Source organism: Chlorocebus sabaeus, chromosome 11, assembly GCF_047675955.1.
Source record: "Chlorocebus sabaeus isolate Y175 chromosome 11, mChlSab1.0.hap1, whole genome shotgun sequence".
NCBI lineage: Eukaryota > Metazoa > Chordata > Mammalia > Primates > Cercopithecidae > Chlorocebus > Chlorocebus sabaeus.
In genome coordinates, this window is record NC_132914.1 from 7,888,596 (window position 1) to 7,960,684 (window position 72,089).

Here is a 72,089-nt window from a genome sequence, read left to right on the forward strand (position 1 = left end):
CTGAGTGTGAGTCAAAGCAGGGTGAGGCATTGCCTCACCTGGGAAGTGCAAGAGGTCAGGGAATTCCCTTTGCTAGCCAAGGGAAGCTGTGACAGATGGCACCTGGAAAATCGGGTCACTCCCACCCAAATACTGCACTTTTCCAATGGTCTTAGCAAATGGCACACCAGGAGATTATATCCCGCACCTGGATCAGAGGGTCCCACACCCACGGAGCCTCACTCATTGCTAGCACAGCAGTCTGAGATCGAACTACAAGATGGCAGTGAGGCTGGGGGAGGGGTGCCCACCATTGCTGAGGCTTCAGTAGGTAAAAAAAGCAGCCAGGAAGCTTGAACCGGGTGGAGCCCACCGCAGCTCAAGGAGGCCTGCCTGCCTCTGTAGACTCCACCTCCAGGGGCAGGGCATAGCTGAACAAAAGGCAGAAGAAACCCCTGCAGACTTAAATGTCCCTGTCTGACAGCTTTGAAGAGTAGTGGTTCTCCTGGCACAGAGTTTGAGATCTGAGAACAGACAGACTGCTTCCTCAAGTGGGTCCCTGATTCCCGAGTAGCCTAACTGGGAGTCACCCCCCAGTAGGAGCAGACTGACACCTCACATGGCTGGGTACCCCTCTGAGATGAAGCTTCCAGACGAACGATCAGGCAGCAACATTTTCAGGTCAGCAATATTCGCTGTTCTGCAGCCTCCACTACTGACACCCAGGGAAATAGGGTCTGGAGTGGACCTCCAGCAAACTCCAACAGACCAGCAGCTAAGGGTCCTGACTATTAGAAGGAAAACTAACAAACAGAAAGGACATCCACACCAAAACCCCATCTGTACGTCACCATCATCAAAGACCAAAGGTAGATAAAACCACAAAGATGGGGAAAAAACAGAGCAGAAAAGCTGAAAATTCTAAAAATCAGAGCACCTCTCCCCCTCCAAAGGAACACAGCTCCTCACCAGCAATACAACAAAGGTGGATGGAGAATGACTTTGACAAGTTGAGAGAAGAAGGTTTCAGATGATCAAACTTTTCCGAGCTAAAGGAGGAACTTCAAACCCATCACAAAGACATTAAAAACCTTGGAAAAAGATTAGATGAATGACTAACTAGAATAACCAGTGTAGAGAAGTCCTTAAATGACCTGATGGAGCTGAAAACCATGGCACGAGAACTACGTGACGAATGCACAAGCTTCAGTAGCCGACTCAATCAACTGGAAGAAAGGGTATCAGTGATTGAAGATCAAATGAATGAAATGAAGTGAGAAGAGTTTAGAGAAAAAAGAGTGAAAAGAAATGAACAAAGCCTCCAAGAAATATGAGACTATGTGAAAAGACCAAATCGACGTCTGATTGGTGTACCTGAAAGTAACAGGGAGAATGGAACCAAGGTGGAAAACACTCTTCAGGATTTTATCCAGGAGAACTTCCCCAACCTAGCAAGGCAGGCCAACATTCAAAATCAGGAAATGCAGAGAACACCACAAAGATACACCTTGAGAAGAGCAACTGCAAAACACATAATTGTCACATTCACCAAAGCTGAAATGAAGGAAAAAATGTTAAGGGCAGCCAGAGAGAAAGCTCAGGTTACCCACAAAAGGAAGCCCATCAGACTAACAGCAGATCTCCTGGCAGAAACTCTACAAGCCAGAAGAGAGTGGGGGCCAATATTCAACATTCATAAAGAAAACAATTTTCATATCCAGCCAAACTAAGCTTCATAAGTGAAGGAGAAATAAAATCCTTTACAGTCAAGCAAATGCTCAGAGATTTTTGTCACCAACAGGCTTGCCCTAAAAGAGCTCCTGAAGGAAGCACTAAACATGGAAAGGAACAACCAGTATCAAACAACCAGCCACTGCCAAAACATGACAAATTGTAAAGACCATCAATGCTAGGAAGAAACTATATCAACTAACAAGCAAAATAACCAGCTAACATCATAATGACAGGATCAAATTCACATAACAATATTAACCTTAATTGTAAATCGGCTAAATGCCCAAATTAAAAGACACAGACTGGCAAATTGGATAAAGAGCCAAGAACCCTCAGTGTGCTGTATTCAGGAGACCCATCCCACGTGCAGAGACACACATAGGCTCAAAATAAAGGGATGGAGGAAGATCTACCAAGCAAATCGAGAACAAAAAAAAAAAAGCAGGGGTTGCAATCCTAGTCTCTGATAAAACAGACTATAAACCAACAAAGATCAAAAGAGACAAAGAAGGCCATTACATAATGGTAAAGGGATCAATTCAACAAGAAGAGTTAACTATCCTAAATATATATGCACCCAATACAGGAGCACCCAGAGTCATAAAACAAGTCCTTAGAGACCTACAAAGAGACTTAGACTCCCATACAATAATAATGGGAGACTTTAACACCCAACTATCAACATTAGACAGATCAATGAGACAGAAAGTTAACAAGGATATCCAGGTCTTGAACTCAGCTCTGCACCAAGCAGACCTAATAGACATCTACAGAACTCTCCATCCCAAATCAACAGAATGCACATTCTTCTCAGCACATCACACTTACTCCAAAGTTGACCACACAGTTGGAAGTAAAGCACTCCTCAGCAAATGTAAAAGAACAGAAATTATAACAAACTGTCTCTCAGACCACAGTGCAATCAAACTAGAACTCAGGATTAAGAAACTCACTCAAAACTGCTCAACTACATGGAAACTGAACAACCTGCTCCTGAGTGACTACTGGGTATGTAATGAAATAAAGGCAGAAATAAAGATGTTCTTTGAAACAAATGGGAACAAAGACACAACATACTAGAATTTCTGGGACACATTTAAAGCAGTGTGTAGAGGGAAATTTATACCACTAAATGCCCACAAGAGAAAGCAGGAAAGATCTAAAATTGACACCCTAACATCACAATCAAAAGAACTAGAGAAGCAAGAGCAAACACATTCAAAAGCTAGAAGGCAAGAAATAACTAAGATCAGAGCAGAACTGAAGGAGACAGAGACACAAAAAACCCTCCAAAAAATCAACGAATTCAGGAGCTGGTTTTTTGAAAAGATCAACAAATTTAATAGACTGCTAGCAAATACTTATAAAGAAGAAAAGAGAGAAGAATCAAATAGGTGCAATAAAAAATGATAAAGAGGCTATCACCACTGATCCCACAGAAATTCAAACTACCATCAGAGAATACTATAACACCTCTACACAAATAAACTAGAAAATCTAGAAGAAATAGATAAATTCCTGGACACATATACCCTCCCAAGACTAAACCAGGAAGAAGGTGAATCCCTGAATAGACCAATAACAGGCTCTGAAATTGAGGCAATAATCAATAGCCTACCAACCAAAAAAAAGTCCAGGACCAGACAGATTCACTGTTGAATTCTACCAGAGGTACAAAGAGGAGCTGGTACCATTCCTTCTGAAACTACTTCAATCAATAGAAAAAGAGAATTCTCCCTAACTCATTTTATGAGGCCAGCATCATCCTGATACCAAAACCTGGCAGAGACACAACAAAAAAAGAGAATTTTAGACCAATATCCCTGATGAACATCGATGCAAAAATCCTCAATAAAATACTGGCAAACGGAATCCAGCAGCACATCAAAAAGCTTATAAACCATGATCAAGTGGGCTTCATCCCTGGGATGCAAGGCTGGTTCAACCTAAGCAAATCAATAAATGTAACTCCAGCATGTAAACAGAGCCAAAGACAAAAATCACATGATTATCTAAATAGATACAGAAAAAGCCTTTGACAAAATTCAACAGCCCTTCATGCTAAAAACTCTCAATAAATTAGGTGTTGATGGAACATATCTCAAAATAATAAGAGCTATTTATGACAAACCCACAGCCAAAATCATACTGAATGGGCAAAAACTACAAGCGTTCCCTTTGAAGACTGGCACAAGACAGGGATGCCATCTCTCACCACTCCTATTCAACACAGTGTTGGAAGTTCTGGCCAAGCAATCAGACAGGAGAAAGAAATAAAGGATATTCAGTTAGGAAAAGAGGAAGTCAAATTATCCCTGTTTGCAGATGACATGATTGTATATTTAAAAAACCCCATCATCTCAGCCCAAAATCACCTTAGGCTGATAAGTAACTTCAGCAAAGTCTCAGGATACAAAATCAATGTGCAAAAATCACAAGCATTCTTATACACCAATAACAGACAAACAGAGAGACAAATCATGAGTGAACTCCCATTCACAATTGTTTCCAAGAGAATAAAATACATAGGAATCTAACTTACAAGGGATGTGAAGGACCTCTTCAAGGAGAACTACAAACCACTGCTCAAAGAAATAAAAGATGACACAAACAAATGGAAGAACATTCCATGCTCATGGATAGGAAAAATCAATATCGTGAAAATGGCCATACTGCCCAAGGTTATTTATAGATTCAATGCCATCCCCATCAAGCTGCCAGTGACTTTCTTCACAGAATTGGAAAAAACTACTTTAAAGTTCATATGGAACCAAAAAATGGCCTGCGTTTTCAAGTCAATCCTAAGCCAAAAGAACAAAGCTGGACCCATCATGCTACCTGACTTCAAACTATACAACAAGGCTACGGTAACCAAAACAGCATGGTACTGAGACCAAAACAGAGATATAGACCAATGGAACAGAACAGAGCCCTCAGAAATAATACCACACATCTACAACCATCTGATCTTTGACAAACCTGACAAAAACAAGAAATGGAGAAAGGATTCTCTATTTAATAAATGGTGCTGGAAAAACTGGCTAGCCATATGTAGAAAGCTGAAACTGGATCCCTTCCTTACACCTTATACAAAAATTAATTCAAGATGGATTAAAGACTTAAATGCTAGACCGAAAACCATAAAAACCCTAGAAGAAAAGGTAGGCAATACCATTCAGGACATAGGCATGGGCAAGGACTTCATGTCTAAAACACCAAAAGCAATGGCAATAAAAGCCAAAATTGACAAATGGGATCTAATTAAACTAAAGAACTTCTGCACAGCAGAAGAAACTACCATCAGAGTAAACAGGCAACCTACAGAATGGGAGAAAATCTTTGCAATCTACTCCTCTGACAAAGGGCTAATGTGCAGAACCTACAAAGAACTCAAACAAATTTACAAGAAAAAAACAAAAAACTCCATCAAAAAGTGGGCAAAGGATATGAACAGACACTTCTCAAATGAAGACATTTATGCAGCCAACAGACCCATGAAAAAATGCTCAGCAACACTGCTCATCAGAGAAATGCAAATCAAAACCACATTGAGATACCATTTCACACGAGTTTAGAATGGCGATCATTAAAAAGTCAGGAAACAACAGATGCTGGAGAGGATGTGGAGAAATAGGAACACTTTCACACTGTTGGTGAAACTCTAAACTAGTTTAACCATTGTGGAAGACAGTGTGGTGATTCCTCAAGGATATAGATCTAGAAATACCATTTGACTTGGCAATCCCATTACTGAGTATATATCCAAAGGATTATAAATCATGCTGCTATAAAGACACATGCACACGTATGTTTATGGCGGCACTATTCACAATAGTAAAGACTTGGAACCAACCAAAATGTCCATCAATGATAGACTGGATTAAGAAAATGTGACACATATATGCCATGGAATACTATGCAGCCATAAAAAAAGGATGAGTTCTTGTCCTTTGTAGGAATATGGATGAAGCTGGAAACTATCATTCTCAGCAAACTATCGCAAGGACAAAAAAAACAAACACTGCATGTTCTCACTCATAGGTGGGAATTGAACAATGAGAACACTTGGACACAGTGTGGGGAACATCACACACACGGGGCCTATTGTGGGGTGGGGGGAGGGGCAGAGGGATAGCATTAGGAGATATACCTAATGTAAATGATGAGTTAACGGGTGCCACACACCAACGTGGTACATGTATACATATGTAACAAACCTGCACGTTGTGCACATGTACCCTAGAACTTAAAATGTAAAAAAAAAACAAAACAAAACAAAAAACACTTGTGGTTATGAGTTCCTCAAATGTGGCTAGTTCAAACTGAGATGTGTTATAAGTATAAAATACACTACAGAATTCAGACAAAGTATAGAAAAAGAATGTAGAGTATCTCATTAATCATTTTTATATTGATTGCATCTTGATATAATAATATGTTGGATATGATGGTTAAATAAACTACGTTAGTAAAATAAATTTCACTTGTTGCTTTTTACATTTTAAAAATGTTCACAGTGAAAAAATTTTAATGACACATGGACTAGCATTATATTTATATTAGACAGCCATTAATGCTCTATAATACAAATATTAATGCTCTATAATACAAATATTTTAATTGAGCTAATAATATATGTTGGTAAGATAAGCAAGATGGCAGATAGAAAACTACAAGCTTTCTTTCCCCCATGGGCAATGAGTTAATACATTGATCAGTACACATCTGTGAGAACTCTAAAGACCAGTTAAGAAGCTACAGCACCCATACCACTGTAAAGTCAAGAAGGAATTTAAGCAAAAGTGATAGAAAAATATATGGCATTTGGCATGTCCATTCATGATCCCCCTGTTACACAGCAATCCATGGAGTAATAAAGAGAAAATCTCTGCCTCTCAATAATGGGGCTCATCTCTGGGATTGGAGCAAGAGTGGACTGTGTGTCAAACATTCTGGCTTATCTAGGGGTTTCCCAGGGATTAGTTCCTATTTCACCTAAGAGCACAGACAGGAACAGCAGCAGAGTTTGGAAGCTGCTTTACACAGGACAGCAAGATATTAGAACTGCAGTTCTATAAGCAGACACCAAGGTGAACAGAGATCAGAAAAGATTCGAGAGGTCCTAGAACTTCTAGCTGAGGTGATTGGTGAAGACTGTCCTTTGCACAAATTTAGTACACAAAGACTGAAAGAGATAGTTGTTTTTACAAATACCCAAATCCTAGAAAAAAATTTATAACCAACACAGAGAAGAGAGAAATATGGCCCTGTGATATCATAATACATGTTTGGTCTTTGACTTTATTTCCTGACTTACAATTTTTTAAATCCTTACAATTTCCAAAGTGATGTATTTTTGTGTGCTAATGATTGACTGATGGCTGGCAGCCCCTAGGTAGCTGCAGGATGGGACTAGTTATCAGAAAGATCAAGGCAGGATAAGAATGTTGTATCTTTTAGTCCTACCCCCAACCTCTGGGGATAGGAGAGAGGCTAAAGGTTAAGTTCATCACTACTGGCCAAGGTTTAATCAGTCATGTTTACATAACAAAGCCTAGATAGAAACCTCGAAAGACAGAGTTTGGAGAGCTTTCAAAAAGCTGAACATGTGGAGGCTTATAGGAAGATGAACAAAAACTCATCCATGTGTCAGGAGGTAGAGCACTCCAATTCCACAGGGGCAGAAGCTATTGCACTAAGGATCCTTCCAGACTTCACCCAATGTATCTTTTAATCTGGACGTTTATTCATCTCTTTAAAAATATCCTTTGTAAAAAAAAACTGGTAAATGTAAGTAAGTGTTTCCCCTGAGTTCTGTGAGCAGCTCTAGCAAATTAACCAAACTCAAGGGTTGGGCGGGGGGGTCTTGAGAATGTCAATTTATCACTGGTTGATCAGATGTCCTGGCAGCCCAAACTTGCAACTCATGTCTGAAATTGGAAGGAGCAGTTGTGGACACTTAGCCTTCAACATGTGGAATCTGACACTCATTTTAGGTAGATAACATCAGAATTAAATTGGAGGACACCCAGTGGGTATCTGCTGCACAATTGATTGCTTCCTTGTTGGTGGGGAAAGCCCCTCCCACATTTGGTCACAGAAGTCTTCTGTGTTGATCACTGTGGTGTGAAAGCAGAAGAAAAACACAGTTTGAGGTTTTATTTTTATTTTTATTTTTTGTACACACTATTGGTGTCAGAAGTGGGATTTGCTAGAATGGCCCTGGCTCATGGAAAGAATGGGAGGGTAGAAGACGACTAAAGGCAAAACTTACCAGTGGAATTTAGAGATGAATCCAACTCACAGGGAGTTGGTTCACTAGACACATAAAGAAATGCAAACTAATAAGAAAAAAGCAAAATATCCAATCATTTGGTTATTGTTATCTGTAACAGCTAACATGAAATGAAATGAGTGTGCTGGGTTTGACCTTGATGCTACATCAAGCTTAGATTTCAGTGAGTTTGGGCTTCATCACTAGCCTCAAAGCTGCCCCATAAGGGCAAAATTATTCAGGGACAACACAATTTGAGACCTGTGGTTACTATAAAGGTTATCAATGTGGGAGAAGGAAACAACCAAGACACTATTAAAACTATTGGTCTTATCAGCTCCCTGAGGAACCTTTACTAAAATGCATTATAAGAGTAACTTGTGTAGGAGAAGTGTCTTTTATTTTAAATGCAGAGTGGGAGAATATGTTTGGATTGATGCAGGACCCACAGCTCACTATTGAACAATCACAGATGGCTATATGTGATCTTGACATACAAGAGGTTATTCCCAAGGGAACAGCCAACCTGGTGGATGAGATAAAAGCCACTGTAAGGTCTGCTTACCCTGAGAAGGCAGACTGTTCAACTCCATCTATAAATGTCAAGTGAAACACCCCAGAAGAAGCAACTTCATATGCAATCCATGTGGGACTGGCTTTATGAAAACTGGAACTGAGACATTCACATTCTACATGCCCATTACCCAGGTCATGTTTAAAAAAGGGATGGAGGAATGCCCTTTTTGCATGGGCATTCATGTAAATGTAGCACTGCAAAACCAAGTTATAGTCAGAGAAATCTTATCAAATTTGCTATCTCAGCTTCTTCTCATGAGTCTTACAAATGCTAATAAAAATAATAGATTAAGAAAAGAATGGTGAAGAGTAGAGATTAAGGACTCATCCCAGGAAAGTGGAAATGTTTAAATAATTATTAAGAAGTAGGGCGAATTTTAAAAACCTTGATGAGGTGAAACTGAGAGGAAAATGAAAAGCAAAACTGATGGGACTCATCTCGGCAGAGTGGGAATCTTTAGATGCCTATTCAGAAATAAAATGAGGTACTTTATCAAAGATGGCTGACTAAATGCAGCTAGGAAGTGCTGCTCTCACAGAGAGAAACCAAAATTTTGACTACACTAATATAATTTGAACAGATCTTTGGCGAGAAAACACCAAATGTGGATGGAGAAAAGACACAGTTGCTGAGTCTGAAGGGGGGAAAGCTGGGAATCCCATGTAGAGTGCCCAAATGCTGTGGCTGGCTCCAGGCCCTAAACAGGACCTGTCAAAGGGGTGAGTGAGTAAAGGGGCTGGAGAACTGCTCACTCTGCTGTGGACCTCTGGGATCCTAGTTTCAGGGGACTTCACTCTACCATGGACATGTGAGCTGGCAGGAGAATCTCCCCAGAGATTAGACAGAGAGAGAGAGATGAAGCAGGCACAGATCCTAGGACCTTTGACCATGCATCAGCTCCAAGGGAGACTGGCCATAAGCACACACCCTATAGGGCTGCCTGTCTCCCTCCCTTTGAGAGGCCCTGGCACCAGCTAACTGCTGGAGGAGAAGTAGGGACTACTTCTCTGCGGAAATGGGGCACATCTATCCTGCAGGCCTACCTACTTGCCCACTCGCCTGACTGTCCTGTAGGAGTGTGTACACAGTGCAGCCTCTGCTGCCCAGCCTAGGTGCTTTGCTCCACCTAAGTGCTTTCTTTCAGACTAGGAGCCCTTCAGCTCCCACACTGCAGCCAGAACCCAACCCCCAGCATCTGGAGAGGGAGCACCATCAGGTCCTAGTATCCCGGGACAGCAGCCTGCAGCTCAGGAATACCAAGCTGGGATCTGTGCTCAGCCCTTAACCAGGGGAGGAGCCCATACTCTCAGAAAACGGCTAAGGCTGAGTTGAACAGGTTTGTGGACTGGCATGAGACTGAGTTGTGCCTCCCTCCACAGGGCTGGTCTAGTAAAGGTGTGGCCTATTTCCTGATCAGACATCTCCCCAGTGGAGCCTCATGGCCAGAACGACCTAACAACTGTAGGATATAATAAATTCCTCTTCAAATGTTTTAGCCTGTCAATTGTTAAGTCCAATTAGTTCTGAGATCCTCTCCAAAGAACTAATGTATCAGTATGTTCAGCTCCCCTGTTCTTTGATCTGCATTTTAAAGTTTAACTTCCTCATTCTCTTCATCTCCTTGCCCCTAGTTTCAGTAAAAAACGCCCTCCTAGCCTCTATCACCTGCTCCATCCTGAGTCACCCCTGGTCACCTGCTCCATCCTAAGTCACCCCTGGTCAACTGCTCTGACCCAAGTCATCCTGAGTCACCTGTTCTGTAAGCATCCTTCCCACCAAACTACTCACCCTGCCACTCCAGCTTATATCCCTGCTCTCTTTAAAATAGCCAATCAGAATTAGCTTAGACTGTGCAGTCCAACCCTAGACAATAGGGGAACAACACAGCAGTAGGGGCTACCTGTATCATGGATAAGAACCCCTTCCCCTCCCTTGTTCAGGTGTACTGTCACCATTGCTCCATCCATGAGATGCACGCTTCTACAGAAGTAAATTGCCTTGCTGAGGAAATTTATGCTCAAGTGCTTTTTTTCTTTTTTTTTTTTTAGGCACCAAGAATTTATTTCTAACACAACAAAAATATGGGCACAGTGCCAGTGATCTGAGGTGGCTCTTCCAAGGCTCAGCAGACCTGCTGAGGGGGTCACCTCTTACCCTTGCATGCAGAAACAACTGCAAATTCAAAGATACTACAAAGAACCATGTGGCTGAACAAAAGCCTATCTACTGCCCATTGCTCTGAAACACCATCTAGTAAATCAAACTACAACACCAAAACTCACTTCACTAATTATGCCCTCTGCAAAACTAAGGGAAAGACAAAGAAAGACCCTGTACAGAGCCTAAGTCCTCTGAAAATTTCCAGAAACAAAGTCAATGGACTATATTCAATTTACACCACAGTTAAATGAATACCAGCCTTCCTAGATGAGAAAGAATCAGCACAAGAACTCTGGCAATTCAAAAAGCCACAGTGTCTCCTGACCTCTATACAAGCCCACTAGCTTCCCAATAATGGTTCTAAATCAGTCTGAATTGTCTGAAATTACAGTAATGGAATTCAGAATCTGGATGGCAAGAAAGCTGATTGAGATTGAGGAGAAAGTTGAAACTCAATCCAAGGGAGTCATGTAATCCAGTAAAACAATGTGAGAGCTGAAATATGAGACAGTCGTCTTATAAAAGACCAAAACTGAACTTCTTGAGCTGAAATTTACTGAAAGAACTTCACAACACAATAAAAAATATTAGCAGCAGAAGAGACTAAGCCAAGGAAAGAATCTCAGAGTTCAAAGACAGTTTCTTTGAACCCACTTACTTGGGATTATGTAAAGGGACCAAATATATGACTCATCAGCATTCTTGAGATAGGAGACAAAATAAGTAACTTAGAAAATATATTTGAAGATATAGTACACAAAAATTTCCCTAATCTTCCTAGAAAGGCCAAGATGCAAATCCAAGAAATATGGAGAACCCCAGCCAGATACTATACAATATGATCACCACCATGGGACCTAGTAAACAGATTCTCCAAAGTCAATGCAAAAAATAATAGTAATAATAATAATAAATAAATAAAAATCTTAAAGGCAGCTAGAGAGAAGGGCCAGGTTACCTACAGAGGAAACTTCATCAGGCAGCAGCAGACTTCTCAGGAGAAACCTTACATGTCAGAAGAGATTGGGGACATACTTTCAACATCACTGAAGAAAAGAAATTTGAACAAAAACTTTTATATCCTGTCTAACTGAGATTCATAATTAAAGGAGAAATAAAATCCTTCTCAGACAAGTAAGTGCTGAGGGAATACATTTCAATTGGACCAGCCTTAGAAGAGGTTCTTAAGAAAGTGCTAAACATAGATTTGAAAGAATAATACCTACTACCATAATAGCACACTTAAGCATGTAACCCACAGCCACTGCAAATCAATTACACAATGAAGTCTACATAATAACCCACTAACAATATGATGACAGGATCAAAATCACACATTTCAATACTAACTTTAAATGTAAGTGGGGTAAATGACCCATTTAAAAGATCCAGAGTGGCAGACTGGATAAAAAGATGTGACAAAACCATCTGTTGTCTTCAAGAGACCCATCTCACATGTAACAATACCCACAGTTTAAAAGTAAAAGTGTGGATTTAGATCTACCATGCAGAGAAGACAAAAAAAAAAAAAAAAAGCTGGAATTGCTATTTTTATATCAGATAAAACAGACCTTAAACCAACAAAAATAAAGAAGAACCATAAAGAGCATTACATAGTGATAAAGGGTATAATCCAACAAGGAGCCCTAACTATCCCAAATATGTATGTGCCCAACACTGGAGCATACATATTCATAAAACAACTTTTTGACCTATGCAAACACATAAGACGACCACACAATAATAGTGGAAGACTTCAAACCCCACTTAACCATGTTAGATCATCAAGGCAAAAAAATAACAAGGCAAGTCTGGACTTAAATTCAATACTTGTTAAATTAGACCTAAGAGAAATCTACAGAATATTCCACCCAAAAAACACAGAATGTACATTCCCCTTATCTGCAAACGGAACAAATTCTAAGATCAACCACACTTGATTGGTCATAAAGCAAGCCTCAATCTATTCAAAAAAATTAAAATCATACCAAGGAAAATATCAGACAACAGTGCATTAAAAATAGAAATTAATACTAAGAAGATCTCTCAAAACTACACAAATACATGGAAGTTAAACAAATTACACCTGAATAATTACTAGGTAAACATCAAAATTAAGGCAGAAATTATTTAAATTCTTTGAAATTATTGAATATAGGGATGAAACTTACCAAAATCTCTGGGATGCAGCCAAAACAGTGTTAAGAGGAAAGTTTACGGCCCTAAATTCCTTAATAAAGTAGCTAGGAAGGTTTCAAAGTAACAGTCTAACTTTGCACATGAAGTCCTAGGAAAAGAAGAACAAACCAACTCTAAACTAGAAGAAAAGAAATAACTAAAACTAAAGAAGAATTTAATGAAATTGAGATACAAAAATTTATACAAAAAGAATCAATGAAACAAAGAGTTGTTTCTTCAAAAAAATAAAATGAAATTAAATTGATAGACCCCCTAGCTGGATTAACAACAACAACAACAACAAGAAAGAAGATCCAGATAAGCACAATCAGAAACAAAAAAGGTGATATTACCACTGATCCCACAAAAGATCCTCAAAGATTATTATGAACAACTCTATGACATAAATTACAAAATCTAGAGGAAACAAATTTCTGGAAGAGTACAATCTCCCAAGATTAAATCAAGAAAATAGGCTAAAACCCTAAATAGACCAATATCAACTTCTAAAATTGAATTAGTAATAAAGAACCTATCAAAAACAGCAAAAAAGTCTTGAGCAGATGGCTTCACAAATTCTACCAGACATACAAACAAGAACTGATACTTAACCTACTGAAACTATTCCAAAAAATTGAAGAGGATGTGCTTCTCACTAACGCATTCTATGAAGCCAGCATTAGCCTGAAACCAAAGTCTAACAGAGTCAAAACAAAGAAACTTCAGACAAATATTTCTCATGAACATAGATGCAAAACTCCTCAACAAAAGACTAGCAAATTCAATCCAGAAGCACACCAAAAAGTTAATACACCACAATCAAGTAGGCTTTATACTTGGGATGCAAAGCTCATTTAGCATATGCAAATCAATAAACATGTTTGATTCTCACATAAACAGAATCAAAAGCAAAAACCATATCATCATATTAATAAATGCAGAAAAATTCTCAATAAAATCCAACATCCCTTTACGACAAAACCCTCAACAGACTAGGCATAGAAGAAACATACCCCAAAATAATAAGAGCCAGCTATGACAAGCCCACAACTAACATTATACTAATTGGACAAAAAGTTGAATCATTGCCCTTGAGAACTAGAACAAGACAAGGATGCCCATTCTCACCACTCCCATTAAATGTAGTATTGGAAGTCTTAGCCAGAGCAATCAGACAAGAAATAAAAAGGCTTCCAAATAGGAAAAAAAAAAAAGTCAAACTATCTAACTATCTCTCTTCACTGACAATAAAATTCTATGCTTGGAAAATCATAAAGATTCTGCCAAAAGGCTCCCAGAATTGATACACAACTTTAGTAAAGTTTCAGGATTTAAAAAAAAATGTAGAAAAATCAGGAGCATTTCTATACACTAAAAACATCCAGGCTGAGAATACAATCAAGAATACAATCTTACTTACAATAACCACAAAGAAAATGACATACCTAGGAAAACAGCTAACCCAGGATGTGAAAGAGCTCTCCAAGGACAACTACAAGACACTGCAGAAAAAAATCAGAGATGACACAAATAAATGGAAAAACATTCCATACTCATGGATTGGAAGAATAAATACTGTAAACATGGCCATATTTGCCCAAAGCAATGTACATATTCAAGATATTCCTATCAAGATAACAACATCATTCTTCACTGATTTACAAAATACTAATCTAAAACTCATATTGAATCAAAAAAGATCCCAAAGAGCCAAAGTAATCCTCAGCAAAAGGAACAATGCCAGATGCATTAAACTATCCAACTTCAAAATATACTATAAAGTCACAGTAACCAAAACAGCTTGGCACAAAACAGGCACCAAAAAAAAGTACAAAAACAGACAAATATACCAGTGGAACAGAACAGAAAACTCAGAAATAAAGCCACACACCTACAACCACCTGACCTTTGACCAGGCTGACAAAAACAAGCATTAGAGAAAGGACTCCCTATTCAATAAATGGTACTAGAATAACTGGCTAGCCATATGCAGAGGATTGAAGCTAGGCCCCTACCTTTTACTACAAGCAAAATTAACTCAAAAAGAAGTAAAGATTTAAATGTAAGACCTCAAACTATAAAAATTTTGGAAAACAACCTAGGAAATACTCTTATCAACATCAGACATTGGCAAAGAATTTTTGGCTAAGTCCCTAAAAGCAATTGCAACAAAAACAAAAACAGACAAGTGGGACATGATTAAACTAAAGAGCTTCTGCACAACAAAAGAAACGATCAACATAGTGTGGAAAAAACATTTTATGGTCCATCATTATGGTATGATAGATCTGAGTACTGGCAACTAGCCTGCGGACATGACAAAGCACATGGTTCATGCACCTAAAAAGCCATGGTAAGTGAACAGAATGTAGACGAGGGGGTCAGCACGTAAAAGGGAATAAAGTTTTGTTATTGGGAAATTGAAACTTAAGCAGGAAAAGGGACTGGGGTATGACCCTATAAGGGAATAATGGAACCTGGGCAACATCCGGGAAGATGTAACCCCATAGTACTCAACCAATGAGGAACTAGGGGAGGGACTTGCATGCTGGGAAATAAATTGTCTGCTGTAACTGCCCCAGGTGTATCTGCCTACCAGACACCCAATCTTGCAAGACTGTCACTAAATTCTCGCTTCTGCTGTTCTTTGTGTCTCTGAGTCCATTCTTTGGGGTTGGACAGGTGAATGTGTTTCTCACAAGCTTGGGGGCTCATCCGCGCCTGCATGAGGTGGGACTCTGGCTGAGAGGGGAGATGTGTCCCAACCAATTTTAGATGGCCCGCTCTCAGCATTTTGGCTTCCCACAGAGGCCACAGACAAATCCAAGACTGTTATTCAGGAGGCAGCAAAGGTGATGCAGGGAGAAAAAGCTGGCACCATGGCAACCAGTCAACTTCCTGCATGAGCCAAGGTAGGAAAATTGGACTGTAAGTACTACCTTGGTGGTTGGGCACTTTTGGAGGTCGTGTGTGCGTGACTGAGACATATCCCAGATATAAGCAAGTACAGAGTCCCAATCCACCATTCCGTTCTCCCAACAGCCAGACAAATGAAGCAATTCTCTAGGTGTGCAAGAAACCTCCAGCAGGGGGAGTTGAGTACATAGGGAAAAAACTCAGACACAGAGACTTACCAAAAATGGTAAACAGAAATTCTAGGCCTAGGGAACAAAGGAAAGAGGGAGCCGAAAAGACTTCCTCCAACATTCCCCCAGATAGTTCCTTGGGGAGAATTCTGCAGGTTTGGAGAGACAACACTTGAACCAGGGACAAGAAAAAGCAAAAGATGATGAAGTATTTCTGTTTTATCTGGCTCAAAGACTTTTTATATATCAGTGTTTTGGCCTAAGTTTGGCTCAGATGAGGATTGGGTGTGCCAAACTTTAATTCTCTATGTGAATGATAAAACCGCATCCTTACAAGAAAAGATACATTACATTCTCTGTTGGATCAAGGAATTAGCCCACATGTTGCCCCTCAAGGAATAAGAAGAAAAAGAGCTTAATAAAAAGCCCTTGTCTGGTGAAAAGCCCAGGGACTCCTTGTCATGCTTTCCCCCTCCATATTCTCACAGAATAAGGGCCAGGAAGATCAAGGGGCAGCAAGAGGGTTAGAGGAAGAAAGACCTGGAGACTGCGGGGGAGCCAAACCAAATGCTCCTTTAGAGCCTTATCCAAATTTAAGAAAAGAATTAGAACAACGTAAAAGGGATATTAAGGACTACTCTATCCTTTCCAAACAGCAGACATCTCACATGTTCCCTATTAGGGAACTTCCCATGGGACAGGAAGAGACTGGCTTTGTAAATGCTCTGCTTACAAGTACTGAAGTTAGTGATTTCAAAAAGGGGATGAACCCACTCCTAGAAGATCCCCTTTGTTTAGCAGATAGGTTGGACCAATTCCTATGGCCCAGCTTTTACACCTAGGCTGAATAATACCTATTATAAATATTCTGTTCACAGGAAAAGAAAGGGGAATGGTTGGGAGAGTGGCCATGACTATCTGAGAGAGGCAACATCCTCTCAGAAAAGGAGTCTCATCAGCCGAACAAAAATTTCCAAATGTCTATCCTGAATGGGATAATAATTATCCCATGGATCATGCCCAAATGCAGTACCTCAGGGAAATAATAATTAAAGGGATTAAAGAGTCCACTCCTAGGACAAAAAATATCTCTAAAGCATTTGAGATTCAATAAGAAAAAGAAGAAATCCCCTCTTCATTCTTGCAGAGGCTCAGAGACCAAATGAGGAAATACTCAGGATTAGATCCACAGGACCAGTAGGGTAAGGCCTTTTGAAGGTTAACTTTGTAACTAAAAGCTGCCTGACATTACTAAGAAACTACAAAATATTGGTAGATGGAATGAGAAACTGATTTAAAAATGACTGAGGGAAGCTCAGAAGGTCTTCATAAGGAGAGAGGAAGAGAAGCAGAAACAAAAAGTGAAAACCGTGTTTTTCACTGTGGAAGAGGTAGTTAGAAAAAGGTTAGATTAAGATCTGCCTCAAAAGAGACAAGGGAATGATAAATTTTGACACAGAGAAAGAAGGGAAATGCAGGGAAAAGCTCCTAAGACTACAAATGGATGTTACAAGTGTGGAAAGCCAGGGCATTTCAAAAGAGAATTTCCTGAATGGAAAAAAGAAGAAAAGGTGATCCCCCTTATGACCTTTGATGAAGGTTGCAGGGGGTCAGGGGTTCCTTCTGAGTACGTACCACCAGGAACCCTTGATAGATTTGAGGGTGGGACCCAAGGGGGAAAAAGTGACATTCTTGGTTGACCCTGGGGAGGCTCACTCTTCCCAAACTCAACAACCAAAGGGTACAGAACTCTCTAAGGAAAACTTGACAGCATCAAGGGTAAAAGGGGAGGTATTTTGGGTTCTGATATTCAAGAAAATTTTAATTATATTGAGACCAGATCAAATTGAGTGGTCACTCCTATATGCTCCTGAAGCAGGAACTAACTTGGGTCAAGACTTGATTGTGAGACTGGGTTTAGGATTAGGAATAGAGGAGGAACAAATAAAAGTAATGGTGGACCTCCAAATAGAGGAGAAGGAAAGGAAAATCGATCCCCTTGTGTGGGTTAGGGAAGGCAACAGGGGAGTATTAAAAATGACACCCTTATACACTGAACTAAAACAACCAAGAGAAGTAATTTGCAGAAAACAATACCCCATTCACATTGAAGGGAGAAAAGGTTTCCAACTAGTAATAGAGGGGTTGATTAGAGATGGACTATTGTAACCCTCCATGCCACCATACAATACCCCAATTCTCCCAGTTAAGAAGCCTGATGGGTCATATAGATTAGTGCAAGATCTAAGAATTATAAATCGAACTGCCCAAACTTGCCACCCTGTGGTGCCTAACCCCTACACCCTCCTCAGTAAGATACCCTATGAACATAAGTGGTTCAGTGTGATAGATCTAAAAGATAAATTCTGAACATGTCCCCTAGACTTTACAAGTAGGGACCTCTTTGCCTTTGAATGGGAAAATCCCATGAATGGGAGAAAACAACAGTACCACTAGACTGTGCTGCCACAAGGTTTTACAGAAGCCCCACATTTATTTAGTCAAGTCTTAAGTCCTGGAGGAAATCCAACCTTCCAGGGGAACCCAGTTATTACAATATGTGGATGATATTTTAATTTCTGGAGAGAGGAGAGCCAAGGTTTCAGAAACCACCATAAGCTTGCTTAATTTCCAAAAAGAAAGGGAATTGTCAGTCTTCAAGAACAAACTGTGGCATGTTAGGGGCCATTTTGAGCTTTAGGAAGTTTTAGGGGTATCTGGTTACCTTGGTAAGCCAGGGGGCTGAGCCACCCCTTTTCTCCCAAGGTTCTCTATGGAAAAAAGTGTACAGAAAACAATGGGGAAGAAAATGCCATGTTACAGTTAGCTGAACTTGTGCTGAAACTCCTGTGTGGCTCCTTTTGGTAAGCTGGGGTGATTACTAGCAAGATGGCCTAATAGGAACAGCTCTGGTCTACAGCTCCCAGCAAGATCATCGCAGAGGGCGGGTGATTTCTGAATTTCCAACTGAGGCACCTAGTTCATCTCATTAGGACTGGTTGGACAGTAGATGCTGGCCACCCGTGGAAGGCAATCTGGAGGGCATCACCTCACCCAGAGGCAAGGAGTTGAGGAATCGTCTTTCCTACCCAAGGTAAGCTGTGAGCATCTGAGCCCGTGGAACTCTGACACAGATACTGCACTTGTCCCATGGTCTTTGCAACCTGCAAACCAGGAAATTCCCTCCAGTGCCTATGCAACCAGGGTCCTGGGTTTCAAGCACAAAACTCAGCAGCCATTTGGGGAGACACCAAACTAGCTGTAGGAGTTCCTTTTTTTCATATGCCAGTGGTACCTGCAATACCAGTGAGACAGAACCATTCACTTCCCTAGAAAGGGGTACTGAAGCCAGGGAGCCAAGTGGTCAGGCTCGGTGGGTCCCACCCCCACAGAACCCAGCAAACTAAGATCCAGTGGCTTGAAATTATTGATGCCACCACAGCAGCAACCTGAGATAGACCTGGGGGTCCAAGCTTGGTGGGGGAAGGGACATCCGCCATTGCTGAGGCTTCAGTAGGCAGTTTTCTGCTCACAGTGTAAACAAAGCTGTTGGGAAGTTTGAGCAGGGCAGAGCCCACTGCAGCTCAGCAAGGCCACTGCTGCCAGACTGCCTCTCTAGATTCCTCCTCTCTGGGCAGGGCAACTCTGAAAAAAAAAGGCAGCAGCCCCAGTCAGTGGATTATAGATAAAACTCCCATTTCCCTGGGACAGAGCACCTAAGGAAAGGGGAGACTGTGGGCAAAGTTTCAGCAGACTTAAACGTTCCTGCCTGACAGCTCTGAAGAGAGCAGCAGACCTCCCAGCAAAGCGTTCGAGCTCTGCTAAGGGTCAGACTGACTCCTCAAGTGGATTTCTGACCCCCATGTATCCTGACTGGGAAACACCTCCCAGTAGGGGCTGACAGACACCTCATACAAGAGAGCTCTGGCTGGTATCTGGCAGGTGCCCTTCTGGGATGAAGCTTCCAGAAGAAAGATCAGGAAGCAATCTTTGCTGTTCCGCAGCCTCTGCTGGTGATGCCCAGGCAAACAGGGTCAGGAGTGGGCCTCCAGCAAACTCCATCACACTGGCAGCAGAGGGGCCTGACTGTCAGAAGGAAAACTAACAAACAGAAAGAAACACTACATCCACTAGAGACCCCACTCGAAGGTCACCAACATCAAAGACCAAAGGTAGGTAAATCCACAAAGATGGAGAGAAACCAGCAAAAAAACACTGAAAATTCCAAAAACAAGAATGCCTCTTCTCCTCCAAAGGATCACAACTCCTCACCAGCAAGGGAACAAAACTGACCAGAGAATGAGTTTGATGAATTGACAGAAGTAGACTCTGGAAGGTGGGTAATAACAAACTCCTCCAAGCTAAAGGAGCATGTTCTAATCCAATGCATGGAAGCTAAGAACCTTGAAAAAAGGTTAGACAAATTGCTAACTAGAATAACCAGTGTAGAGAAGAACATAAATGACCTAATGGAGCTGAAAAACACAGCACAAGAACCTCGTGAAGCATACACAAGTTTCAATAGCCAAATCGATCAAGAGGAAGAAAGAATATCAGTGATTGAAGATCAACTTAATGAAATAAAGCATGAAGACAAGATTAGAGGAAAAAGAATGAAAAGGAATGAACAAAACCTCCAAGAAATATGGGACTATGTGAAAAGACCAAACCTACATTTGATTGGTGTACCTGAAAGTGACAAGGAGAATAAAATCAAGTTGGAAAACATTCTTCAGCATGTTATCCAGAAGAACTTCCCCAACCTAGCAAGACAGGCCAACATTCAAATTCAGGAAATACAGAGAATACCACAGAGATACTCCTTGAGAAGAGCAACCCCAAGACACATAATCGTCAGATTCACCAAGGTTGAAATGAAGGAAAAAATGTTAAGGCCAACCAGACAGAAAGGTTGAGTTACCCACAAAGTAAAGCCCATCAGACTAACAGCGGATCTCTCAGCAGAAACCCTACAAGCCAAAAGAGAGTGGAGGCCAATATTCAACATTCTTAAAGAAAATAATTTTCAACCCAGAATTTCATATCCAGCCAAACAGCTTCATAAGTGAAAGAGAAATAAAATCCTTTACAGACAAGCAAATGCAGAGAGATTTTGTCACCACCAGGCTTGCCTTACAAGAGCTCCTGAAGGAAGCACCAAACGTGGAAAGGAACAACCGATACCAGCCACTGCAAAAACACACCAAATTGTAAAGAACATCAACTCATGAAGAAACTGCATCAACTAACAGGAAAAACAACCAGCTAGCATCATAATGACAGGATCAAATTCACACATAACACTATTAACCTTAAATGTAAATGGGCTAAATGCTCCAATTAAAAGACACAGACTGACAAATTGGATAAAGAGTCAAGACCCATCAGTATGCTGTATTCAGGAGACCCATTTCATGTGCAAAGACACACATAGGCTCAAAATTAAGGGATGGAGGAATATTTACCAAGCAAATGGAAAGCAGAAAAAAGCAAAAGTTGCAATCCTACTCTCTGATAAAACAGACTGTAAATTAACAGATCAAAAGAGACAAAGAAGGGCATTACATAATGATAAAGGGATCAATCCAGTAAGAAGAGCTAACTATCCTAAATATATATGTACCCAATACAGGAGCACCCAGATTCATAAAGCAAGTCCTTAGAGACCTACAAAGGGACTTAGACTCCCACACAATAATAGTGGGAGACTTTAACAGGCACTGTCGATATTAGATCAATGAGACAGAAAATTAACAAGGATATTCAGGACTTGAACCCAACTCTGGACCAAGCAGACCTAATACACCTCTACAGAACTCTCCACCCCAAATCAACAGAATATACATTCTTCTCAGCACCTCATCACACTTACTCTAAAATTGACCACATAATTGGAAGTAAAACACTCCTCAGCAAATGCAAAAGAATGGAAATCATAACAAACAATCTCTCAGACCCACAGTGCAATCAAATTAGAATTCAGGATTAAGAAACTAACTCAAAACTACAAAACTACATGGAAACTGAACAATCTGCTTCTGAATGACTACTGGCTAAATAACATAATAATGGCAGGAACAAAGATGTTCTTTGAAACCAATGAGAATGAAGACACAATGGACCAGAATCTCTGGCAAACATTTTAAGCAGTGTGTAGAGGGAAATTTATAGCACTAAATGCCCACAAGAGAAAGCAGGAAAGATCTAAAATTGACACACTAATATCAAAATTAAAAGAACTACAGAAGCAACAGCAAACAAATTCAAAATCTAGCAGAAGACAAGGAAGTTAACTAAGATCAGAGCAGAACTGAAGGAGATAGAAACCCTTCAAAAAAATCAATGAATCCAGGAGCTGATTTTTTGAAAAGATCAACAAAATAGACCACTAGCCAGACTAATAAAGAGACAAGAATCAAACAGATGCAATAAAAAATGATATAGGGGATATCGCCACTGATCCCACAGAAATACAAACTATCATCAGAGAATACTATAAACACCTCTATGTAAATAAACTAGGAAATCTAGAAGAAATGGTTAAATTCCTGGACACATACACCCTCCCAAGTTTAAACCAGAAAGAACTCGAATCCCTGAATAAAACAATAACAAGTTCTGAAATTGAGGCACTAATTAATAGTCTACCAACCAAAAAAGTCCAGGACCAGATGGATTCACAGCCAAATTCTACCAGAGGTACAAAGAAGAGCTGATACCATTTCTTCTGAAACTATTTCAATCAATAGAAAAAGAGGGAAGCCTCCCTAATGTATTTTATGAGGTCAGCATCATCCTGATACCAAAACCTGGCAGAGACACAACAAAAAAGAAAAGTTCAGGCCAATATCCCTGATGAACATCAATGCAAAAATCCTCAGTAAAATACTGGCAAACCAAATCCAACAGCACATCAAAAACCTTATCCACCATGATCAAGTTGGCTTCATTCCTGGGATGCAAGGCTGGTTCAACATATGCAAATCAATAAATGTAATCCATCACGTAAACAGAAACAATGACAAAAACCACAAGATTATCTCGATAGATGCAGAAAAGGTCTTTGACAAAATTTAACACCCCTTCATGCTAAAAACTCTCAATAAACTAGGTATTGATGGAGCGTATCTCAAAATAATATATTTATTACAAACTCACGGCCAATATAATACTAAACGGGCAAAAACTGGAAGCATTCCCTTTAAAAACCAACACAAGACAAGGATGCCCTCTCTCACCAATCCTATTCAACATAGTATTGGAAGTTCTGTCCAGGGAAATCAGGCAAGGGAAAGAAATAAAGGGTATTAATAGGAGGAGAGGAAGTCAAATTGTCTCTGTTTGCAGATGACATGATTGTATACTTAGAAAACCCCACTGTCTCAGCCCAAAATCTCCTTAAGCTAATAAGCAACTTCAGCAAAGTCTCAAGATACAAAATCTATGTGCAAAAATCACAAGTATTCCTATACACCAACAATAGACAAACAGAGAGCCAAATCATGAGTGAACTCCCATTCACAATTGCTACAAAGTGAATAAAACACCTGGGAATACAATTTACAAGGAATGTAAAGGACCTCTTCAAGGAGAACTACAAACCACTGCTCCAGAAAATAAGAGAGGACACAAACAAGTGGAAAAACGATCCATGCTAATGGATAGGAAGAATCAATATTGTAAAAATTGCCATAATTCCCAAAGTAATTTATAGATTCAATGCTATCCCCATAAATCTACCAATGACTTTCTTCACAGAACTGGAAAAAACTACTTTAAACTTCATATGGAACCAACAAAGAGCCCGCATAACCAAGACAATCCTGGGCAAGAAGAACAAAGCTGGAGGCATCATGCTACTTGACTTCAAACTACAGGCTACAGTAACCAAAACAGCATGGTGCTGGTACCAAAAACAGATATATAGACCAATGGAACAGAACAGAACAAAGGCCTCAGAAATAACACCACACATCTACAACCATCTGATCTTTGACAAACCTGACAAAAACAAGAAATGGGGAAAGGATTCCCTATGTAATAAATGGTGTTAGGAAAACTAGCTAACTATATGCAGAAAACTGAAATTGGACCCCTTCCTTACACCTTATACAAAAATCAACTCAAGATTGATCAAAGGCTTAAACATAAGATCTAGTACCACAAAAATTCTAGAAGAAAGCATGGGCAATACCAATCAGGACATAGACATGGGCAAAGACTTCATGTTTAAAACACCAAAAGCAATGACAACAAAAGCCAAAATTGACAAATGGAATCTAATTAAACTAAAGAGCTTCTGCACAGCAAAAGAAACTATCATCAGAGTGAACAGGCAACCTACAGAATGAGAGAAAATTTTTGTAATATATCCTTCTGACAAAGGGCTAACGTCCAAAATCTACAAAGAACTTCAACAAATTTACAAGAAAAAAAAACCCCATCAAAAAGTGGGCAAAGGATATATATGAACAAACACTTCTCAAAAGAAGACATTTATGCAGCCAACAGACATATGAAATAGTGTTCATCATCACTGATCATTAGAGAAATGCAAACCAAAACCACAATGAGATACCATCTCACACCAGTTAGAATGGCAATCATTAAAAAGTCAATAAACAACAGATGCTGGAGAGGATGTGGAGAAATAGGAATGTTTTTACACTGTTGGTGGGAGTGCAAATTAGTTCAACCATTGTGGAAGATAGTGTGCTGATTCCTCAAGGATCTAGAACTAGAAATACCATTTGACCCAGCCATCCCATTACTGGGTATATACCCAAAGGATTATAAATTGTGCTACTATAAAGACACACGCACACATATGTTTATTGCAGCACCATTCACAATAACAAAGACTTGGAACCAACCCAAATATCCATCAATAATAGACTAGATAAAGAAAATGTGGCACATATGCACCATGGAATACTATGCAGTCATAAAAAAAGATGAGTTCATGTCCTTTCCAGGGACATGGATGAAGCTGGACACCATCATTCTCGGCAAACTGTCACAAGAACAGAAAACCAAACACCAAATGTTCTCACTCATAGGTGGGAGTAGAACAATGAGAACACAAGGACATGTGGAGGTGAACATCACACACTGGGGCCTGTCTGTGGGGTGGGGGCCTATGAGAGAGGTAACATTAGGAGAAATACCTAATGTAGGTGATGGGTTGATAGGTGCAGCAAACCACCATGGCATGTGTATACCTATGTAATAAAACCGCATGTTCACACACGTACCGTAGAACTTAAAGTACAATAATAATAATAATAATAAAGAACAAATTGCAATTTGTAGAAAAAGAAGTTAAATATTTAGGACACCTGATTAGTGAAGGAAAGTGGAAAATAATCCCAGAAAGAATATCAGGAATAGTGGCTCTGCCTTTGTCTAAAACAAAGAGAGAACTCCAAAAAATGTTAGGTTTAACTGGCTACTGCAGGTGCAGGCCCTCATGACATCCCCAATTCTAGCCCTCCTATTTTTAGAGAAACCAGTCCATCTGTTTGTAATGGTAGACCAGGGTGCCGCCCTTGGGGTGTGCACTCAAACCTGGGGAGGGAAGAGGCAATCTGTTGTTTTTGTCCCCAAGCTACTCAATTCTGACTCTCAAGGGTGGCCCTAATGTGTGCAAGCAGTACCTGTCACAGCCCCACTGGTAGAGGAAAGTCAAAAGTTAATCTTTGGTGGGGCCCTAATAGTGAGCACCCCACATCAGGTCAGGAATATATTAAATCAAAAATCTGAGAGATGGTTAATGGATTCTCATATTCTAAAATATGAAGTCATATTACTAGAAAAAGATGATTTGGTTGTAACAACAGATACTTGCCTGAATCCAGCCAGTTTCCTATGGGAAGGAGAGGAGAACAAAGAGGCATGAGACCATAACTGCTTAGACATCACAGAAGGCCAAACCAAAGTTAGACCAGACCTTAGAGAAACTGCACTACATGATGGGACTAGGTTGTTTGTGCATAGGTCATCCCAAGTGACAGATGGCAAGATACATAATAGTTATGCTGTCATTGATGGAAATGAACACTCCCTATGTGAGGAAGGTAGATTACCTAATGGTTGGTTGGCCCAAACCTGTGAATTATATGCTCTTAACCAGGCCCTAAGAAGGCCAAGAAGGCACTGTATATACTGACTCTAAATATGCCTTTGGGATGGTACACACTTTTGGAGAAAATCTATACAGAGCAGGGCTTAAGAAATAGCAAGGAAAAGGAACAGATACATGGGAAACTAAGCAGCAGGTCTTAAAGAGACTTCTGCTTTCAGCAGAGATAGCCATAGTTCATTTAAGTGGCCATGAGAAAGGGAACACTATGGAAGCTGTAGGGAACAGGCTTGCTGATTAAGCTGCCAAACAAGCCTCTCTGCAGGAAGAAATTAGGCTATTTAACCTAATTCCAGACATCCTGAAGTTAATATTAAGGTCCCAATTCACTAGAGAAGAGAAAGAGAAACTAGGCAAGATAGGGGCCACTCAGACTGAAAATGGAAGGTGGGTACTTCCTGACGGGAGAGAAAAGATAAGTAAACCCCAGATGAGAGAACTAATGTCTATATTACACAAACGGAGTCACTGGGGACCCCAGGCTCTGTGTGATGTAATGCTTAAGAATTATGGATGTGGCCAGGCACGGTGGCTCAAGCCTGTAATCCCAGCACTTTGGGAGGCCGAGATGGGCAGATCACGAGGTCAGGAGATCGAGACCATCCTGGCTAACACGGTGAAACCCCGTCTCTACCAAAAAATACAAAAAAAAAAAAAAACTAGCCGGGTGAGGTGGCAGGCGCCTGTAGTCCCAGCTACTCGGGAGGCTGAGGCAGGAGAATGGCGTAAACCCGGGACGTGGAGCTTGCAGTGAGCTGAGATCTGGCCACTGCACTCCAGCCTGGGCAACAGAGCGAGACTCTGTCTCAAAACAAAAAAACAAAGAGACAAACAAAAAAAAAGAATTATGGATGTACAGAGATTTACACCCTCACTAAACAACTATGTAGAAGCTGTGTAACTTGTCAAAGAATAAACAAAAAGGTGATTAGAAAACAGGCCTTTGGAGGAAGACCTCCTGGACTAAGACCATTTCAGAGCATTCAAGTAGATTTCACAGGAATGTCCAAGGTAGGAAGACTAAAGTTTTTGCTGGTGATCATAGATCACCTTTCCAGCTGGGTGGAAGCCTTTCCCTTTCTGACAGCCACTGCTTGGAATGTGGTAAAAATAATATTAGAACAGAGTTTTTACCTAGATTTGGCCTGGTGGGAAATACTGATTTGGACAATGGGAACCACTTTACCTCAAGGATGCTAAGGGGAATTATGGAAGGTTTACACATTAGATGGGATTATCACACCCCTTGGCATCTCCCTTCCTCTGGAAAGGTAGAGGGAAAGAATCAAACTCTCAAAAAGCATATTACCAAACTAATCTTAGAAACGAAAATGCCTTGGAGCAAATGTCTCCCAACAGCACTCCTTAGGATTAGGACAGCCCCAGGAAAATACTTGGGATCGTCTCCCTGTGAGTTATTATATGGGTTCTCTTGTTTGGGCAGAGCTAGAGATCTTCCTACTAGGGAAACCAAGGACCAATTCTTAAGGAATTATACACTGGCCATACTCTCCATCCTGTCCTACCTTAGGTTAAAAGGACTTCTGACTGAAACTCCACCTCTTGAGTTCATGACTCACCACTCCCAGGCTGGTGACACGGTGCTAATTAAGACTTGAAAAAAAGACAAGATCCACCCAAGTTGGGAGAGTCCCTATCAAGTGCTCCTGACCATGAAGACAGATACGCAAACAGCTGAACAAAAGTGGACTCACTTTACTCAAGTCAAGGAACTGGTAAAAACAAACAAACTAACTAACAAAAAACAGAAAGGAGATTAAAAAAAAAAAAAAATGGGAGGGAGGGCAGGGTGGCTCATACATGTAATCTCATCACTTTGGTAGGCCGAGGTGGGTGGATCACTTGAGGTCAAGAGTTTGAGACCAGCCTGGCCAACATGGTGAAACCCTGTCTTTATTGAAAATATAAAAATTAGCCGGCATGGTGGTATATGCGTATAATTTCAGCTATTCAGGAGGCTGAGGTAGAAGAATCACTTGAACCTGGGAGGTGATGTTTGCAGTGAGCCAAGATCGCACCACTGCACTCCAGCCTGAACAACAGAGCAAGGCCCCACTTAAAAAAAAAAAAAAAAAGAAGAAGAAGAAGAAAAGAAAACCAATGCAAAGTGCATGGGTCACCTAAGGAAACCTTAAAGTTAACTCTGAGGAAAACCTAAAAAGAAAACATGAGCTAGCCTTATCTCTGGAAGTCAATATGGCTAGGATGGGTTACTATACAAAGAGCAGAAGGTCAAAATGGAAATTGGCAGGGGACTCCTCCATACCCAATCAGATTAGTGGTTAATGTGACCAAGACAGTAGCACCCCACACTATAAGATTTGATGCCTGCCAGGTTTTATCTCATGGGAATTTAGAAAACCAGAGACAGCTCTTGCAGGTGGATAAATATATTTGTCCTGAACAAGATACAGCTTATGACAGGGCATCACCCTGCCCCAGTTGGAATGATGTATGGTGGACTACCAAATTTCATGGTTGGACAATAAACATGAGGTGGGTAACACTGAGCTGGAGACCCTTGAAGAATAAACTACATCTGTCCAAGGGCTCCCCACCAAATAACTGCTGGAATATAGACTGAAATCCTACACTTATCGCCATTGACAATCCAGCCATTCTAGACCAAGAACCAAACATACTGCCTTGAGTATATGGTAAGGGGCAGACATCACAAGAAAAGACCCTATAGGGTGATTTGTTCTCAAACTGATCAAGAACTTGACCAACCCCATTTGCCTGGGACTACTCCAACCCCAGACCCTAACAAACACTTTAATCCACCAAATAATGACCCTAAAAGAGTAGAAATAATTGAAGTAAAGGATTCCTTAGAAACCTAAGAATTTGAGACTTGTAAGAAAATCTAAGCAAACCTTAGAAATTGAGACAGAGAACAGAGATGTGAATGCCTGGGTCAAATGGCTCAAATTTTTGGTATAGACACTCAACAAGAGCATCTACTACACGTGTGCTGTGGGAGGACCTCAGGCACAGGTGTTTCTGTTTCCCCTAGCCTGGGATATTGATCCTGAAGAAATGTGTTGCATGTTGGCTCCATACCAGGACAAGAATGCATGGAGAAATGAGGTTCATAGGAGTCTGTCATTGATCTTTCCCACATTGTGAAGATCAGATTCCAGAGCAATCCCCTCCTTCTCTATAGGGAATATCAACCACTCCTCTTGCCTCTTTAGGCAGGGGCAGGGTTCATTAAGCCTGTAGGAGAACTCTTGACTTGTACGCACATCCTAAACATCACTGGTAAGTCAGGCAATGGCAATTACTCAGCTCTTATATACCTTGGGCTGATGTCTGATGATATTATGGGAACAGGAACCTCGGTAACCTGTTACCATCTAATTGGACCAGGACTGGGGCTTTAGTTCAATTGGCCATTCCCTTCACCCTGGCATTCCATAAAATACCTGAAAATACACAAGGCCATTGAAACCAGAGACTTGATAATTCTTTTTTTCTCATAAAAATATTATATTTTTCAGAAGAAATATTACATATAATACATTGAAAATCACTCATTGCTTTTTCTTTTTTCCATGAATGTGTAGGTGTTTGAGTCTCTGGTATTTCTTCTTTTATACAAGATATGGGCTGTTTGAAAACTATTTCATTATCTTTATCATCATCATTCATTTCAGCCACTTCAAATGTTTGTCTCTCCAAAAATGTTGGTGTAAAAACTGGTATGGGGCCCTGGCTATCCACAGTCTTCTCAGAAGTGTCAAGAGTGCCTAAAACCTTTCTCTTCTTTCATAAAACCTGGCCTTTTGTAGATGTCTGATGATTAGTTTTTAAAATACTTTCTGTTTTCTGTAAAACCAAAGAAGGAAAATCATAATCAATTCCTTTTTAGCTCATTTCTTCCTGAGTAATCTTTCTTTCTTTTTAAATCACTCCTCCATCCGTAGCTTTTGTGTTAGTGTCCAATTCTGATTATACCATTTCACTGATGGATATGATGGCTGCTTAAATGGAACATTCCAGTCTTTAAAGATTTCTTTATGTACTTTTTCAGGTGGCATATAATGACACTCCACGAGTCTTTCACCAAACAGGTAGTTGTTCACTGTTTCAGCAACCATCTTGGCAACATCCTCAAACTCAAACTTCACAGATGCAGAGCCTTTGCTATTTTTGCCAAACTAGGAGAAATACGAAAAGATCTGGGTTTCATTAAGTAGGTGGCACACAAAGACGACTGCAGGAGTAAGTTGTTCTTGTTCTTTTTGCTGGGTTGTGCGCTTGCGAACCTGTACCACCTCCTTTTGAAACTCGACATCTTCCTGTGGGTTAAGTGACAGGATTAGCCCAGCTGGGACAGAAAATGCTGCCATGCCAAAAGTGGCCATCACTAACTCCATGAGGCACTCTTGGAAATGTCAGGTTCTCAGCTCCCTGACAAACTTTTCTTATCATAATATATACGTTGACTTAATAGGAGTCCCTAGAGGAGGTGCTTAATGAATTTAAGGCCTGAAATCAAACAGCTGCTGGGTTTCAGTCAACACTCTTCTCATGATCAACTATTAATAAAAATGTAGATTGAATTAATTCTATTTATTATTATCAACAGAGATTCATCAATTATACTTGCGACATCCTCAAAGGGGTGGCTAGCCAGTTACGTGCCACCAGCTGAATGGCCTGGGAAAAGAGGCTTGAACTAGACATGATACTAGCAGATAAAGGGGGCATTATGTGTTACGCTGGGTGGGAAATGTATTTTCATTCCCAAGAATACTGCCCCAGATTGAACTATTGCAAAAGCATTACAAGGACTGAAAACTCTCGCCAACTGGAAGAAAATGCTGGAATTGATGATCGATTTACTGGTTGGCTAGAAGGTTGGTTTGGAAAATGGAAAGGCATGGTAGCTTCGATCCTTACATCTCTAATAATTGTAGCAGGGGCATTAACAGCAGTAGGATGCTATATTATCCCTTGTTTAAGGGGACTAGCACAAAGGTTAACTGGAACAGCTATTAACAAATGCCCATGACCTATCAGCAAAATAACTTACTGTTGTTAACACTTAACCAGACTATGAAAAAGAAAGTAAAGTAGTCCTAAAATGATTGAGGACCAAAGGACCTAAAGATTCAAGTAAAAATAAGACCAAAAGATAAGAAAGAAGGAAGAAGGAAAGAAAGAGAGAGAGAGAAAGAGAAGAAAAGAAAAGGGAACTTGTAAGAAAACATTTTAATGGTCCATTTTCAAGGCATGATAGATCTAAGTACTTGCAGTCAGCCTGTGGATGTGACAAACTGCACTGCTTATGCATGTAGGAAGTCATAATAAGCAAACAGAAGGTAGAGGAAGGGTCAGTCCATAAAAGGGAATAAAGTTTTGTTATTTGGAAATCAAAACTTAAGCAAGGAAGGGGACCAGGGTATGACCCTATAAGGAGATAGTGAAACTTAGGTGACATCTGGGAAGATTGTAACCCAATAGTACTCGACCAATGAGGAATTGGGGAAGGGACTTGTGTGCTAGGAAATAAATTGCCTGCTGTAACTGCCCCAGGTGTGCCTGCCTACCAGATACCTGATCTTGCAAGACTGCTATTAAAAGTTTCACTCCCACCTGGTGCAGTGGCTCATGCCTGTAATCCCAGCACTTTGGGAGGCCAAGGTGGGTGATCACTTGAGGTCAGGAGTTCAAGACCAGCCTGGCCAATATGGTGAAACCTCATGTCTACTAAAAATACCCAAAAATTAGCCAGACATTGTGGCATGTGCCTGTAATCCCAACTACTCAGGAGGTTGAGGCAGGAGAATTGCTTAAACCCAGGAGGTGGAGGTTGCAGTGAGCCAAGGTCATGCCACCGTACTCCAGCCTGGGCAACAGAGCAAGACTCCATCTTAAAAAAAAAAAATCTCACTTCCACTGTTCACGTCTCTTCTTTGGGTTTGGATGGGTGAATGTGTTTCTCACAAGAGCAAATAGACAATGTACAGAATGGGAGAAGATATCTGCAAACTCTGTATCTGACAAAGACATGATATCCAGAAAACAGGGAACTTAAACAAATCAACAAGCCAAAAACAATCCCATTAAAAAACAGGCAAAGGTCTTCTTCCTCCTCCCACTTGTCCTCCTCTCCCAGTTGCCACCACAGTGGTGGCTGCCAGGTATGGTGTCCACGGGCTGGTTGGTTTGTCTCTCACCCTTTGTGTCTGTGCCATTGAATTGACCGCCCTGGCTGAGCTGGATCAAACCGCCCTGGCTGAGTTTGGTGACCTGCCTGCACCCCTGGCAGTCCCACACTGGGGAACGAAGCGGCCAGCGCCAATGAAGAAGATCTGGCCACAGCCTTCTTGGCACAGCAGAAGAGCGAAATTGCAGGCATCAAGAATGACAAGGCTGGGCCAGGCATGGTGGCTCACACCTGAAATTCCAGCACTTTGGGAGGCCGAGGCAGGTGGATCACCTGAGGCCAGGAGTTTGAGAATAGCCTGGCCAATATGGTGAAACCCCATCTCTACTAAAAGTACAAAAGAAAAATTAGTTGGGTGAGGTGGTGGGTGCCTATAATCCCTGCTACTCAGGAGGCTGACGCAGAAGAATTGCTTGAACCTGGGAGGTGGAGGCTGCCGTGAGCCAAGATCATGCAACGGCACTCCAGCCTGGGCAACAAGAGTAAAATTCTATCTCAGAAAAAGAAAAAGAAAGAGAATGACGAGGCCAGCCAGATACAGTGGCTCATGCCTGTAATCCCAGCACTTTGTGAGGCCAAGGTGGGCAGATCACCTGAGGTCAGGAGTTCAAGACTAGCCTGGCCAAAATGGTGAAACCCCATCTCTACTAAAAATACACACAAAAAAATTAGCTGGATGTAGTGGAGCACTCCTGTATTCCCAGCTACTTAGGAGGCTGAGAAAGGAGAATCACTTGAACACAAGTGGCAGAGATTGCAGTAAGCTGAGACCGTGCCATTGCACTCCAGCCTGGATAACAAAAGCAAAACTTTGTCTCAAAAAAAAAAAAAAAGAATGACGAGGACTTCACCATCCTGGACGGTGGTGCCCCCAGGCCCCAGCCACATGGCAAGCTGCCTGGGGGTCCGGATGCTCTTGATGGAGTAATGAATGGCAAATACTACCAGGAAAGTAATGATCCAACAGACAGTTGTGCAGTATTTCACAAGTGGATAGATTGCAGTCAGAGCCTGAAAGTATTCGTAAATGGAGAGAGAAAAGCAAACGGAACACTTGGAAGCCCTTGATGCCAATTCTCAGGAGCAAGAAGCAGAGTGGAAAGAAAAGGCAATAAAGGAGCTAGAGGTGTGATATGCAAGCTAGGAGGAGCAGCTACAGAAAACGAAAACAAACAGGGCAGCAGAAGAAGCCTTTGTAAATGACATTGACCAGGTGTTCCCAGGCACTGAGTAGGAATGTGTGGCCTGTCTGTGTAACTTTAACCCCAAGTCCAGAAAGCAGGCCAAAGACATCTCACACAGGCACTCAGTCCTCATCTCCCTCAAGCAGGCCCTGCTGGTGCACTGAGGAGCCACCCTGTGGATACACTACATCTGCAATATCTTAATCCAACTCAGCGAAGCTCTTCATAGTCATTGGATTAATTATGTTGAGTTCTTTTGGACGAAATATTTTTGTCTTTAGAGCTGATCATTGTTCGTGATTGCATGTTTTCTTCAACTGTGTTCTACCCGGCATTGAGAGAGTAGGGGGAGTAGGAAGAGGAAGGGAGGGAAGCATCCCAACAATAGCCTCAACCTGTGCTTTTGTGCATTATTCTGAGAATAAATTTCTGTTTCAAACTATTTTAAAAAAACAAAACAGACAAAGGATGTGACACTTCCCAAAGAAATCATACAAGTGGCCAACAAACCTATTAAAAATATTCAGCATCATTAATTTTCAGATAAATGCAAATCAAAACCACAATGAGATACTACCACATGAGTCAGAATGGTCATTATTAAAAGGTCAATAAGCAACAGATGCTGGTGGCATTGTGGAGAAAGGGAATGCTTATGCACTGCTGGTGGGAATGTAAATTCACCCACTCTGGAAAGCAGTCTGGAGATTTCTCAAAAAACTTAAAACAGAGCTACCATGTGACTCACCAATCCTGTTACTGTATATATACTCACACCATCCTGGCTAACACGGTGAAACCCCGTCTCCACTAAACATACAAAAAAATTAGCTGGGAATGGTGACGGGTGCCTGTAGTCCCAACTACGCAGGAGGCTGAGGCAGGAGAATGGCGTGAACCTGGGAGGCGGAGCTTGCAGTGAGCCGAGATTGCGCCACTGCACTCCAGCCTGGGCGACAGAGTGAGACTCCACCTCAAAGAAAAAAAAAAATATATATATATATATATATATATATATATAATTTTACCAAAAACACACATGCACTGGTATATTCATCCCTGTGCTATTCACAGTAGCAAAGACAAAGAATCAACTCAGGTGCTCATCAATGGTAGTCAACGACAGATTAAAGAAAGAAAGTGCGGTACATTGCTTTGCTGGCGCATGTGCTTGTGGGCAGAACTTGCCTCCACTTCCCTGTCAGTTCCTGTGTGTGGCATGCACCCTGACATGCCACAGCTGCTGGCATGAGTACACCGCACACCTTCAACACCCTGCTGTGCCGCTGTTACCATTGGAAAACAGCATTCGCAGGCACAGAAACCACCAGACTTGCACCCACCAGCACCATTCCCCCATGCCAACACTGCCACTGGCAGAAGACTACCAAGGGAGACCAGCAGACCTGTCCCCAACTCAGTGGCAGATGCCGCCCATGTTAATGTGCACACAGAGGATGTACACAAGCCCATGCCAACCGGTGCTCTGCCAACACCACTGCCAGTGCAAATGTGTGCATGGGCACCAGTGGGGTCCCCTACCCCCCGTGCCACACAGCCACCACCAAAGCTGCGACTGCCTGCACGGTGGCTGGCATATCTGCACCCACCAGCACCCCACTACAGCTGATAAGCATGCAGCCTACTGCACTGCTGCTGTTGCTGGCATATGCAAGTGAGGATGAATCCCACTGCTACCATGCTACAAAGTGCTGTAGCTGGTACCATCCCTCACAGTGTTGTGACCAGTGGTCCAGGAACAAATTGGCCCCTCCAGTATAGCAGGCTTCTAACATTCAGGAGCTACAAAACAAAGCAAGGGGTTGATACCAGCGGCTCAGAATTAGAGCACCACAGTTCAGTCCAGAAGTCCTGAGCTGAGCCTTGGACCCCTAAAATCTTCCAGAAACAAAGCCAGTTGCCTGAACCCACCTTATATCACAATCAAATCCCCAAGGACATAAAAAGAATAAAAGAAAAAAAAAAAAACCTACCCAAAAGTTAGCAACTTCAAAGTTTGAAGGTACATCAGGCAACAAAGATGAGAAAGAACCAGTGCAAGAACTATGGCAACTCAAGAAACCAGAGTGTCTTCTTACTTCCAAATGACCACACTAGTTTCACAGCAATGGTTCCTAACCAGACTAAGATGGCTGAAGTGACAGACATAGAATTCAAAATATGGATAAAAATGAAGATTATTAATATACATGAGAAAGTCAAAATCCAATCCAAGAAATCTAAGGATTACAGAGCAATATAGGAGAAAATAGATGAAATGGCCATTGAAAAAAAGAACTAAAATTATCTGAGCTGAAAAATACTCCACAAATATTTCATAATGTAATCACAAGTATCAACAGCAGAATTGACAAAGTTAAAAAAATAATTTCAGAGCTTGAAGACTGGCTCTCTGAAATAAGTCAGAGAAAAATAAAGAAAAACAATAAAGAAGAATGAACAAAACCTCTGAGAAATATAGGCTTATGTAAAGAGACCCAGTGTATGACTCATTGGTGTGCCTGAGAGACAGAAAGAGAAACTAAGCAACTTGAAAAACATATTTCAGGATATTGTCCATGAAAATTTTTGCCAACTCACTAGAAAGGCCAACATTCAAATTAAGGAAGTGCAGGGACAGGGAAGCCATGCAAAATACTACACAAGAAAACCATTCCCAAGACACACAGTCATCAGATTTTCCAAGGACAAAATGAAAGAAAAACGTTAAAGGCAGCTAGAGAGAAGGGACATTTCACCTACAAAGAGAACCCCATCAGGCAAACAGCAGACATTTCAACAGAAATCCTACAAGCTAGAAGAGATTAGAGCCTATATTCAGCATTTTTAAAGAAAAAAAATTTAACCAAGAATTTCATATTCAGCCAGTTTTACAAACAAAGGAGCAATAAGATCCCTTTCAGACAAGCAAATGCTAACAGAAACTGTTACCACCAGACCTGCCTTACAAGGATTTCCCAAGAAAGTGCTAAATATGGAAAGACTGTTACTAGCCAGTACCCCCCAAAACACTCCAAAATTTAAGCACATATACCAGTGACACTATAACGCAGGCACACAAACAAGCCTGCATCATTACCAGCTAACAACATGATGACAGGATCAAATCCACACATAGGAGGGCTAACCTTGAATGTAAACAGGCTAAATGCCCCAATTTAAAGGCACAGAGTGGCAAGTTAGATAAAGAGGCAAAACCCAATGGTATGCTCTCTTCAAGAGACCCATGTCACATGCAATGACACCTACAGGCCCAGAGTAAAGGGATAGAGAAAAATCGATCAAGCAAATGGAATATGGAAAATAGGAGTTGCTATTCTAATTTCACACAAAACAGACTTTAAATTAACAATGATCTGAAAAGACACAGAAGAGAATTAAATAATGGTAAAGGTCTTAATTCAACAAGAAGACCTATTAAATATATACACACCCAACACAGGAGCACCCAGATTAATAAAGCAAGTTCTTAGAGACCTATGAAAAGATTTAGATAACCACACAATGACAGTGGTAGAATGTAACACCCCACTAACAGTATTAGACAGATCATTGAGGCAGAAGACTAACAAAGACATTTTGAACCTTAACTCAACACTTGACAAAATGGCCCTGATAGACGTCTACAGAATTCCCCACTCAAAAACAACAGAATATGCATTCTTCTTGTCTGTGCATGTCACACATTCTAAAATTGACCACATAATTAGACACAAAACACCCTCAGCAAATACCAAAAAAAACTAAACTCATACCAACCACACTCTCAAACCACAGTGCAACAAAAATAGAATCAATGCTAACAAAATTACTCAAAACCATACAATTCAATGGAAATTAAACAACCAGCTCCAGAACAATTTCTGGGTAAACAATAAAATTAAGGCAAAAATCAAGAAATTCTTTTAAACTAATCAGAGGGCTGAGCGCAGTGGCTCATGCCTGTAATAATCCCAGCACTTTGGGAGGCAGAGGCGGGCAGATCATGAGGTCAAGAGATTGAGACCATCCTGGCCAACATGGTGAAACTCCATCTCTACTAAAAACACAAAAATTAACCAGGCGTGGTAGTGCACGCCTGTAGTTCCAGCTACTCAGGAAGCTGAGGCAGGAGAATTGCTTGAACCTGGGAGTCAGAGGTTGCAGTGAGCCGAGATTGAGCCACTGCACTCCAGCCTGGCAACAGAGTGAGACTCCGTTTCAAAAAAAAAAAAAAAAAAGGAAACTAATAAGAAAAAGATACAACATACAAGAATCTCTGGGACACAACCAAATCAGCGTTAAGAGGGAAGTTTGTATCACCAACCACCCACATCAAAAAGTTAGATCACAAGTCAACAACCTAACATCCCAACTAGAGGAACTAGAGAAACAAGAGCAAACTAACTTCAAAGTTAGCAGAAGGCAAGAAACAAACAAAATCAGAGCTAAATTAAAGGAGATTGAGATGTGAAAAACCATACAAAAGATCAATGAATCCAGGAGCTGGATCATTGAAAGAATCAGTAAGATAGACTGCTGGCCATACTAATAAGTAAAAATGAGAGAAGAGCCAAATAAACACAACCAGAAATGACAAATGGAATTATCACTGACCCCACAGAAATACAAAAATCCCTCAGTGACTATAACAAACATTCATATGCACACAAGCTAGAAAACCTAGAAAAAATGGATAACTTCCTGGAAACATACAACCTCCCAAGACTGAACCAGGAAGAGATTGAATCCTTGAACAGACCAATAATGAGTTCCAAAATTGAATCAGTAATAAAAAGCCTACCAACCAGAAAAAGCCCAGGACTATATGTATTCACAGCCAAATTCTGCCAGATATATAAGAAAGAGCTTGTGCCATTGCTTCAGAAAGTATTCCAAAAATTTGAGGAAAATTTTTTCTGAACTCATTCTATGAAGCCAGCATCATCCTAATACCAAAACCTGGCAGAGACACACACACAAAAAGAAAATTTCTGGCCAATATCCTTGATGAACATATAAGGTTGGTGCAAAGTAATTACAGTTTTTGCCATTGAAAATAAAGGCAAAGTGGCCAAGTGTGGTGACTCATGCCTGTAATCCCAGTACTTTGGGAGGCCAAGGCAGGCAGATCACTTGAGGCCAGGAGTTCGAGACCAGCCTGGCCAACATGGCAAAACCCCATCTCTACTAAAAACACAAAAATTAGCCAGGTGTAGTGGTGAATGCCTGTAGTTTCAGCTACTCAGGAGGCTGAGGCAGGAGAATAGCTTGAACCTAGGAGGTTGCAAGGAGCTGAAATGGTGCCACTGGACTCCAGCCTGGGTGACAGAGCGAGAATCCATATCAAAAGAGAAAGAAGGAAGGAAGGAAGGAAGAAGGGAGGGAGGGAAGGACGAAAAAGAAAAGCAAAGCCAAAACTGCAATTACTTGTACACCGCAATTACTTGTGCACCAACCTAATTGATGCAAAATACTTGACAAAATTAGCAAACCTAATCCAGCAACACATCAAAAAGTCAATCCACTATGAACAAGTACATTTTATCCCTGAAATGCAAGTTTGGTTCAACATGCATAAATCAATAAATGTGATTCATCACATAAACAGAACTAAAATCAAAAAAAACCACATGATCATCTCAATAGATGCAGAAAAGGTTTTTGATAAAATTCAACATGCTTTCATGTTAAAAAGTCTCACCAACCTAGTCACTGAAGGAACATACTTCAAAATAATAAGAGTCATCTATGAAAAAAACTCAGAGACAACATCATACTGAATGGGCAAAAGCTGGAAGCATTCCCCTTGAAAAGCAGTGCAAAGCTGTAGTATCTCTGATATTACAAGCTCTGAAGGCAAGTGAGCATGGCAATTCTGGCCATGGTCTACAATGGTATAATAGAGATCATTTGGCTCAAAATTTAAATTTAGCTCCTATACTGTAATCATCCTGAGAGCAAAAATCCCTCTCTGTCCATCAATACTTATTACTCAAGGCCTTGTATGGCATCTAACAGACCAATTGCTTTAGTATAATGTGACCATGACTGCAGAAGGCTTACTGAACCTCCTTTCATGGGTAACAGGTGTCCCATTTAATAGAATTATTCAAAACTTTGATAGGCATACTTCAAACTGAAATTCCATGAACTCTGGTGGCTATGTGAAAAAAATTTTAAATGAGGTGGAAAGAAGATGCGCTGTTACTTCTCAAGTCATGCCATGCCTAACAGCTCACTTACTTCCCATGAGCCCCAGATTCCACTGTCAGTTGGCCTGTAAAGCCATTTATTTCCTGAAAACAGTTTTCTTTTCTGAGAAGATACATTAGCTTCAATGCAATTTGTTATGGAATTGTACCAAAAACAGGATAGATTCTGATTCCAAATTGTTGTTAATGAATTAAAAAGCTAAGGATTGACTTTTCTTTGGTTATTAACCTTGATTAGTTATGCTTCTCTGGCTTTTGCTCAGTTGTGGGAATCATATAAGGGTTGCAATTTAGGTCTTCATAGCTTTTGTATTCATAACTTCAGTAATATTGATGACCTATGTTTTTTAGAGTCAAAGAAGGATTTTAATAATTGATAATTTATTAATTTTGATAATATAATAATATCCACCTACTATATTAGTTAGCAGCTAAATATCTTAACCAATTGGCTTTAATCTACTTTTCCCTCCCTGGAGAAAAAAAGGCAGGAGAAAAAAAGGCAGGAGAAGTGCCCCCTACCACTCCAGAACTGAAGCTGCTCCTTCAACTTTGCAAATTCAGTGTGAAATTTCACCTCAGGACTTGGTGAAAAGAGGGTTTAAACTCTGTCTTCAGATTTACAGACTAATGCTCACTCAGCCATTTTTACTTTGCTTCTCCCTATGTTCGTTAATTGTTGATTATTCTCAACAAACCACAAAAACATTGACACATTATAATTTGGTGCCTAAGCCAGCATAGTGGGGACTGCCATCCATCTTCTTTCTTTGTTTTTTTGTTTTTGTAGCTTGTGGGCTTTTTAAAATTTTTATTGTTATTTGAAGTTCTAGGGTACATGTGCAGGACGTGTCCCTACTGAATTGGGTCAACCAGGAGCTATGTGTTAGGAGATGATCAAATCTGTCATGTTACCATTGCTGCCTATACATTTGCAATAATTTTTTTGGTTTTACCTATTATAATCAATGGTTTCAGTAATTTATTAATTCCATTAATAATTGGGGACCCAGATAAAGTATTCCCAGGAATACATAATAGGTTTCTGATTTCTGCCCCTATCATTCCTCCTCCTGCAATAGTCTAAGCTGCTGGTAAGCAGGGTGACCAGTCTACCCACCTGTCTGGGGCTTTGCCACAGTCTGAGCTGTCAAAGTGTCTCTCAAAATCTTAGGTTTATATGTATTTTGGAGTCTAGTAGTTAAGGTCAATTACTCACATATGTGGTCTGATGAGGTGTGACATAACACTCCTGCAGGGAGGGGAAATTACAACACATTTTATCATATCAAAATATACTCCATATATTCCATAGTCACTCACATAGCAAACTATGGAAGTGAAATCATTTTAAAGCTTTAAAACAGCACTTTTAGTTGGAAATTTAGCCTAGGCAGGAGCCTCTATAGATCAAACCATTTTCTCATTACATTTAGCAAGTATTTCATCAACATTAGATGCTACTAATGTTATTATAACAATTATTAATATTCAACCACAAACTATATCCAACATCAAAAATTGATATTTATTTGATCTGTATTAATTATAGCTGTGCTCTTACTACTTTCTCTTCTAGTTTTAGCCCTGGTATTACTATACCTGTGCTATTCACAAACATAACCTTAATACTACTATGTTTGATCCCACAAAAAGAGGAGACTCAATTTTATATCAAAGTTTTTTCTGATTTTTTCTCTTACAGAAGTCTATATTCTTATTTTACTCAGATTTAGAAGAGTTTCACGTGTTGTAACATATTCAGGAAAAAAGAATTATTCAGTTACACAGGAATAGTCTAAAACACAGTATCTATTGGTTCCCTAAGATTCACTGTATAAGCCTGATATGGCTTATACAAGATTGAAAAGTCAAGCCATAGGCTGGGAGAAAATAATTGCACATCATATGTTTAATAATAAGTTTGTATCTAGAATACATAAAGAACTCTCATAACTCAATTTTAAAGAGTAAACAATAGGCAGAAAGGTTTGAACAGACACTTCCCCAGGGAAGATATTCAGATGGAAAATAAGCACCTGAAATTAACACCATTAGTCATTAGAGAAATGCAAGTTAAAACCACAACCAAATACCAATACACAAAGATTAGAATAGCTAAAATAAAAAGACTTTACAATACCACACATTGGCAAGAAGGAGTAGTAACTAAAATTTCTTATTGTTTAAATGCAAAATGGTACCAACATTTGGAAAACAATTTGGTGGTTTCTTATAAAGTTAAACATAAATGTACCACATAACTTAGAGACCTCACTCCTACATATTACCAAAATGAAAAGTTTACACAAAAACCTGTACATGATTGCTTATAGTGACCTTATATGTAACTACCCAAACCAGAAGAACCCAAATGTCTCTCAACTAGTTAATGGATTAACAAGTTGCAGAACATCCAAACAATGAAACACTGTTCAGCAATAAAAGGGAAGAACTACCTATACATGCTACAACAGGGATGAATCGCAAATGCATTGTGCTAAGTGAATGAAGCAAGACACAAAAGTTTCCATATTGCATGAATTCACTGAATGACATTCTGGAAAAGACAAAACTATAGGAATAGAAAGCATAGGGTTTGGCAAAGGAGAAGTTAATCACAAAAGGACAGAGGGAAATTTTTTGTTGTAATTTAACTTTTCTGTATATTAATTATGGCGGTGATTACATGACTATATCCCTTTGTCAACATTTGCAGAACTAATACACTAAAAGGGTATATTTTACTGTAGTATACTTTAATATAAAGTACATAAAGAGATAAAGCAATAAACTTTTCAGAAGAAAACATAGAACATCTTCATGACATTGGAGTAAGTAGTTTTCTTAAATAGTATACACATACCACTGGAAATAAACACAAGTTCCAACAATATTAACATTAAGAATTTCTTTTACTCATTTATTTATTTATTTTGAGATGGAGTCCAGGCTGGAGTGCAAAGGCACAATCTTGGCTCACTGCAACCTCCGCTCCCTCCCCCAGGGTTCAAGTGATTCTCCTGCCTCAGCCTCCCGAGTAGCTGGGATTACAGGTGTCTGCCCCCACGTCTAGCTAATTTTAGTATTTTTAGTAGAGACAGGGTTTCACCACGTTGGCAAGGCTGGTTTTAAACTCCTGACCTCAGGTGATCCACCCACCTTGGCCTCCCAAAAGTGCTGGAATTACAGGAATGAGCCACCGTGCCCAGTCTACATTAAGAATTTCTGTTCATTAAAAAGCACTACTAAAAAAAGCTTTAAAGGTATCTCTCGTAAAGGGAGAAGTTTTGCAGTTCAGATGTCTATGAAGGGCTTATATCCAGAATATATAAATGATTCCTACAGGTAATAAAAAAAGATAAAACAACTTAGAAAGAAATGAGCAAGATACTTGAACAGATGCGTCACAAAAAGTGATTTTCCAATAACCAAAGAGCATTTGAAAATTGCTCAATTTAATTAATCACCAAAGAAAACTCAAATGTGATACAACTACATCCCACCATAATGGCTAAAATGAAAAATACCTGAAAATTCCAAGTGTTGGTAAGGATGTGGAGCAAATAGATCTCTCAGGCTTGAGGGAGTATAACTAATACTGAGAGGTGAAGCCAGCTGGACATCCTGGGTGGAGTAGGGACTTGGAGAACTTTTCTGTCTTACAAGATGATTGTAAAATGCACCAATCAGCACTCCGTAGCTAGGATTGTAAAATGTGCCAATCAGCACTCTGTAGCGAGCTAGCAGTTTGTAAAATGGACCAATCAGCAGGACATGAGTGGGGACAAATAAAGGAATAAAAGCTGGCCACCCCAGCCAGCAGTGGCAACCCGCTCAGGTCCCCTTCCACGCTGTGGAAACTTTGTTCTTTCGCTCTTCACAATAAATCTTGCTGCTGCTCACTCTTTGGGTCCATGCCACCTTTAAGAGCTGTAACACTCACCATGAAGGTCGGAGGCTTCATTCTTGAAGTCAGCGAGACCACGAACTCACCAGAAGGAACCAGTTCCAGACACAATACATCAAAAGACCTGTACAAAATAACCACAACAGCTTTATTCATAATAGCGCCAAACTAGAAAACACCAGCAGTAAGGTGAATACATAAATTATAGTCTATTCACACAATGGAGTGCTATACAGTAACAAGAATGAAAAAACCACAACCATAGCCAATGATATTGTACATGGATCTCACGAACAATATATAAAATAAAAAATCAACAGAGGATTATACCCTTTATGATTCTATTTATATGGAGTTCCAAAGGACACTGGAAACTATATTGTTAAATGTTTACCTATTGGTTATGTGATGGAGGATGGTAACTGAAAGAATGTACAAATGGGATTGGGGGTGTCAGTAATGTTTTTTTCTTCACCTGGATGACAATTACATGAGTGTGTTCAATCTATGAAAGGTGTGGAAGAAAACAATATAATTGTATGGTTTTTTATATGCATTCAAACTTCAAAAATAACTTTAAAGAGTACTAAAAATTCTACTGAAGAAACCAGAAAAATAGTTTTAAGTAACCTAGAATGTGAGAAATGTTTTAGTATCTGAATGGATCCTACCCCCCCCCCCCCACCCCTTCAATTTTACTTTCAAAGCATTTCCCTTTCAGAAGTTGAGCAGCAGCTAAAATCCTTACATGGCCTTGGTAGAAAATGTAAGGCTTCAGGCTCTGTGGAATCCTCACAGAGATAGTTGATGCAAGATTGTCATTTCTCTGTGTTAATGAGAGTTTATTTTCAGAGGCTCTGGGGCACGGATGAAGCTTAGTGAATTGTAAAGTAACTGTGACCCCAGGGCTAGAGGGAGAACTCTGCTCCCTGGGAGCATGGCTTGTTCCTTGGGCTTCAACCCATCTGAAGAGGAGTGTTGTAGATTGGATTTTTCAGAAGCAGATGCTAAAACAAAGTGGCGGTGGCAAAACATTTATTAGGAATTAATAACTTTGAAAGGAAGCAGAGCTGGGGCATGATGAGAGAACAAAACGTGATACAAGAAGAATTTGAACTGTGATCCAGGCACAACAGAGACCAAGCTGAGTACCTGGACCAAACTGAGGGTCGGGCTGCTATTTGTCATGGCCCAGTAACAAGATGCCGACTTCCTGGGGAGGAAGAGAGTTTTTATCTCTGTAACCGGTTACAGGGAAAAGGCCCGGAAATTATCACCAGACCAACTCAAAATTACAAAGTTTTCCAGAGCTCATATACCTTCTAAGCTGTATGTCTATGTGTAAGTGTGCATTCATCTAAAGACATAAGTGATTCACTTCTTTTAATCTGTAACTAAGGTCTGAGTCCTGACCTTCCTCTGGAGCCTTAGTAAACTTGCTTAATCGAAATGAGTCTAGGTGCTGGGGTACTTACCCTTATCTTGTCTCCTGCTAAATCACAGAGGTTTGGGGAGTTCCTTCAGACTTCCAATAAACGTGTTTAATCATGCTTTAAAGTTCAGGAAAGGCCTAGGCAAAACTCTTGCTGGGCTTTTGTTACATTCCAACCTTTGTATAAGAGCACTGGCTGTTAATCATTAACCACTGTGAAACAGTTGTTATGGAGGCCTGCATTAGTGAGACCTGGCCTGCCACAAAGCCATCTTGGTAGGGAGGGCTGGAGGTGCTGACTCAGTATTTCAATAATAAATTGTTCTTTTTTTTTTTCTTTTGAGATGGAGTTTCACTCTTGTCATCCAGGCCGGAGTGCAATGGCGTGATCTCGGCTCACTGCAACCGCCGCCTCCCAGGTTCAAGCAATTCTCCTCCCTCAGCCTCCTGAGTGGCTGGGAGTACAGGCGCACACCACCAGACCTGGCTAATCTTTTTGTATTTTTAGTAGAGACAGGGTTTTGCCATGTTGGCCAGGCTGGTGTCGAACTCCTGACCTCAGGTGATCCATCCACCTCAGCCTCCCAGAGTGCTGGGATTACAGGCGTGCCCAGCCATAGATTGTTCTGATCATGTATTTCTGGTTCATAGAAAGGAAAAAAAATCACAGGAACCACAGAGGTCACAAGTATGACGGGGGAAAAAAGCTACTCTTCACACCATCAGAAGTATAATTCAAGGCAATAACTCTTTCCTTTTCTGCACTCAGAGCTGTGTTTGCTACTTAAAATATCTGTGAACCAAGGAAAATTTCAAATGAGCAGCAGGGTATAAAGCAAATGAGAAATTTAAGCTGTTCTCCCAGTAGAAGGCAGTTATTACTAAATATATGTACCACAGCATTATCATCATCACACACATGAAACAAATTATCACTGTAAGCAACCACAATTTCAGTTATCTTATTTTCCTTAGGAAGTCTACCATCACTCACCGGATTTTTACCTAAATGAATTATTATTCATGTCAAAGAACAATAGTTTATTACACCAACATTTGTAGCTATCATAGCATTACTTAGTTTATATTTTTATGTATGACTGATTTACTCCACATCACTTAAAATATTGCCAACCACCAACAACATAAAAACAAAATGCCAGGTCAAGAATACAAATAAAATAGCCTTTCTATCTCCACTTAGGATATTATCAACCTTTCCTTTCCCCCTTGCACGAATATTTGTAGCATTGGATTAGGAATTTAGGTTAGCCAGAACGAGAACCCTCGAAGTCTTAAGCAAGTATATCATACTTAATTCCTGAAAAATAAGGATTGTAAAACTTTATCTCACATTAAATAAATGAAAATTAAACACTTTTATTAAAGTAAAACCTCATTAGACTCGTAGGCTCTAACCCCCATGGTACCATTTTGCATTTAAACAATAAGAAATTTTTAGTTACTCCTCCTCCTTGCCAGTATGTGGTATTGTAAAGTCTTTTTATTTTAGCTATTCTAATCATTGGGTATTGGTATTTGGTTGTGGTTTTAATTTGCATTTCTCTAATGACTAGTGATGTTAATTTCAGGTGTTTCTTTTCTTTTTTTTTTTTTTTTTTAAGTTTTTAAACAGGTGCTTATTTTCTGAGTATCTTCCTTGGGGAAGTGTCTCTTAAAATCTTTTTGCCTATTATTTACTCTTTAAAATTGAGTTATGAGAGTTCTTTATGTATTCTAGATACAAACATTATCAAATATATGATGTGCAATTATTTTCTTCCAGACTATGGCTTGCCTTTCTATCTTTTAAGGGTCTTCTGAAGAAGTAAAGTTTTTAATTTTCATAGTATCTACCTTATCAGTTTATCCTTTGGTGTTGGTCTTATGTCCAAGAACTCCCTGCTTACCCAAAGTGACAAAGATTTTTCTTTTAAATTTTCTTCTTCCTAGTGTTGGTGATGAGAAATTGGAAGTCAGTATAATTGTATTTCCTTTGAGAATTATGTGTTTTTCCACTCTGAAGTTTAGATGAGGATTTATGTTTTAGCTAAATCCTGAAAATGTCTCATCTGTTGTAGTTATAATTTTTATTGATTGTCCTCTACTCCATTTAATATTTCTATAACTTGGATGCATATTGAAATTTCTGTATGTGTATCCTCCATTTCTGTTTTATACTCTTTGTCATTATTCCCATTTTACTGTATTTTGGGAGAATTACTTATTTAGGTCTCTCAGGTCAACAATTTTTCTGGTGTTATCCATTCTGTTCTTCACTTATTATCTTAAAGGTTTTCTTTCTATTTTCATAGGGCAAATTTTTATTTTTATAATCTATGGCTTTTAAAATTAATAAAATATCGTTTAATGTCTCTTTGAATATGTTACTTATAGTTTTCTATATCTTCTCTGTTTTATAAAACATGTTTCCTTGAGTGTAAAGTATTTCATTTGTTGTACTTACTGTCTTGTTTTCATGGTCTTGCAAACCAAAAATGAAGATTTCTTCCTTCCCAGGGTAATCAAGGAAGAAGCCTCTCAGTCGTGAGCCCCCAAAGCTGAAATTCTATTTAAGCCATTCACTGCGTTTTCTACATGAGAAAACAAATTATTTTCATGTGCCATATCACTACCAAAAATAAATATTAAATACAGTTCTATTATGTACGTGGTGTGTTAGTGCTCTTCAACATGTAATAATCTACTACTACTGTACATAATCATATGAATGCATATATGTAATTGTACGTGGAAGAATATACTCCCTGCATGTCAAGTGCCAGTGCCTGGGCGGGCAATTTGCAAAGCACCTCTTCAGGTAGTCTGTTTCCATCCTGGGGACCAAGTTCAACTTTCAGGGTTTTTTTATTTGGTTTGGTTTTTGGGTTTGTTTTGTTGCTGCTGTTTGTTTTGAGACAAGGTCTCACCATCCTGGCTGGAGTGCAGTGGCGCGATTTTGTGTTGTTGCTGTTGTTGTTTTGTTATTGTTTTTAGATGGAGTCTCGCTCTGTCGCCCGGGCTGGAGTGCAGTGGCGCGATCTCTGCTCACTGCAACCTCCGCCTCCCAGGTTCAGGCCATTCTCCTGCCTCAGCCTCTCGAGTAGCTAGGACTACAGGCATGAGCCACCGCGCCCGGCCCCCCAAGTTCCAGTCTTGATTCTACCTCTTGTTAGCTGTGAGATCTTCAGCATGTCACTCCGTCTGTCCGAACCTGGATTTCCTCATCCATCAGTCCCGCCTCCTCTTTGCTGCGCGCGCTCTCGTTGCCTGGCAACGGGAGACGACGCCCGGATTGAGACAGAGAGTAGGTGGGTGCATTGGGTGAGCGCGCAGGACAGAGGCGGTTTTGACCGTTGGGCCTTGTCAGTTGCTTAGGACTCGCCCAAGTCTCCAGTCAGTGGCCTGAGGCGACTCCCGGATTGAGCGCACGCGCGTGCGTAGGGTGCGCGCCCACCACAGAGGCGGTTCTGACCGTTGGGCCCTGTGAGTTGATTGGGACGCACCAGGGTCTCCAATCAGTGCCGAGTTCCTCCTCCCCCTCCCCCTCCTCCTCCTGGGTGGAGAGCGCCGCCGCACCTGCGGAACAGGGGGCGCCCCTTCCACAAACCTGAGGGCTCCGGGTGGAGCGTTGTCAGATGCAATACAGTACCGCATGCACAGTCAACTTTGAGTTTCAGATAAACGAGTTACTTTTGAGTGAAAATATAGTACCATGCAAAGATATTCGTTGGTTATCTGAAATTCAGAGTTACCTGGGAGTGCTGGGTTTATTTGCTGAGTCTGGCACCGTGGCCCGGGCCGCTTCCCTCTCCACTCTGGTTGGGTCTCCCAGGCTTGGGCAAGGAGCCTCCTTCTATCTCCTGTGGCAACTTCTTCAGGCTGGAGGCAGCTGTTTCTGTGGAAAGGGGCTTTCGTATGTTGAGCGAAGATGCCTATTGGTGTATATGAAAAATAACACTACTAAGCCAGGCGCGGTGGCTCACGCCTGTAATCCCAGAACTTTGGGAGGCTGAAGCGGGCAGATCACGAGGTCAAGAGATCAAGACCATCTTGGCCAACATGGTGAAACTCTGTCTCTACCAAAAATACAAAAATTAGCTGGGCGTAGTGGCGCGCACCTGTAGTCCCAGCTACTTGGGAGACTGAGGCAGAAGAATCGCTTGAATCTGGGGGGCGGAGGTGGCAGTGAACCGAGATCGCGCCACTGTCCTCCAGCCTGGTGACAGAGCGAGACTCCGTCTCAAAAAGAGAGAGAGAGAGAGAAAGAGAGAGAGAGAGAAAGGAAAGAAAGAGAAAGAAAAAGGAAGGAAGGAAGGAAGGAAGGAAGGAAGGAAGGAAGGAAGGAAGGAAGGAAGGAAGGAAGGAAAGAGAGAGAGAGAGAGAGAGAGAGAGAGAGAGAGAGAGAGAGAAAGAAAGAAAGAAAGAAAGAAAAGAAAGACTACTTAAAACAGGAAAGATAGGTAATTTTCGTCGTTCATTGACAGGAAACAAGTCCTCAGTGAGATGACAAGCCTTGCCCACTTCCCACTGATATGCCCAGAATTCCCACACAGAACCTCCGCTTGGCCCAACCCTTAGGCCGGAAGTTTTCCCGTTAGAGATGATGGTCCCCTTCTCATGTTCATCTTTCTGGCGCAGCAGCAGGAGTCTGTTCCCATTTTTATGTTATTTCACTTCAAGTGACATTGAGATGTCTATGCAGTACTTTTGTCTTTGGAGTATATCGTACTGAAGAAATACAGTGAAGATACTGTGTTCCAAAGTCAGTTGTAATAATGCTTTCCTCTGTGTGGTTAAGACAGCAATGCCAACTCGCTAGGGAATTAGGCTTTTTTGTTTTCAGTTTTAATGACTGTATTTACATATACGTGCATGTATATGTTTTAATGACTGTATTTACATATACATGCATTTACATTCCCTTCTCCGCTGCTTTGAATTCGTTTCCCCAGTACAAAAGATGGCATACTGTGTGCAATTTCTGCACCTTGCTTTCTTCACTTCGCCCTGTGTCCTAGAGTTCACTCTCTACTTTAGAACTTCTGCATTCTCTAGTATATCTGCATAATAATCCATTGCGTTGCTCTGCCTCATCAGTCCTGAAATTGATGAATATTCAGATGGCGCTCCAGTTTTACTATTGTAAATAATGGTGAAAATAACCATGTGCATATGCCATTTCGTATTTTTGCAAGCATATCTTTGAGATAGGATCCAAGAAGTGAGATTGGTGGGTCAAAGGATAAACACGTGATTTTATAGATTTTGCCAAATTCCCCTCCATAGGGGTTTTATCATTGTGTTCTTTCACGGCCATCATGTGACAGAAGAGCAGTACTGAAGCTTATGAACCTCGGGATGTCAATGTTTCTGAAATTGTATGCAAAGATTAAGTACATTTGTCCAGGGATAGGTTTAGATGCATTGGCATTCTGTCCTCTGTAATTGCCATGCTCATTCCTATATCAGGGCCCTTCCTCATATCTAGAAGGTTCTTCTTTTCTTTGCTTTGTTTTCTATTCTTTCAGTAAATTCAAACTGAGCTCAAATGTCACCCCTCAGAAAAGCTTTAATTCACTTCCCTGACTTGTTCAGATCTCCTTTTTGGGGTTAATTTTTGACTCAGGGGTACACGTGCATGTTTGTTACATGGATATACAGCTAATGAGGGGATTGGGCTTCTAGTGTACTCATCACCCAAATATTGAACGTTAGCCAGGGATGGTGACACATACCTGTAATCTCAGATACTTGGGAAGCTGAGGCAGAATTGCTTGAACCTGGGAGGCGGAGGTTGTGGTGAGCCGAGATTGCACCACTGCACTCCAGCCTGGTAACAGAACGAGACTCTGTCTCAAAAAAAAAACAAAGAAAAGAAAAAAAAAAGAAAATTGCTCAATTTTGTTAATAATCAAATGCAAATTAAACCCATAATATGATACAACTACATCCCCACTATATGGCTAAAATTAAAAATACCTGAAAATTCCAAGTGTTGATGAGGATATGGAGCAAATAGATCACTCAGGCTTATGGGAGTAGATTACTAATACATCAAAAGACATTTACAGGCTGGGTGTGCTGGCTCATGCCTGTAATCCCAGCACTTTGGAAAGTCAAGGTCGGAGAATCAAGGCCTTGATCACAAGGTCAAGAGATCGAGACCATCCTGGACAACATGGTGAAACCTCATCTCTACTACAAATACAAAAAATTAGCTGGGCTTGGTGGTGTGCACCTGTAGTCCCAGCTACTCAGGAGGCTGAGACAGAATTGTTTGAATCCAGGAGGCAGAGGTTGCAGTGAGCTGAGATCACACCACTACACTCCAGCCTGGCAACAGAGCAAGACTCCGTCTCAAAAAAAAAGACACGTACAAAATAGTCATAACAGCTCTATTCATAATAGCTCCAAACTGGAAAACACCAGCAGTAAAGTGAATAAGTAAAATGTGGTCTATTCACACACTGGAGTGCTATGCAGTAACAAGAATGAAAAAACTACAACCACAGCCAAAGAGATTATACATGCATCTCACAAACAATACACAAAACAAAAAATCCAACAGAGGAGATTCTATTCTTTATAATTCTATTTATGTGCATTTCCAAAGCATATTGGAAACTACATTGTGAGATGTTTACCTATTGGTTATGTGATGGAGGATGGTAACTGAAGGAATGTACAAATGGGATGGGGGTGTCAGTAACGTTTTTTTCTTCACCTGGATGACAATTACATGAGTGAGCTCAATCTATGAAAGGTATAGGTCAGAACAATATGACTTGGGTATTTTTTTTTTTTTTTTTTTTTGTGAGACAGAGATTTACTCTGTCGCCCAGGCTGGAGTGCAGTGGCGAGATCTTGGCTCACTGCAAGCTCCACCTCCCGGGTTCACACCATTCTCCTGCCTCAGCCTCCCAAGTGGCTGGTATTACAGACACCCGCCACCACGCCCAGCTAATTTTTTTGTATTTTTATTAGAAACGGGGTTTCACCATGTTAGCCAGGATGGTCTCGATCTCCTGACCTCATGATCTGCCCACCTTGGCCTCCCAAAGTCCTGGGATTACAGGTGTGAGCCACCATGCCCACCAACTTGGGTACTTTTTTCTAAGCATTTAGACTTCAAAGACAAGTTCAGAGTGTACTAAAAATTCTACTGAAGAAACTAGAAAAACATCTTTAAAGAACCTAAAAAGTTAGGTGGATATGTCAGAAATATTTCAGTATCTGAAGGAAACCTTCCTCCCCTCCAATTTTAATGGCAATGCATTTTCCTCTGTGAAGTTGAGCAGCAGCTAAAATCACCAGTCCAGCAGGTCCTTGGTGGAACATGTAAGACTTCAGGCTCTGTGGAAATCCTCACAGAGATAGTTGATGCAAGCCTGTCAATTCTCTGTGCTCAGTGAGTTATTTTCAGAGCGCTCTGAGGCAAGGATGAAGCTTAGTGAATTGTAGAGTAACTGTGACTCGAGGCTGGAGAGAGAACCCTTCTCTCTGTGGGTATGGCTTGCCACCCAGGCATCCACAGATCTGAAGAGGAGTTTTGCAGTTTGTGTTTTTCAGAAGCAAATTCTGAAATAGAGTGAGGGATTCAAAACACGTGCTAGAATGAATACCTGTGACAGGAAGCAGAGTGGCGATGGTGAGAGAGCAGAATGGGATGCAGGAAGAATCTGAACTGCAGCTCACGCACAAGAGAGCCCCAGCCATGTTGGCAGGGAGGGTAGAGCAGGTGCTGGCTGTTACAGTAGGTTATTAATAAATCGGTCTGATGACGTGTTTTTGGTTCATAGAAAGGAAAACAAATCACAGGAGCCACGGAGGTCATGATAGACTGACTGGGAAACAAACTACTCTTCACACCATCAGATGTATAATTCAAGGCAATAACTGTCTTGTTCATTGTCTGCACTCAAAACTGTGGTTGATGCTCAAAATATCTGTGAACCAATGAAAATTTCAAATGAACAGCAGGATGAAAAGCAAATGAGAAACTTAATCTGTTCTTCCAGTAGAAGGCAATAATTATTATATGTTGATTCATTCTTCCTGATTGGAATCAGAAACAGGTTTTGAAATTGGTGAAAGGCTTTGGAAATGTTGACTTTAGGAATAGCCTGAAATGATACCAATGAGTCCATTAACCCATCTCAAACAAGTACTTTCTCACAGAGAAGTGGTGAAGACTCCCCTTTAAGCATCTGCATCCAGGTACCCATGGGGGTTCTATGACAGTTGGAGCTGTCATAGAACTGTTGGCTGAAGTGGGTTGCTTGGCACAGGTTGGTACGTAACTTAGAAAAAGAAGGAAATGACACTGAGAATTTATGATGAGAGAAAACAGGATGGATAACTACTATCTAGAGAGCTGAATAAACTATGGGAAGAAGTTGGAGAATAAAAGCAGGTAAGAAAGACAGGCTGATAAGAGAAAATTCGAAAAAGGAGTTAGTACATGAGAGAATAATAAGAAATATTATGAAATAAGCCTATTTCTCTTTGACACTCTCCTAAAATGTCTTCAGCATGCTCCTCTCACCTAAGCCAATTGAGTACCCTTGCTGAGAGCACTTACGACAACAGCAGGGACTGTAGGGATAGATGGGCTGAAATGCAGTCATTCTTTCCACCTGATGCTACTTTGTTTTTGTCTTCTGTTAGGATTTCATGAAGTCCCTTTGTCTCTGACAGAATGCCACCCATGAGTGAGCTCAGGGTGCACATGAAGCATATAAGACAGAGAGTCATGATAAGACTGAAGGTGTAATCAGCAGTATGATGGATATTATCTTTTCCTGTGTCCCCATTAACACACATGAATAAGGCCCAGGACACAAATGATCACTGCACCAAATGGGTTTTGTGGTCAGTGGTCGGTGACAGTGAGGAAGGATGGCCAAGAAGATCACCTGTAGAGACATGTGTCCCAGAAAGTAGACCAGATACTGTTTCAACAGGGACTTTTGCTGGGATAGGTCAAAAGTCATGTCTTCCATCTTTGCGTCGTCTGCATCACTGACAATGTCATGGGATCTTTCTTCATCTACAGACTGCTTCCTATGCATCTTGGTTTGTTTATGCATATTCTGAGAGACAACAAACTCCATCACAAAAAGGATGGAGGAGAAGATAAAGCCAACCATGTCCCACACTCCTAGAACAGGCCATGTGAAGCGGTTCTTATAGCACTCTGCTAGACAGGCTTCCGCTATTCCCATGGCACTGGAATTCTTCCTTGATATCAAGCCAGGGGATGTGCCCTACATGCACAACTGAAGCATGAAGAAGAGCGATGCTGAACCACAGTGCTCGCCCTATGTAGAAGTTGGTGGGATCTCTGCTCATCTGCAGTATGACGGGTGCCACGCCCAAAACTTCGGATCTCTCGGCCATCTTGGAACCTAGGAAGACAAAGTAGCATGTAGTACTAGAATGACAGCCTGAGAATCAACATGTCTTGTTCTAAACTCCATTTAGGATCAATAAGGTAAATTGGTAGGACTAACCTCCGGCAATCGGTGTGTCCCTCCACTCAAGCTCCTCCTGTCACACTAACTGGATTATGCTTTAGATGATCCTAGATCTCTATAATTTGTGACATTGCAACATAAGATACAGCAAAATTATCTCTGTGGCCTATTTCAGAAAAATCTAGAACCTATCTTCTCAGTAGAAATTAAATACCTAGCCGGGCACGGTGGCTCACGCCTGTAGTCCCAGCACTTTGGGAAGCTGAGGTAGGCAGATCACCTGAGGTCAGGAGTTCGAAACCAGCCTGGCCAACATGGAGAAACCCCCGTCTCTACTAAAAATACAAAAAATTAGCCAGGCATGGTGGCGCATGCCTGTAATCCCAGCTACTTGGGAGGTTGAGGCAGGAGAATCACTTGAACCTGGGAGGCAGAGGTTGCAGTGAGTCAAGATCGTGCCATTGTACTCCGGCTTGGATGACAAGAGCAAAACTCCATGTCAAAAAAAGAAAAAAGAAATTAAATACTTATTGTGCTATGAATTTGCCACTTGTAGGTAAATTCTTCTCAGGTCTCATATCTGTCTGTCTAGTTTTCTCCATCGTCACTCTCACTCCTTACTATTACATGATCATATCTCTCTTGGCTTTCAACAATAGCTGCCTAATGTCAATTTCCTCCCATTCTCCACTATTGCCACAGGCTTTCTGTAGCAAACCTTATTTTCCCTTTTGCATGCTTTTCTAAAAAAAGGTTTATACTCTTTCAACATCGTTTACAAGGTCCTACTATGTTAAGTTCCCACTTAGCAATTCAATTTAATTTTTGACCATGACCTCCAAACCCATTCACATCATGCTTCACCCAATTTCTAGCCTTATACCTGCAACGTTTTCTTTTAGTCCTGGGTCTTCACACTGCTATACTTTCCAAGAGTGATAATTTTCAGAACATCCCTCATTCAATTCTTCAGCTACGTAACTTCTACTAGTGACCAAATTTATTGAGTTGTCATTCCCTGCAGGAGGACATCCTTGCTCTTCCAAGTCTAAGTTAAGAGGCATTATTTGGTTTTCTTACCTTGTCTTAGGACTTACAACATTGCCTGTTTATTTGCTTTTAATATCTACTCATATGTAAGTGTAACCTCTTCATAATAGGAAATATGTCTAATTTGCTTCCTAATTTATACCCAAGGCTGGCACATTGTAAATGCTGAATAACTATTTGGGGAATAAATTCTTACATGGAAAAATAACTGTTGCCCCCGTGTGATATATGTACTTTCAATATACTGGCATATTATCTACAGAAGTATTAGAAGCTAAAGAAAATTAAAAGCTAAGAGAAAATTCTTAAAGTCCCAAATTCCCATTTAGGATATTGATTGTGATCTTACAAGCCAAGTTAGACTTAACATGACATGGAAAAGCACATATGTAGGACCTAATTGCCTTTTTTATTTTGTAGCTTGAAAATGACTGCCTTGGTTTATTTTTATTTTTTACTGATACGTAATAGTTGTACATATTTATAGAACACATGTAATATTCTGATGCGGGCATACAGTATGTAATAATCAAATCAAAGTAATTGTGATATCCATGAGCTCAAACATCATGTCATTTTCAGGAACATGGCTGGAGCTAGAGACCATTATTCTTAGCAAACTAATGCAAGAACAGAAAACCAAATACCACCTGTTCTCACTTATAAGTGGGAGCTAATGATGAAAACACATGGATACATAGAGGGGAACAACACACACACTGAGGCCTATTGGAGGGTGAAGGGTGGGAGGAGGGAGAGGATCAGGAAAAATAACAATGGGTACTAGGCTTAATATCTGGATGATTAAATAATCTGTACAGCAAACCCCCATGACACAAGTTTACCTATGTAACAAACCTGCACACGTACCCTGAACTTAAAAGTTAAACAAAATTTTAAAAAGGTAGTCTGCAGGGCCCAGACTTACCGAACATCCTTAGACTTTATTGCACTGTGGCCCTATTAGATTTTCCTGTGAGTTGGATCTTGTCCAACTGCCCAAACAGAGGCTGATACTTTGTGGGTTGTGTAGTTATTGATAACTTGTCACCATCTTCTCATAATTGAAAGTTCATGGGGAAACCTTGCCATCTAGTTTTGCTATAAATGGATTTTGTTCATTGCTCCTTGGTTTTGCTGCCCTAGATGCAGATTTTTAAAGTGCACTGTACTAAAACCACCTACCTAGAATCTTCTCCATCTTCATTCTTAAAACACTTTTCTCTCCAGTTGGCTTCTGGGATAAAAGTTTTCTGATTTATCTTTTATCTTATTGACTGCTGCTACTCAGCCAGCTTTGCTGTTTTTTCATCTTTGTCTTGATCTCTAGATGCTGGTAAATCCTGTGGATTGACCTCCAATTCTCTTATCTCCACAATTCATATTCACATATCTAAGTAAGGTCAACCATTCCTGTGACTTTAAGACAATGCGACCGGGCACGGTGGCTCACGCCTATGATCCCAGCACTTTGGAGGCCGAGGTGGGCAGATCACAAGGTCAGGAAATTGAGACCATCCTGGCTAACACAGTGAAATCCCGTCTCTACTAAAAATACAAAAAAACTAGCTGGGCGTGGTGGCGGGTGCCTGTAGTCCCAGCTACTTGGAAGGCTGAGGCAGGAGAATGGCATGAACCTGGGAGGCAGAGCTTGTAGTGAGCCAAGATCGCGCCACTGCACTCCAGCCTGGGTGACAGCATGAGACTCTGTCTCAAAAAAAAAAAAAAAATGCATATGTTGATAAAGCCCATTTTTTTATCCCCAGATTTTACCTTTTCTATCAAATTCAGACATGAATAACTGTCCACTTGTATGTCTAATAAACATTTTAAAAGTTAACATAATTAAATGGAACTCTTGTCTTCACTTTCAAACCACTCCTAGCCCTGTGTTCCTCATTTCAGTAAAAGACAGTATCATTCATCTGGTTGTTCTTGCTAAAAACCTAAAAGTCATGAGTTTTCCCTTTATAGCATACATTTATTCCATCAACAAATCCTATCAACTAAGCCTTTAATATGTACCCCAAATCTTACTACTTCTCACCACTTGTATCTTTATTTCAGTAGAGATAATAGTCACATTTCCTTGTATGGATGAAAATAGTCAAACTCTGTAAAATATTTGAAGAGATTTATTCTGAGCCAAATATGAGTGACCATGGCCCGTGACACAGCCCTCAGGAGGTCCTGAGAACATGCGCCCAAGGTGGCTGGGGCACAGCTTGCTTTTGTATGTTTTAGGAAGGCATGAGGCTTCAATCAAATACATTTAAGAAATACATTGGTTTGGTTCAGAAAGGTGGAACAACTCAAAGCAGGGGCTCCCAGGTTACAGGTAAATTTAAACATTTTCTGGCTGACAATTGGTTGAGTTTATCTGAAGACCTGGGATCAATAGGAAGGAAATGTTCAGACTGGGTGTGGTAGCTCCTGTCTGTAATCCCAGCACTTTGGGAGGCCAATGCAGGTGGATTACTTGAGGTCAAGAGTTCGAGACCAGCCTGGCCAACATGGTGAAACCCTGTCTCTACTAAAACTACAAAAATTTGCTGGGCATGGTGGTGGGCGCCTGTAACCCCAGCTACTCGGGAGGTTGAGGCACAAGAATCTTTTGAACCCGGGAGGCGAAGTCTGCGGTGAGCTGAGATCGCGCCATTGCACTCCTTCCTGGGTGACAGAGCGAGACTCTGTCTCAAAAAAAAGAAAGCAATGTTCAGGTTAAGATAAAGGATTGTGGAGATGAAGTTTTATCGTGCAGAGGAAGCTCTCAGATAGCAGACTTTAGAGAGAGCAGGTTGTAAAATGTTTCCTATCAGACTTAAAAGGGTGCCTGGCTCTTAGCTGATTATCTCCTGGATCCAGAAAGGAAGGAAGGAAAACAAAGGGGGAGGGGATTCTGTATAGAATGTGGATTTTTCCCACAAGAGACTTTGCAGGGCAATTTCAAGGTATGGCAAGAAAACATATTTTGGGGTAAAACATTTTTATTTTCTTTCTAGTTATGCCAGAGTCAGATTGGAAAGTAAGTCACAATATACGGGATTAAATAAAACCCATCTGATGAGAATTTATGGTTTGTAGGTCATGACTCCCCATATCCCTTAATTTGGGCGAGATAAAAAATCAGAGGTTAGTCCTCACTAGATATCTGCTGCATTTCTACCTGGACTTCCTTACTTCACTTTTGCCCCACTATACCTGTTTTCCACACAGCAGGCAACGGTTCTTGTTAATACATTACAAATCCTGCACTACCACAAATTTTTAAAATCCAGTTTATTCAAAGGAAAATCCAAATTTCTTTCCATGGCCTATTCTCCCGTACATAATCTTACCCCTGCTTGTCTCCCTGGCCCGATCTTCATTTTCTCGCCTCATTTATTGCACTCTAACCACATTTTTTATTCTTTAAAAAATGCCAAGTTTGGTTTTTTTTCTGATTTAGCATGCCTGCACCTTCTTCCATCTGCTTGAAATAATGTTTCTCCAGATTTTCACGTGGCCTGCTCATTTATTTCATTACTAATATCTGCCCAGGCGCAGTGGCTCATGCCTGTAATCCCAGCACTTTGGGAGGCTGAGGCGGGCAGATCAGGAGGTCAGGCATTCAGGACCAGTCTGGCCAACATGGTGAAACCCCGTCTCTACTAAAAATACAAAAGTTAGCCGGGCGTGATGGCACATGTCTATAATCCCAGCTACTCAGTAGGCTGAGGCAGGAGAATCACTTGAACCTGGGAGGCAGAGGTTGCAGTGAGTCAAGATCGCGCCATTGCACTCCAGCCTGGGTGACACATCGAGACTCCGTCTCACAAAAAAAAAAAAAAAAAAAAAAAAACAAACTTACCAGTATCATTGGCAAGTCCATCTAAAATAGGATTCACCGCTTCTAACACTCTGTAGCCTTTTACTTTACTTTAACTTTGTTTTACTTCACTACAACAATATATATTGTGAAGGTTGATATCAAATGATAATATGACAATTTAGCTGATACAATTTTTGTTGAGCCTCCAACTGTAAATGAGAAAATAAAGCCTAAAGTTCAGCTAATGACCATTTGATATTTTCTCTGTGAAAGTTTGCTAATCAGCTGAATAATTTTACTCCTATAAGAATAGTAATAATTATAGTGGCTCATATAAAATATGCTCATGTATCAACATCCATTTCTACTGTAAATATATAATGAGTTCTGTGTTAGTCTGCTTGCATTGCTCTAAAAGAATACCTGAGGCTGGGTAATTTATGAAGAAAAGGGGTTAAGTTGACTCATAGTTCTACAGGCTGTGCATGAAGCAGAGTGCCAGCATCTGCTTCTGATGGGGGCTTCAGGAAGCTGAGGATCATGGTGGAAGGCAAAGGGGAGACACTGTGCCACAAGCTGAGAGTGGAGCAAGAGCGATGCCAGACTCTTAAACAACTAGCTCTTGTGTGAACTAACAGAGTGAGAACTCATTACTTCATGCGGGATCTACCCACATGACCCAAACACCTCCAAATAAAGCAGGAATTAAGAAATAATTTGTAGGCAGCTAGAAAGGGTAAAGGTTCTCAGTAAATTTTCCTGTAATGAGAAGCAACCCCCAAACCATTTATTTTTTAACAGAAAGGCAGCTTGAAAAACCAGGCCGACAAGCTTTGATATGCAAATGCAGGCGATTAGAAACTAGGTCCACCCAACAAGGCCAGCATGACAAGTCCCGCCCTCTCCTCCTTGTCACCACATGTGCCAAGTGTCATGGCAGCCTCCAGATAACTCACACGTGTTCAGGATATCGTGGTTGCCTGTATTTGCATATTAAAGAGCTAAGGTGGGAGTGCCTGGTTTTTCGGGCTACGTGAATGACACGTCTGGTCAAACCAATCTCCTGGGCCCCATGCAAATTAGACACCTCCTCCTTCAGCCTCCTAATATAACCAACTACTCTGCCACACACGCGGTTTCTCTCCCGGAGCCCCCCGCCCTCTGTCTCTGTAATGGGGAGCTTCTTCCTTCTTTCTTACCTATTAAACTCTCCACTCCTTAAAACCACTCTATTTGTGTCCATGTCGCTTTATCTAAATGATGCTAGACCAAGGACCCTGCTGTTCCTCCATTCATCAGAGCAGTATCATTTTGGTTGCATTGGCCGGAAATTCATTCATTGGAGTGGTGACTACGGAGCGAGCCCCAGCCTCAAATCTCTCCTTTAATCTCAAAGCTCTCTTCCTACTATCCTGTTGCAAAACTTTCCTTCTTTCTCTATCCGCGGTCTCTTACTCTCTCTCTCTCTGTGAAAAGTGCAGGGATTTTTACAGTTCAGTGAAACAGGTCTGTTAGGAAAAATGGCAAACACTGCAGGCAGTAACTCAGTAAGCGCGCGCTCTATGGGGTCTCTGGGGAATACATGGTATTTCTAAGCCAACATCGCCACCTAGTGGAAGTAGAAATCCTCTTCAGGCGGCACATTTTTTAGAGTAACAATTAACTTCATTTTGCGCCGCTAGAAATCAGGTTCTAAGCTACTTCTGTGAACGGGAAAGTTCTGCCTTCAGCAGTTAGAAGTAATATGCTCTCAACAGGGCGCAGTGGCTCACGCCTATAATCCCAGCACTTTGGGAGGCTGAAGCGGGTGGATCACGAGGTCAGGAGATCGAGACCAGCTGGCCAATATGGTGAAACCCTGTCTCTACTAAAAACACAAAGATTAGTTGGGCGTGGTGGTGCGCACCTGTGGTCCCAGCTGCTCCGGAGGCTGAGGCAGAAGAATTGCTTGAAACGGGGAGGCAGAGGTTGCAGTGAGCTGCACTCCAGCCTGGGCAACAGAATGAGATTCTGTCTCAAAAAGAAGTAATATGTCTGCTGCCAAATTTTAGTCTCGATATTGTCCCATAAGCAGGAAAATGGCCATTCTGTTCCTACGTTTTTTTAAGACACCTAGTCTGTTTCCTGTTAAAATGGTATAATTAGTAAGGAGATTTTAAGTTCAGAGGTTAACCAGAACCATTTTTCTGAGGGCAAATGCTTTAGCATGGACCATGATAGCAGGCAGTCTAGCACATTGCCTCTGTTAAAGGAGCCTTGCCCAAAAACAACAGTCTCTCCCAAGATCAATTTTTCGGGGAGCCAGGTAGATCACAAAGGTTTAGGAAGTCAAAGGGAATCACACAAGGTCGATAAGTTAAGGTTGCACGAGTAAAGCATAGTTAGTCCCATCACTTAGCTCATCTGGTCCCATGGTTTGGAGGATCATGCCTACAACCATGGGTGGCACATTTAATAGGGTGCAAGGACCCGGGAACGAGGGAAGGAAAACAGGAGGACGCTCCACTGTCTCTGGGGTCACAGGGAAACAAAGCAGACTACAAGGACACTTGTATTCTTCTCTTTCTAGATGGGTAACAGATTATCTGAGCTGAGCATTGTGGCTTGCATCTGTAATCCCAGCTACTCGGGAGGCTGAGGCAGGAGAATCACTTGAACCCAGGATGCAGAGGTTGCAGTGAGCCAAGATTGTGCCACTGAACTCCCACCTGGCAACAGAGTGAGACTCCATCTCAAAAAAAAAAAGCTTTCCAAAATTTAACTCAGGTATTTCACCTCACATAGAAGGATGTTACGCTGCTCCTAAGCCAGACCCTCACTGCAGCTGAAAAGCAGGCAGCTCTGATTTCCGAGATGAGCAACAGACCTCCTATAATACAACAAAAGGGAAGAAAGCAGATAAGGAAAGAGAAGAAATAGCAGAAATGCCATGCCCAATTGTGAGGAAAGCAGTTCCCCTTGACAACCCTATTTGGGACCCCAATAACTCAGGAGATGAATGGAAAAGGAAGCCCTGTGCATTACAGGCCTACGGAAAACCAGGGCTAAACCTCTCAATTACTCTAAACTGTCCAGGATAAACAAAAAGCCAGATGAGAATCCTGTAGCCTTTATGGAAAAACTGAGAAAGGCACTAACAGAACACCCCTCCTTATCCCCTGATTCAGTCGAGGGACAGCTCATCCTAAAGGACAAGTTTCTTAAACAGGCAGCTCCCAATATTAAAAGAAAACTACAAAAGCAAGCTATAGGACCAGAGAGCACCTTAGAGAACTTCCTGGAAGTGGCCACTTTGGTCTTTTGTAATAGGAACCAGGAGGAGGCCCAAAAGAGAGAGAGAATGGCCAGAAGGACAGAAGCTCTGGCAGCAGCTTTGCAGGCTTGCAAAGTCCAGGATCCGGAGGTGCATCTGCTGGTTGCTATCAGTGTGGCAGGCCAGGGCATGTTAAGAAAGAATGCCCATACAGCAAGACAAAGCCACCCCAACCCTCTCCAGCCTGTGGCAGAGAGCACAGGAGATGGAACTGCCCCCAGAGGTGAAGGTCACTGGATTCAGAACCAGTCTCACAGATAATCCCGCGGAACTGACGCGTCCTGGGGCTCAAACTCCAGCTCCAGCGGCTCAAACTGCCATTAAAGCACAGGAGCGCCGGGTGATTCTGGAAATTAAAAGAAGGAAAGTAGACCTCCTTCTACACACTGAGCCAGTCTCTCTTTTTTCTCCTCTCTAATCCAGGCCTCCCCTCTGCCCATAGCACAACCAGAAGGGGCATCTCAGGAAAAACTCGAATCCAGTATTTTTCTCAAGCTTAGTTGACACATGCTTCCGAGTCATTGTCATGACAGCGCCACTCATCAGAAAAGCCTCCAAGTTAACCTTAGGAAATAATTTAACTGTGTACACGCCACATAATGTGGCAGGATTACTGTCCTCTAGGGGGAGCTCTTAACCAACAAACAGCCAGTAAAGCAAGAAGTACATAAGGTAGGATAAGCAGCAGTCACTCTAAATAACGTCTCTCCCCAGGCACAAGCGCTCAATTAGCTCTTACAAGCACACTTGGATTAAGCAAGGGAAAGGTAGCTAACATGTATACTAATTCCAAGTATGCTTTCTTGGTTCTCCATGCTCATGCTGCCATTTGAAAGAAAAGACATTTTCTTACCACTAATGGATCCCCTATAAAAATATCACCAGGAAATTAGCAGGTTATCTTCAGTTTTTCTTCCACAAGAAATAGCAGGAATGCATTGTAAGGAACGTCAAAAGGAAATACATGAGGTAGCCAAAAGAAATAGGTTAGCTGATCAGGCAGTTAAGTCAGAGGCAAGGAAGCCTCAAGTCATTAACGCACTTCAAGCCCCTTCTAATCTAGGAAGGCTCCATAAGAAAACTTAAACCTCAGTATTCCTCTGCACAAATAAAATCGGCCAGTTTTCAAGGACGTTCTTCCCAGCCCTCAGGAAGGCTACAGTCAGAGGATGGCAAACTCCATTTGCCAGCCTCCAGCCAATGTCCTTAAAATCCTTCACCAAGCTTTTCACTTGGGAAAGGATAAAACTTAGCAGTGTGCTCAGAGATTGTTTTCAGGCAGGAAACCTCTAAATTGGCTAAGCACTTAACCTCTCTAGCTCACTTCCAACAAGAATTAACACAAGTAGCAGAAGTCCAGCCTCAGAAAACAGAACCACCTTTATTTAACCCAGGAAAGTTGGTGTTAGCAAAACTCTCATCTCTGTCTCCTTCCCTAAGCCAAGCTGGGGAAGGCCCTACGCTGTTCTTTCAACCCCATTGGCAGTAAAAGTTACAGGAATCAACTCCTGGATACATCACATTCAAATCAAAGCCTGAAGAGCTGAGGGAGCAACCCCTCACAGCCCAGAGGAACGTCCTGAATATCAGTGTGGAGAAACAGAAGATCTTAAGCTGAAAATCATAAAAGATAGGTAACTGAGTGAGGACTGCTCCTACCTCACTGGATACTTTTTATTGTTTCTGCCTTTCCTCTCAAAATCTGCCACCAAATATTAAAACCCCTTTTAAGGCATATTTGCAGCGAGATGTAATTATACATGGGATTGCATTTGTAACTTTGTAGATCCCCCAAAGGGAAATGTTATATCTTGGCAAGTAAAAATTTAAACGAAAATTATTTACTATGCCACTCCTGTGGGAATTGTTATAGTTCCACCACTATTCGCAATGGAACTATACACCGTGGCACCCACAATGCGGAATTTTGGTTGTAAAATTCTAATTGCCCTAATATTTTGCCTGATTATCTTCCTTATTATAGGATTAATAATTGCAGGAAATATTTAGTCAAGGTTATTTTGCTTATAGCAGGAGTGATAGTTATGGATAAGAAGCGAGCATAAGGCCAGATGCCATGGCTCATGCCTGTAATCTCAGCACTTTGGGAAGCCGAGGCGGGTGGATCACCTGAGGTCAGGAGTTCGAGACCAGCCTGACCAACATGGAGAAACATCATCTGTGCTAAAAAATACAAAATTAGCCGGGCATGGTGGCGCATGCCCATAATCCCAGCTACTCGGGAGGCTGAGACAGGAGAATCACTTGAATCCGGGAGGCAGAGGTTGCCGTGAGCCGAGATCGCGCCATTACACTCCAGCCTGGGCAACAAGAGCGAAACTCCGTCTCAAAAAAAAAAAAAAAAAAAGAAGCAAGCATGAAAGTATAAAAGTTTTACTATCATTAAGTTTAATAAAACTTCTTACTGAAAATTGGTAATAGGATGCACTCTATTAAAAGAAGTTTATAAAGAAAGAGATTTTATATAGGGAAGGATGGTAAATTCTTGTGCTAAAAGGAAATGACTGGTCGTTTACAGAAAGGATGTTTAGGACACGTCAGAAAGTTTGAGTATGTCCTAAGAGGGTCTGTGAAAGTCACAAAAGAATTTACTAATTAAAGGAAAGGAATTGTCAAGATTAACGCTAAAGTTATTTTAGCCACCCAATATCTTATTTCTCCCAATCATATTGCAACTCATAAAAATGGCCTATGCCTAAAATTATTCTCTAATGGGAAGTCAAGAAGAAAATGTATGCTTTTCTCAAGAAAAACGTTACTTTTATATTAAAATCTCTGGTAATATACAACGACATCTAGTGGAGGGAAACCGGTACTGCAATCCCTTGGTGTCACAGATCTTAAACTCAGTTATGGTCTACAGGATTCCCACAAACCGTGGTCATCTTAATACTCATACTCTAACCTTATATTTTAAACCTTCTTGTAAAATTTATCTCTTTTCACCTAGAAGCAATCGAACTCCAAACAATGCTGCGAGCAGAGCCACACATGGACACACTATTCTTCTGAGAACGCTTAGATCAACCTCAGGAGGAGGACCAACTGCTGTTCCCTCACATGACGTGCCTTTTCAACAGGAAGCAGCCAGAAAGAATCGTCGTCCAACATCCCCTGACAGCAGTTACGTTTACTTCTCTTGAGGCAGGGAATAATACAGGAGTTATTAAGAAATAATTTTTAGGCCGCTAGAAAGGGTAAAGATTCTCAGTGGAAATTTTCCTGTAATGAGAAGCAACCCCCAAATCATTTCTTTTCTAACAGGCAGCTTGAAAAACCAGGCCGGCAAGCTTTGACACGCAAATGCCAGTGATTAGAAGAAAAATTCTTTTTGTATAGCAATAAACCATGTGATTCATGAAATCATACTGTATCCCATTGTTTTTTGTTTGTTTGTTTGTTTGTTTTTTTTTTTTGAGACAGAGTCTTGCTCTGTAGCCCAGGCTAGAGTGCAGTGGCACAATCTCAGTTCACTGCAAGCTCCTCCGGTTCAAGCAGTTCTCCTACTTCAGCCTCCCAAGTAGCTGGGATTACAAGAACGCACCCCGATGCCCAGCTAAACTTTGTATTTTTAGTAGAGACAGGGATTCACCATGTTGGCCATGCAGATCTTGAACTCCTGACCTCATGATCAGCCTGCCTCGGCCTCCCAAAGTGCTGAGATTACAGGTATGAGCCACTGTGCCCAGCCTTTTATCTCCTTTTTTAAAGAAAACAAATGGATAGAACGTTCACCCTGTTTAAGAGCAGCTTAGACTATTGGAAGAGGAGGAATGATAGGGGCTGAAGTCAGAAACCTATTATGTATTCCTGGGAATGCTTTATCTGGTGCCCCAATTATTAATGGAATTAATCAATTTATGAATCCATTGATTATAATAGGTAAAACCATGAAAAATTATTACAAATGTATAGGCAGCAATAATAACATTACAGATTTAATCATCTCCTCACACATAGCTCCTGGTTGACCCAGTTCAGTATGGACATGTCCTGAACCCCCAGAACTTAAATAAAAATTAAAATTGGGAAAAAAAGAAAAGAAAATGGAGGACAGTCCCCACTATTCTGGCTTAGACACCAAATTGTAAACATGATGTGCCAATGTCTTTGTGGTTTGTTGAGAATAATCAACAATTAATGAACATAGGAAAAAGCAAGGCAAAAATGGCTGAGTAAGCATTAGTCTGTAAATCTAAAGAAAGAGATTAGGGCTGGGCCTGGTGGCTCACACCTGTAATTCCAGCACTTTGGGAGGCCAAGGCAGGCGGACCACAAGGTCAGGAGTTCCAGACTAGCCTGGCCAATATGGTGAAACTTCATCTCTACTAAAAATACAAAAATTAGCCAGGCGTGGTGGCACCTGCCTTTAGTCCCAGTTACTCAGGAGGCTGAGGCAGAAGAACTGCTTGAACCCAGGAGGCAGAAGTTAATCGCTTGAACCCGGGAGGCAGAGGTTGCAGTGAGCTGAGATCTTGCCACTGCACTCCAGCCTGGGTGAGACTCTGTCTCACAAAAACAAAACAAAAAAAAAGAATAAACCCTCTTTTTACCAAGTCATGAGGTGAAATTTCACACTGAATTTGCAAGGTTAAATGAGCAGCTTCAATTCTGGAGTGTGGGGGGCAGGAGCGGGGAGATTCTCCTGCCTTTTTTCCTCTAGGGAGGGAAAGGTAAATTAAAGTCAGTTGGTTAGGATATTTAGCTGCTAACTAAATTTTCATGAGGTTGGAGCCTACCAGTCTAATGAGGCTTTTGCTTTAAAAAATGTTTTATTTGCATTCAATTAATGTAAGATAAAGTTTTACAATCCCTATTTTTTCAGGAATTAAGTCTAACATACTTGCTTAAGGTTTTGAGGGTTCTTGTACTGGCTAACCTAAATTCTTAATCCAATGCTAAAAATATTTGTGCAAGCGGGAAATAAAGGATTGATAATATCATAAGTAGTGATTAAAAGGCTATTTTGTTTGTTTTCTTGACCTGGCATTTTGGTTTTATGTTGTTGGTAGTTGGCAATATTTTAAGTGATGTAGGGTAAATTAGTCATACATAAAAATATAAACTAAGTAATGCTATGATAGCTACAAATGTTGGTATGATAATACCATTGTTCTTTGATATTTATAATAATTCATTTAGGTAAAATTCAGTAAGTGATGGTATACTTCTTAAGGAAAATAAGGTAACAGATTGTGGTTGCTTAGAGTGATAATTTGTTTCATGTGTATGATGATGATAACGCTGTGGTACATATATTTAGATAACATGAACATAGTTGATGTTGATGTAGTATAAATTATAAACTCGTGTTGCAGTCTTGCCAATGCACCACAATGTTTTGATTTTGTGGTTTGAAGTAGGATTCAGCGTTATTTGTCTCAGGACCAACAGAGAAAATTAAGGAGCATGGACACAAGGGTGAGGTTGGAGCAAAAGTTTAATAAGTGAAAGGACAAAGCTCCCCACAGCAAAGAGGGGGCCCGAAAGAGGGTTGCCATTCTACAGTTGAATACAAAGCCTTTTATAAACAGGTAGGAGGGATGTGTCATTTACATAAGGCACAAAAAAACCAGTTAGGGCTAGGTGCTTCATTTGCATAAGGTGCGAATTCCTGACAGCCCCTTTGAATTCCTGACCCTGTCCTTGTAGTGCACATGTTCCTTCTTAGCCTAAGTGACTCCATGTGGTTTAATTTCCCTTATGGCGCATGTGTTAGGGGATGGAATTCTCCACTGCGGACATGTCTGGTTCTATATAACTCCCCTTGTGTGTGCAGCTGCAGGTGTCTTTCAAATAAGCCCTCCTGCTTTTATGCAAGTTCCCTTAACTGAGTATGTCCAAAAAAGGAAAGGGATGTGTTCACCAAACCCTAGCATGATATGTGACCCTTGTTAGTTACACAGAAGGCATTTTTATGATGGACCTTGCCCCCTTATCTGTGCTTGCTATCTAGTTTCATCTTTCAAGCTGTTTCTTTGTTAGAAAGGAATTCTATCAAGGACTTGTCCTAGCTATCTGCCTAACTGATTCTTTTTGCTCTCTTCTCTCATTAGTAAATTTATTTATTTATTTATTTATTATATATTTGTTGTTGTTTTGTTGTTGTTGTTGTTGTTGAGCTGGAGTTTTACTCTTGTCCCACAGGCTGGAGTGCAATGGTGCGATCTCGGCTCACTGCAACCTCTGCCTCTCAGGTTCAAGTGATTCTCCTGCCTCAGTTTCCCAAGTAGCTGGGATTACAGGCGTCCACCACATGCCCAGCTAATTTTTGTATTTTTAGTAGAGATGGGGTTTCACTATGTTGGCCAGGCTGGTCTCGAACTCCTGACCTCAAATGATCTGCCTGCCTCAACCTCCCAAAGTGCTAGGATTACGGGCATGAGCTACCATGCCCAGCCTCATTAGTAGATTTAATATTATTATAAAGTAGCTATAAATTAGAATTGCTGTTATTCAGCTTATATGAGTAATTGATGAATAGGCTAAGAGTTTTTTGTAATTGTGCCTGATTTAGCCCTTCTCATCCTCCTACTAAAAATGATAATATAGCAGTGGTTAATATTATGTTTAGGTTTGAGAAAGAAAATGAACGTTTTATTTGAGGAATGTGAGGTCCTTTAAATTATCAAGCCCGGAAGAACATTTAAAATGTGACAGCAATCACATCTCACTCTCTGCTTGAGCTAATTACCTCTTAAAGCCCCTTGCAACATGGGCTCTAGACTGATGCCAAGCAGCCACAAAATGCCCTGTGCTGGACACCATGTCCAGTCAGTCACTAACCAATATTATTTCTGTAACCCGATGAGAATTCCTATCACACAATGTCCGCAGGCACGTCACGCAATGTCTCTGCAGGTTTCTGAAGCTCTCACAGAGAGGGGAGCTCCTCCTGCATCTGATCATCCAGTCCTCTATATAATCACCTATAAATCTTATGATATTCTAATTAAGAAACAAATCAAAACAGGTGCTACTACTTTGTCTTTTGTTTCCCTCTAGCTGTGTCTCCAGAAATTGGTTCCATGTAATTATTTGTCCTGAAAACAGAGAAAGCCCCTACAGGGAAAATGCAAGATGGCGTCCAGTGATTTTCATGTCCTGAGTTTCAGACCCTTGTGGATAAGTCCCCTCTTACTCTGAATCATGGCTGTCCTGTGTGACAGATAGAATACTGCAGAAGAAATAGGGTGTGATTCCAAATGAAGTCATCACAGTCATGGAAATTTCATGGAGACCTTGGTCTCTCTTAGATCGCTTGCTCTGGGCCAGGTATGGTGGCTCACACCAGTAATCCCAGCACTTTGGGAGGCTGAGGCTGGTGGATCACTTGAGTCCAGGACTTTGAGACCAGCCTGGGCAACACGGCAAAACTCCATCTCTGCAGGAAATTTTTCAAAAGGTAACTTAACCTGTAGGAAGCCAACTGCCCTGTCTTGAGGTTATTTAAGCAACCCTGTGGAGAGGTCTACGTGGCAAGAAACTGAAACCTTCTACCAGCCACTAGCACAAACTTGCCAGCCATCTGAGCCTGCCACCTGGGAAGCATATTCTCCTGCCTCAGTCAGGCCTTCAAATGACTGCAGCGCTGGCTGCCATCTTGACTGCAACCTCGTGGGGGACCTGAGACAGGAACACACAGATAAGCTGCTTCTAAATTCCTTACCCAGAGAAACTGTGAGAGATAATACATATTTATTGTTGGTTTAAGCTACAAAGTTTTGGGGTACCTTGTGAACATTTCTAGATTCTAAATGGCATTCACCCTTTAGTGGGTCATCATTGCTTGTTCTTGAATCAGTACGCACATAGAATCATTCTATTCATCTCCAAGTCACAGAAGGCTGTATCAGCCCTGTAGCTAAAAGGATGTGTGGTGGAATCGTTTGGTAATGGCAATTTTGAAGATGCAGTCTGAAAAATGTAAGATGATTTTGCCATCTTCTTGAAATCTTCAAACAGGGTGGAAGACTCTGGAATAAAAAAGGATTCTATTTAATCCTTAGGATAAATATTTTAATTAATAGTATTATCACCACAAATATTTTAAAATGTCAATTGGAAGACAATTGAACTTTTTTTATTTTATTCCCCCAGGCAGGGTCTTGCTCTGGACTTACTGCATATTCACCCAGGCTGGACTGCAGTGGTGCAATCACAGCTCACTGCAGCCTCAACCTCCTAGGCTCAAACAATTCTCCCACCTCAGCCTCCCAAGTAGCTGGGACTACAGGCACGCACCACCACACCCAGCCAATTTTTGTGTGTTTTTGTTGAGATGTGGTTTCACCATGTTGCCCAGGCTGGTCTCCAACTGCTGGGCTCAAGTCATCCACCCTCCTCTGCCTCCCAAAGTGCTGGGATTACAAGCATGACCCACTGCACCCGGCCTGAACCACTTTCAAGAGAATCCAGTGGAACACGTACATTCTCTTCAATAAGTCTACGTGCACTAATAAGGGAAAGGAGAATATCTGAAATACAGTAGAGCCAATGTGTGTTGTAGTAACAAGAACAATAATAATGATAAAGCCAGACATGATGACATATCCCTGTAGTTCTAGCTACCCAGGAGGCTGAGGTCAGAGGATTGCTTGAGGCTAGGAATTCGGGGTTTGAGACTGTGGTGTGCTGTGATGGTGCCTGTTAATAGCCACTACACCCCAGCTTAGGCAACACAGCGAGACCCTGTGGCTTAAAAGACAATACTAATAAAGTAAGAATAAAGATGACAAAATGTAATTAATATGGGGACCACCCATATCTTAGATCTGTTGACCCAAATTCCCTTCTCCCACTTACTTCCCACAAACGTACTTCTTGTTCTTAGGCTTAGATGTTGTTTGCTTGTTTGCTTGTTTAGTTTGTTTGATACCTAATTCTCTTTTTTTCAGAGATGGGGTCTCACTACCTTGGCCAGGCCAGGCCTCCCAAAGTGCTTGGATTACAGACATGAGCCACTGTACCCGGCTGATTTTTAGAAACAGGGTCTTGTTTTACCACGCAGGCTGGAGCATATGGGCGTGATCATAGCTCACTGCAGCTTGCAACTCCTAGACTCAAGCGTCCTGAGTAGCCGGGACTATAGGTGTACTTACCACCATACCTGGCTGCGAGATTTTTTTAAGAGGAGCTAGCTAGTTAAATAACTAAATCTCAATATAAACATCACCGGGTGTGGTGGCTCAAGCCTGTAATCCCAGTACTTTGGGAGGCCGAGACGGGCGGATCATGAGGTCAGGAGATCGAGACCATCCTGGCTAACACGGTGAAACCCCGTCTCTACTAAAAATTACAAAAAACTAGCCAGGCGAGGTGGCGGGTGCCTGTAGTCCCAGCTGCT

General features: G+C 41.0%; 1 protein-coding gene and 2 pseudogenes across 3 annotated transcripts in view; 1 reads left to right on the plus strand and 2 right to left on the minus strand.

The window, feature by feature from the left end:
- Positions 1-29,705: 29,705 nt before the first annotated feature.
- LOC119620670 (MKI67 FHA domain-interacting nucleolar phosphoprotein pseudogene) lies at positions 29,706-31,927 on the minus strand (annotated as a pseudogene).
- Positions 31,928-33,255: 1,328 nt separating this feature from the next.
- LOC140712832 (clathrin light chain A pseudogene) lies at positions 33,256-34,383 on the plus strand (annotated as a pseudogene).
- A 36,043-nt stretch (positions 34,384-70,426) lies between these two features.
- APOBEC1 (apolipoprotein B mRNA editing enzyme catalytic subunit 1) overlaps positions 70,427-72,089 on the minus strand; it is a 17,248-nt gene continuing 15,585 nt past the window's right edge. For all 3 annotated transcript variants that reach the window (XM_037988678.2, XM_037988679.2, XM_037988677.2), the window contains one exon: positions 70,427-70,719. In XM_037988678.2, the coding sequence (XP_037844606.1) occupies positions 70,570-70,719 (150 nt within the window). In that variant the 3' untranslated portion in view covers positions 70,427-70,569. The remainder of the gene's footprint in view (positions 70,720-72,089) is intronic.